We start from the raw sequence: 55,217 nt of genomic DNA, 5'->3' as shown, positions 1-55,217 counted from the left end.
GAAAATAAGATAGAAATCTATAGAACTTATGTTTCTCAAGACAAAACAACCGGCTCCTAAATTAGAAACAAGGATAAAAAAGATTCTTGTTCTCTAATAATTAGGAGCATATTAGGAGCATACTGATAGGGACACTCATAGATATTGTGAGCAGAAGGGTCACCGAAAGAACTAATGCCCCCTAAGAAATAGCAGGATGAGCGAGTCCTTTGATAGTTCAGTTGGTAGAGCGGAGGACTGTAGAGGAATAACAGGATGACCACCAAAATATGTCCAATTAGCAGCCAACAATTCCAGGCTTTCCTTTAAAGTATGACCTCAGATCTCTAGAGAGTCCAGTGTGCGACCACATTGATTCAACTCTCCATCAGGACAGAGCTACAGCTCTTACAACTCTAGCCCCAGCTCTCAGCACAGTGCCTGGAACGGAGTACATGCTTGCTATGTATTGGCTGAATCAGAATGGAGAAAGTGAGTTCATACCTATACACATATCTATACACATAGACACATACAGAAATTGTATGCGTACATACATATAATATAATCAATGTCTTAGTCCAGAACAACTCAGCCCTCTGACTGGGCTGGGCTCCTTCATCAATTGATGTGGGTCAGGATGAAATTACTGACCTTACCGCCTGTGGTCCCACTGCAGACGTTTGCCCTTCCGTCATCACTGTCCACTCCATTCCCTTGCTGCTGTGATTGCCACAAGGATTTGAAAGTCATGGGTTTCACTGACAAGTTTATAATTGGAAAATCTGGAATTCTAAGAGTCTCTGCTTGTAGGGAAGGAAACGCTGCCCAAACCCAGTTCTTGTTTCAGTAACTTCTTTTGAGGCAAAGCCAAGAGTCAGAGTGAGCACCTGCTAAGTGTGTGACAAGGGCTCTGCTTGGTATGCTCCCCTCGACGTTTAGAGCTAACAATAGCAATGACTATGTCTCCGGGACAACTTCTAAGTCTTCCCATCCTGGGCTATCTGGGAGACCACTGTCCTTTGGGCAGTCCTGATGCCTGATGCCCAGGACTGGCCCACTTTGGTTTCCCCTTGGGGTTTCCTGCACAGGCGCCTCCTGGCTGCCAGCTGGGCCCTAGCATAAGGGCCTTCTTCCTTGGCCTGGGTTTCACCTACTTGTATCAGGTGGCAGACCAGCTGGTTTCAGTCCCAAATCAGGTCTTCTGACTCCTCCCAGAAACCAACCAACTTCAGAGCCGGAAATCCTGCCCCTCCCCAAAGAGGGGGAAACCACAAAGGAGGAGAGAGATGAAACAGAAAGAAAAGCAGAGGAGGGAAAGAGGGAAGAGGAGCAAAGGGAAGAGGAGATCAATAAAAAAAGAATTCAAACCTGTTTGGAATCTCAAGGTAAGACTTTTCAAAATGGCATATATAATAGTGTCATCATTGGTATTTGGGTGTAGAACATAGTAGGTCAAATAGAACCACTTTTAGAAAAACGATCCTATTAAAATAAACAGGAGGGATGGGATGAAAAGAAATTTCAATGTCAAATGCTGGTCAAAAAAAGAAGGAAAGGAATGGCCAATGAGCTTTCAGCTGTGTAGGAGGGAAGATGTGATAAGATACAGATGGCAGCAGGCACCAGTTACTGGCACTGAGCACAGTCTCATCATTTGGGGACTGGAGAAAAAATGTTACAAAGTTAGTCCAAAAAGAAATTCTGCAAGTCCAAAGTTCTTTTTGAATCATAAAATGATTGCAGGTCATAAGCGGGTTTCTTGTTGATGCTGCTGTTTTAATTTTAAGCCTTGGCTCTAAACCGATGACAGATAGAAACGCTAGGCTGTGTCTTGGGAATTGCTGTAAGAGCTGATATCTGCAAGTCATAGCTAATCATCGGCTGATTTCATATTATTAACACTGAAATGTAGAGCGCAGGGGATGATGGTTGGTTTTTATCACAAGAAGTCTTCCTTGTTGCCTGGGCCACAGAGGCCTCGTTTGTCCTTCCAAATTCTTGATGTACTAGTACCTTTTCCTTCATCCCAGCCCATCCTGGCAGCTCAAGATATTGACCTTCTACACTGAAAAGAGCCTGTTCAGAGAGAAGTCCAAAACACTTTTTTTTTTTACCCCAGGGCAGCAAATTAGAAAAACCCTGGCAGGAAAAGGAAATGCCATTCCCCACACTCACTGCTTACCCCAACCCTCACTTGCCATCAATAGAGAGAATCATCCAGAGGATTGTGGTTTACTGATCCAATCACTTGAAGAGATTAAAATAGCTAGACTCATGCTTCAGAAAACATCTATAGATGGGGATGCTGTGTTTTCACTAATGTTGGCTTTAAGAATCATGTTCCCTCAGCTTTTCCAATAAAGCTTAACACGATCAGAGGGATACACTTGAAGTGGGTTTTTGGTTTGGTTTGTACTTTTTGTGTGTGTTTTGTTTTGGGATATGTGTGTGTGTATGTGTTTCTGGGATTTGTATGAGTGAATTAGAAGCTCAAAGGAGGGTGGGAGAAGTAAGGGAAAATGGAATGATCTTGCTCCAGCTTGTTTGCCAAGATTTTAAAGGAATTGCTTTCCCCACTATAGTATGGTATGAAAATAAAATCCCTAAATCCTAGCTCTTTCTTAATACTCATTCCAGTACAGCTAAAATCTCCTTGCATTCAATTTCTGAGCTGGAACAAATCTAATTTAATTCCTCTTGTTTGCCAGGTGAGGAAATCAAAGCCAAGACAAGGGGAGGGCCTTACCCACCATCACATCCATATCAATGGCGGGGAGCCTGAATCCCAGCTCTCTGGACCCAGGGTCCTATCAAGAAATCACCCAAATTTACACAAGAGTACCCTTAGTGCCCAAGAGCTCATAAACACTTCATCTGCTGATGGAACGGGATATTTGATTAAAAGATGTTCAAGTAACTTTGCCTGGCAGAAACAGCAGGAAAGATTTTCTTTCTAGTTACCCCGTAGGTGAAGGATCTAAGGCATACTGGTCATGAGAGAATTAGAATACTTTTCAATATCTATCAGTGATCCTTATCTTTCTATAATCTTCATATTATCCTCTCTCTCTCCCTCCTTCCCTCCCTCCCTGTCTCTCTTTCTGTCCCTCCCTCCCTCCTTACCTCCTTCCTTCCTCCTCCTCCTCCTCCTCCTCCTCCTCCTTCCTCCCTCCCTCTCTCTCTCTCCCTCTCTCTCTCTCTCTCTCTCCCTCTCTCTCTCTCTCTCTCTCTCTCTCTCTCTCTCTCTTCAGCCCCAGGACTTGAACTCTGGGCCTGAGCACTATTCCCAAGCATCTTTGTGCTCAAGACTGGTGCTCTACCACTTGAGCCACATCACCACTTCTGGATTTTTCTCAGCAATTTATTAGAGCTAAGAGCTCATCGAAGCCTTGGGGGCTGGGATGTAGCTCAGTGGTAAAGTGCTTGCTTTGCTGGTTCAATCCCCAGTACCAAAAAAGAGACCAAAAAAAAAGAAAAAGCTCATTGAGTTTCCTGCCTGAGACGCCTTCAAACCACGATCCTCCAATCTCAGCCTCCTGGGTAGCTAGGATTATAAGTATGAGCCACTGACACCTGGCGATCTTCATTTTATACAATGTGTGTGTGTGTGTGTGTGTGTGTGTGTGTGTGTGTATAAATATAAATATATATTGCCAGTCCTGGGGCTTGAACTCAGGGCCTAAGCACTGTCCCTGGATTCTTTTTGCTCAAGACTAACACTCAACCACTTGAGCCACAGTGCCACTTTCAGCTTTTTCTGTTCATATAGAATTGAGCCCAGGCTTCATGCACACAAGACAAGCACTCTACCACTAGGCCATATTCCCAGCACCCACAACATTTTTAAGTTTGCTCAAATTTACAGAGGGAATAAGATCTTATTCATTCTGGATTTCTTGTTGGGAGGCTCAGGTTCACCCTCTGGACTAATGGATATTTATAACTAAAGGACAGTTACAGACTTATTCAGCCCCCTCTCTAACTAAGGCTCTAGCCCTTTCAATGAAAGGTTCCTCTGACATGCCATGTGATTTCTTGACTACTTGACTATGTGCAGTTCTATCTGCTTGGGCTGTCTTACCCCAATCTCATCTCTACAAGTCTCACTTAGCCTTCCAAACTTAGCTCGAGAGCCATCTCTGCCCAGGAGCCTTTCCTGCTACCCTGGGCAGATCTGGGTCACATCTTGTTTCTATAGCACTCCATGTATACTCCCACTGTGTTATATTGTCACATTATATGCAGCTTCGACTTTCTTGCCTACTGACTATAAATATTATTGAAGACAGAGCCCACATATCACTCCATTTTCATATCCCAGCACTTTGCACAGGTTCAAATCATTATTAGGCTCAAACATTTTAAGAAAACTGGATGAATAAACAAAGGAAATATTTCCTCTCCTTTTCTTCCCTTAAAATGATTCAGTAAAATCTCATTCTTGGGTAACTTGGGAGGAGGAAACAAAAGATGTCACTATTAGAACCTTCTCTCTGCTTAAAACCAGTGGGCCCCTCCTACAAGTCTATCCAAGGTTATATGTGGCACCTTGAAAGAAGATACTAATTTATGTTTCCTTAAAAAGTACACGGGTTACAGTAGAAGCATTCTCATGCTATAAAGCACAAGGACAATGAGAACAGAACATGATGAGATAAGAACAGGGTGTCTTAAAGAACAGCAGTTGAGAAATGTCAACACCATCTTTGAAGATATAAAATGGATGGACAAGTGATAAGTGATTTAGCAAACCTGAGACCTCTGAACTGCAATCACTTATGATGGGAGGTTTACAAGAAGTCAGGACCCCAGAAGGCTCCAGGTATAAGAGCCTCAGAAAACAATGAGAGAGATAGGAGGAAAAGTAGGAGGACACACTTGCCCTCCATACTTCCTTTCCATCTAAGGGAAGAAAACTAGTATCTGGGGGATAAATTGATAGAGCTACCAGGCTCAGAGACAGCAGGCATAGAGGGTTGGGTTGTGTGCAGCGTTAGAAACCATGGGACAGAAAGCCTTCATACTGAAAGATGAGATTCTCCAGCCCCTTTTTCTGGCTCAGCTCCCAGAACAAGAACAGCTTAGCTTATAACCCCTCTCCACCCACCTTACCCAAGCCCAGAGCAGGCGAAAGAATTAAGAAGTCATCCCTGCAAAAGAACCCAACAAAAGAGAGAGAAAAAAAAAAAAAAACCCTAACAAACCCAGAAAGATAGAGGTCTCCCAATGAGGCTCTCCAACAGCAAACAGGCTGAGTATAAGAATCATTGAGATGGGATGGAAGGCTTTGATATTAAAGACCCAGTAGAGGTAATTCACCAAGTAGGAATCCATTACCAGCCATGGCAATATCATTGTCTTCACAGACATAAGGGGAGTTAGGGTATGCATGCATTAAGACCACAAAGCCAAAAAAAAACCAGCTCTTTCATCTAAAAATACAACTGGAAATTTGAAAATTATAATGAAGCCTTGGAAGATAAAATTATGGAATTCCCCAAAAAAGTAGGACAGGAAAGAAAAACATGAAAAAAAAATAAGACCAAAAAGGAAAAAAAAAAAAAAAAAAAGGTAAGCAGTCAAGAAGCCCTGATATCTTCTAGTAAGAAATCCCAAAAGACAGCACTGAGAAAATGAAAAGGAAGGGAAATAATTCCTCCAAAAACAGAAAGAAGAAAGGCTTTCATCAAAGCAGATTGTTAATGGAAATGGTAGAACCCCAGGATCTTTTGTTTTTAATCTGAAAAGTTCCAGAAAGAAAAACAGTTCATAAACCAAGGATTCGAAATCCAAAAGGCATTTTGACTTCTCAGTATCAACACAGGAAGCTAGACACTGAAAGGCAATACAAAACCATCTTGCAATTTGGGGAGAAAATAATCTTCACTTTAGAAATTCTTACCCAGCCAAAAACAATCAAGGGGAAGGGAAAATAAGGACAAGCAGATATGGGCGACCAGAACTGCCACACTGCTTTGTATGTATCAAGGTCAGATAGATTGATTTCCACATAAAGATGTTTAAATTGTAAAATAATACTCCTGCACCCTAAGTCTCAAAAAAATTCTCTACTATTGACAAGGAAGTACAAGAAAAAGAAAAATAGGAGCAACAGCCTACAGAGCTCCTAGTTGGAAGAGAAGCAAGACAACTCCAAAAGAGATGTCTCCAATTAAATGAAAAATAAGGAAAGAAAACAGACATATCTGTAATCTCAGCTATGGAAGAGGCAGAAATGAGAGAATGGAAGTTTAAGCCAGTCCAGGCAAAAATAATTAGTACTTAAGACTATCTCATAAAACAAGCAAAGAAAGCTGGGCACTAGCGGCTTATGCCTGTAATCCTAGCTATTCAAGAAACTGATATCTGAGAATCATGGTTCAAAGCCAGCCAGGGCAAGAAAGTCCATCGGACTCTTATTTCCAATTAACCACCAGAAAACTGGAAGTGGCACTGTGGCACAAAGTGGTAGAACGCTAGCCTTGAGCAAAAGAGCTTAGGGACAGCACCCAGGCCCAGAGTTCAAGCCCCCATGACCAAAAACAAAAAACAAAAAAAAAAAAAAAACAAGCAAAGCGTGGTAGCCCACACCTGTAATCCCACTTACACATGTAGGAAAATCACAGTCCGAGGCTAGCCCTGGGCAGAATTATAAGACTCTACCTGAAAAACAAAGTAAAGCAAAAAAAAAAAGGGGGGGAGAAGAAGTATGGTAGGGCACTTCCTTAAGCAAGCAGAAGACCTTGAGGTTAAATCCAGTATGCCTCCCATCCCCTCTCCCCAAATAAAAAAGGAATTGACAGATTATGCAGTCAACATAACCAATTTATTTGAATTTCTTGCTCTAGTCAGAGAGTTTGAAGAACATGAACAACTATAAAAGCAAATAAATAAAAATGGAGATGAGTATTAACTCTCAAGAGAAAATGAAGAACAGAAATGCAATCGAGGTAAACTACACCATTCAGCTGCAAATGGATCATAAAAATATTGATATCGAGTAATGACTTCACTAAAATTGTGATACTGCACGAATAACGGAGGATCTCCTTAATTAAAAAAAATCAATAACTTTCTCAAATTGAAAAACCAAGGACTAATAGTGAAAGCATATCCTTTAACAAATATGGAGTTGATTCCTGGGGGGGAAAATAAAGAGTTTAAAAGTAACTGCCATGAGCTGGGGATATGGCCTAGTGGCAAGAGAGCTTGCCTCATATACATGAGGCCCTGGGTTCAATTCCCCAGCACCACATATACAGAAAACGGCCAGAAGTGGCGCTGTGGCTCAAGTGGCAAGTGCTAGCCTTGAGCAAAAGGAAGCCAGGGACAGTGTTCGTGGCAACTGCTATGTACAAGTACTTAAAGATAATAACAAGTACTTAAAGATAATAACAAACAAATTAAATTTTGAACAAAAGTAGGCCATGGGGAAGGAAAGAGCAAAAGTTATTTATTTTTTGCCTTTGGCTATCATGTGGCTTTTACAATCTTCTCCATGTATTTATATTGACAGACAAATGAGGTTTTTAAATGGCTCAGTCATAACACGGTAATCTCCCAAGAGCTTCATTCTACTAGCAGCCAGCAAGCTAATGACTGCAACCATTTACTTAAGCCTCAACAAGGTCTGGCTAAGGTATTTGCCTAGCTACCTAATACAGAAGTTCTCTGGTCTGCCCACAGGTTACTTCAGAATCACTTGAGGAATGTAAACAAATAAAATAAAAATTACATATAAATAAATGATCCCCAGAGCTAGATAGTGGTTAAAATGGAACTGATTTTATTGTGGATTATTGCTACAGGCCAAGAGAGACTGCAGAGTAAAACCAGGCTCAGATTGTAAAACTGCACAAACAAGTAAGAACCTATAGCCAAATTGCAAGATGATGATTGGTGGGTGGAAAATTACTAAGAGGAAACATTAAGAGTAAGAGTAAGGAGAGGGAGGGATTTAAACCAAACTGACCTAACAGGATTCTTGCTGAACACTGCCAAGGTGACCGGGTATTACCTGAGGATGCCGGAGGATGAAGAAACTGACTTGCTATCAAAGGTGAACTGATCATGAGTTTGGGCTGATTTCGCTGGATTTTTACAAGGAAGAGAACAAAGGAAGGGGTCTAGCAGAAGGCCTGGAATGCTGACTGTAGTTGGGCTGAGTAGAGACCCTTCCTCAAGGGGTTTGTGAAAATACAGCTTCCTGGGACCCACCCTTAATGACTCCAAAGGCGTTGATGGAGGCTGAGAATCCAACATGAGTCCCTCCCCAGTAAGTTAGTGAGGTTTGGGAATTACAACTAAAGCTAGTCTGAGTGTGAAAAAAGGGTCCAGTCCAGGAGTCTGGTAATATGGATTTTATGTAACTATTTCTGGATATATATCAGTGTATTATGAGTCTATCCTCCCTCCCTCCCGCATTCTCCTTTATCTTAACCCATCAGTCCCTCTAGACTACTGACAACATATATCCTGGTCTCTGGCCATAAACTGCTGCAGTCTGAGCTTCCTTTTTGTTCCTAGGGCTCCCTCTCCTGGCAGAAGCTATTTAAACTCTCAGCATCCTAAACCCAGAAATTCGTTCCCCTCCCTATTAGGTCATTCTTCAGGGCTGTGGCCAAGCTCTCAAACTTAATCAACCCTCCCATCAGACAGAAAAGGGGAAATTAAAATGTGGGAAAGACTCTCCTGCCTCATAAGGGATGTGGATATTGGGAAGCAGTGTTATAAGGCAGAAAGGGAAAATGAGAGCCCCACACAATGGCCAAGACAGGGGGAGGCAGCACTTAAGGAATTTAACTCCCCTCCTTCTTTTCTTCACCCTCCCCCAAGATTTATGGGTCGATGGGAAAGCCACATTGATCTGCCTTCCAAAAATTGAAAAGAGGGAAACAAGTGATACCAAAATAACTTCGTGAATTTAGGAGCAGAAGCCAAGGGTTCAACAGCCACACTCTCTTTCCTCAGTCCATTGTCAGTCATAGGCTCCTTTTCCAGAGCTCTGTGCCATGTTGTCTGGAATTGGACTCCATAAATCATGACTTTCCAGAAGTTCTGTCCTCATACTCTATATTATGGGATTTTTCCCACAAGCTGAGAACAGGCTCAGCCTAGCAATGTCTGCCACAGACACAGACTTTCTAAATGTTCTCTCTCTCTAACTTCCAACTCAGAAATGCCTTAACTTGCATAGGTTCATTTCCCCAAAGTTCTCTCTCTAGCCTAGGCTTCTCCCCTAAACTTTGAATATCTACTGGATGTCTACCATCTAGGTATTTTGAGGACACATCATTCAGTAGCACTCATAAGATGCTTACTAAGCACCTACTGTGTACCAGTAGGAGCTAGCAGGAGATAATCTGGCAAGAAGATGGGCCAGTCCTCTGTCTTCCCTGAGCCATGGCTAATGGGAAAGATGGAGCTAATGGGAAGGAAACAGGATGAATGGCATAGAAAGAGAAGTGTCCAGCCCTGCAAGCATTTTGCCCAGGCAAGACAAGGCACAGGTATTGCTGTATACCACACAGGTATTGCTAAGAGAGCTTCAAAGATCATGAAGCACTTACAAAACGGAACTAGGAACTTGAGACTTTATCCTAAGAACAATAGGGAACTTCTGAATCCTTTAAAATGAGAACTGTACTGGTCATCCACACTGTGAGGAAATGGGCAAGACTGGAATCCACAGGGAATGCCACTAGCAACATCCATGTCTTGATTTGGATGGTGGCCCTGAAAGGCTTCCATTGTTTTTGTTTGTTTGGTCATGGGGCTTGAACTCCTGGCTTGGGCACTGTCCCTGAGCTCTGTTGCTCAAGGCTACCTCTCTACCACTTTGATCCACAGCACCACTTCCAGTTTTCTAGTGGTTAACTGGAGATAAGACTTTCCTGTCTGGGCTGGTTTTGAACCATGATTCTCTGATCTCAGCCTCCTGAGCAGCTATGATTACAGGAGTGAGCCACATGTCCCCATTGTGTTCTTAAGCTTCATAAATGGTTTATGCTTTCCTGTGTTCTCTTGTTTATACTAAATATTGCATGACCATTTTTTTCTTAAAAATAAATGGTTTGGAGAAGGTGACATAGATGAACAAAGTTACAATGATGAACATAGTCACAGTGTGGATAAGGATGCAGAAATGGTTCTAGAGATACTTTGGGGGCACACTGATGAGAGTTAGTGATTAATGGAACATAAAGACATGGAAAGAGGGCTGGGAGTATGGCCTAGTGGCAAGAGTGCTTGCCTCCTACACATGAAGCTCTCAGTTCGATTCCCCAGCACCACATATATGGGAAACGGCCAGAGGGGGCGCTGTGGCTCAAGTGGCAGAGTGCTAGTCTTGAGCAAGAAGAGGCCAGGGACAGTGCTCAGCCCCTGAGTCTAAGGCCCAGGACTGGCCAAAAAAAAAAAAAAAAGACATGGAAAGGGAGGTGTAGAAAAGTACTCACTGGTGGTGGTTAAAAGCACTCACTGAAATAGAGGTCATTAGGAAATAGCAAATAAAAATAAGAAAATCACTAGAAAACAATTTGACAGTTCTCAAAAAGTTACATATGAATTTATCATGTAACCCAGAGTACCACTTCTGAATATAAACCCAAGAGAATAAAAACATATGTCCACATAGACTTCCATGCCAATGTTCGTAGCCATGCTATTCATTATTCCACAGAAAGTGGACAATTAAAAATAACAGTAGGCTGGGAATATGGCCTAGTGGCAAGAGCACTTGCCTCCTACACATGAAGCTCTCGGTTCGATTCTCCAGCACCACATATATGGAGAACGGCCGGAGGGGGTGCTGTGGCTCGGGTGGCGGAGTGCTAGCCTTGAGCGGGAAGAAGCCAGGGAAGGTGCTCAGGCCCTGAGTCCAAGGCCCAGGACTGGCCAAAAAATAAATAAATAAATAACAGTAAACCAGTGAATGCAAAAACAGAAAGGGGTAGAGTCATACAAGGGTACATGGTTTGGCAGTAATGAAAGAATAAAGTATCATGCCATGCTACTGTGTGGAAGAACTTCAAACACATGCTAAGTGGAAAACTCAAAGACAAAAATATCATAATGAGCTGGGCACCTGTAATAATGAACTCATACCTGTAATCCTAGCTACTCAGGAGGCTGAAATCTAAGGATCTCAGTTCAAGGCCAGCCCAGGCAGTAAAGTCTGTGAGACCCTTATCACCAATAAATGACTCAGAAAAAGCCAGAAGTAGCACTGTGGTTCAAGTGGTAGAGCACTAACTTTGAGCAAAAGAAGTTCAGGGACAGCACCACACCCAGGCCCAGAATTCCAGGACTGGCAAGAGACACACACACATACACACACACACACACACACACACTCATTCTAATGGTGGACTCATCATTATGAAATGTACAGAAAAGGCAATCTTATAGTGGCAAGAGGATTATTAATCATTTGGGACCAGGAATGGGATTAGAGAATGAGTATAAATGGGTATAAGGTATCTTATAAATTTTAATAAATTTGTAAATTTATTAAAAATTACTGAACATTTGAAATGAGGTAATTTTCTGGCATAGAAAGTATACTTTATTGAAGATAAAAATAATCAAATTAGTTTGGCATGTTGAATTTGAAATATTCAAAAGGAGAGGTTGAGTAAACAGTTGGCTGTACTACCTAAAGCTAGGATAAAATGCTGCCCCAGAAAGAGAGATGGTGAGGATTTAGTGTAGAAACAGTACTGAAGGCATGAGGATGAGAGAGATTACCTAGAGGAAATAGAGAGGAAAAGAGGGAGGATAAAGATTAATCAGCCCAAACCAAAAAAGGAAGCATAATCTACAAAGAACACCAAAGAGCAGTCCAAGAAGTGGGAAGAAGCCCCAGTGAAAATGAACTGCCCAAGGTCAAGGGAAGGGAGTATAAAAGTGGCAAAGGCTACTTAGGGGCCAGGGAGTTAGAAACAGAAGCAAAGAGAGAAAAGGCATGGTAGAAAAATCTAGGTGGGCATAGCTCTAGGGCAAGCTGGATACAAGGCTACGGATTACAGACGGTGCTGATGAAGGGAGTAGACTGGACTAATAAACCTGAAGAGTGCAGACTATGCATGAGGGCGAGGAGGGAGGGCCTGCAAAGAATCAGTGGACAAGTGCATTCTGGGACGAGGATGGAGAAGCCACAGACTTCTGAGACTTCACAACTAGAAATAAATGAGCAGAGTGAGAAAATCTAGTAATGGCTACTGAAGACCCTCAAATCCATGGCCTTATGGACTTTTCCCTGTAACCCCACTACTCATGAGCCACTTGGTGCTCTTTGCAGTTTCCCAAACCTGTCATTCTCTTTCACACTGTCTTCTGCTTTCTCAGGAAGCTTCCTCTGCAGGGGATGTTCACAAGCAAAGTTTCCAAACCACCCCCCCCACCCCTCACCGCCGGAGCCCAGCTCTTCTCTTGATCACTTACTCTTCCGCATTTGCCTGGAGCATTCTTGCTCATATTTCAATACAGATCAAGATTAGCCTCTTTTTTCTTCATCCCACACATGGGATGGGCTGTTTCCTCTTTTACATTCCCACCTCTCTGGAGACTTCCAACCATGCGGAGGTGACACGTCACATATATTTGTTTCCATCCTGTCTGCTTCTACAACCTGGAAAGAATTCCCCTTGCTTTTTCATTTATAGTATCTGACCCCCCTGGCAAGTGCCTAACTAAATAAGTATCAGTAAATGAATCTTCCACTCAACCACCATGTGCTATGTAACCTTTTCCTCTTTTCCAGCTGAGGGCCTTTTGGGGGGCTGTTTGTAGCCAGGCTGTTGGACCTCACTATAGCAAAGGTAGGCAAGATGGCTTATTAGTGGCCATGATCCATGGTACTTTGTCCACACCTAAGGCTGAACTTCTCAGAGTTTCCAAAGCCCTATGTCATTTCCAAGGTTGCCAAGTAAAACACAACCAGTGAAATGTGGCTTTCAAATCCACAATGACTAATGTTTCAGTCGAATGTCTATTTCAATGGTTAAGAGAGGGAAGAGAGATCCTTTAAAAGTATTCATTGTTTAGCTGAGATTCAAATTGAACTGGATATCCAATAGTGCTGTTTGTTAAATCTGGCAACTCTGTTTCCCACCAGAGGGGGACAGAAAGGCTAAGTGTCCCCTCACATCCTTCCTCATTGGCCTGGAACATTCACCCTAATGTGAAAGAATCTACCTTCACCACAGTGCTGGACGGGTGCATCTACTGCTGGTGCCACTGACACCTGAGGCCACTCAGCTGGCCGTCAACGCTGCTTTGATGTGCTTCCTGAAAGTGGAGCCGAGCAACGACGGAAAAGCTCTGGCTGGGCCTTTGCTGTGTGTGCAGCGTGTGCAGGAAGGCAAGCTCTCACTTGTACGCTCTCTCACTCACAGGGGGGCTCGTCCTCAAGCAACTGCGTGCTGTTTGTGTTTCACTAAACTTTCCAAGGGGTCTTCTTTTTTTTCAGTAAACCTTTTTTTTCAACGTGGCCTCTCTCTCCTCCATACCAAGACATGGGTTCTCTTTGGAAGCTAAGCCAAAGGAAAAGCCTGAAAAACTGCATCCCCAATCTCACCTAGGTCCCACTATGGTAGTGGGACAAGGAATCAGACCAAGATCATGAGGCTTATGGCTCTCCCATGCAAAGAGATCCCGGGAATCTAATCACCAGCGGTCCTGCCACAGGCTACCCACGCCAAGTAGGATAGCACAGGAAACACAGGACAGTTCATCCCACCTCCACCCTCCCTTCCAGACCTGAGATCCACCAGGTGAAAGCAAGCCAGTCTGTGCATTCGGATATCAGATTATACAGAAGGACTGACAAGCTTCTCCCCTCAGGATATATGAGGAGCGGGAGAAAGGGAGGAAGGGGAGGAGGAGACGAACTATTACTGGAAAGAGGATATAAAATGATCATTTTTTTCTCTGTCTTGGCAAACAGATTTTGGGAAGCTATGGTACAGATTTGTGACTTCCTGAAATCAGATCTAAAGAACACTGGGCAAGGACAGGGTGGTAAGAAAGAGAAATTTGGTTTTGTTTACATTCTGATATAACACGAAACACCTTTCCAGTTTCAACATATTGGAGCCATTCCCCAAGCGGGGCAAGGTACAGTGTCTAAACCTGCACCTTTTACTCTGAGGTCAGTGACTATGCTCCCAGCAGGATTCATTTCCAAAAGAAAAAGACCGCTTTCCGAAACAAAGCCACTACACAGTCATGAAAAGAGCTCCAGCTGCTGCCTCTGAAATGACAGGCATTTCTTTTCATGGTCTACATTTTGTGCCAAATGCATGGAAATGATTCGTTCTCTCTCTTTCACGTGCACATGCGTGCACGCGCACACACACACACACAGCCCCCCCCCCCTTGCATTTTTTGCTGTCTCCTTTCTGGCCCATCCCTCACGGACCCTTGGCTCCTTTGTGGCCTATGTGCTTCTCACCTGGCCATTTGGTTTGGGCCCATTTATTCTGGTGAGAATGATTAAATGAGAGTTCCTGACAGAGCTCTGACCTGCACCTGCTGCTGGAGGTGTTCACTCTCTGGGTATTTGCAAGCTATTAGGATGTGTTCAAGACAGCCTGCTCTAGAATGTCGGTGACCACTGCATGACAAAAGAGAAGTAACAGGGAGCGGAGCCCACAACTAGCACCCTTGCTAGAAAAAGTTTGTTGGAACGAGGAGTCAGGTGGTTCATACATGTAATCTTGGCTAATAAGAGTCTGAGATCTGGGCTGGGGATATGGCCTAGTGGCAAGAGTGCTTGCCTCGTATACGTGAAGCCCTAGGTTCAATTCCCCAGCACCACATATATAGAAAAGGCCAGAAGTGGCGCTGTGGCTCACGTGGTAGAGTGCTAGCCTTGAGCAAAAAGAAGCCAAGGACAGTGCTCAGGCCCTGAGTTCCAGCCCCAGGACTGGCAAGAAAAAAAAAAGAGGCTGAGATCTGAGAGTCATAGTTTGAAGCCAGCCTGGGGAAGAAAAATCTCCAAGACTTATAGCCAGTTAACCAGGAAAAAGTCAGAAGTGGAAGTGTAACTCAGGTGGTAGAAAACCAGCCTTGAACGAGGAAATTCAGCAAGTTTAGGGCTCTGAGTTGAAGCCCCAGTAGAGACATGGAAACACACAGGCACACACACACACACACACACACACACACACACACACACACACACACACACATTTGCTGAATAGGGGAAATGTGACTCAAAACAAATGCTAGTGAAAGCATCACATTCCCTATTTTTTTTTTACTTTTTTGTTGTTGTTTTGTTTTAATTTGGTGAAAAGTTTGGGAAGAGCGGTGGGGTGAGGGGGGAGATGGCTTTGATCCATTCTGACAAGAATGCTGAATCCTAGTGATTTCCCTAGATTAAATCAGGCACCAGGAGGGTGGCGAATTTCTTACTGCTACAGAATCTCAAAAACTAAATTAAAACAGCTCAAGTTTATTGAATGCCTATTCTAGAACAAGACTGGGGGCAATGCCCACAGGCAGAGATGAGAAGGAATAACCTATCTTCTCCAGGAGCTTACAAGCTAATGAGAGAACCAGCCGTGCAAATACAGGCATGCAGTAAATTCTGAGTTTATTGCATAATATAGTCAAAGTATGGTCCCTAAGACCCTTTTGGGACTTTGAAAGGTCAAACTATTTCCATAATCATACTAAGACATTATTTAACTTTTCCAGAGGCTTCAGGATGTGTGATAATGTCATTGCTTTGACTGCTAATGGAAGGTATGCTTATGTATTATTGAATTTTAAAAATACTCAGCCTCAATTTCTAATGGATTAATATCAACACATAAAACATGCATGCAAAAGTTCTTCAAGGCGAAGCATGGTGGTTCTTTACTTCTTTTCTTGGTAGACAATAAACTTCCCTATTCTGCCCATCTTTTATTATTTCAGTATCATGATATTTTAAAGCAAAACTCCATCTGACTTCCTATAATTTCACTATTAATAGTGTAGGATTAAGAAAATAAACTTTATACTTTCTTCCTGTAAGGATGAAAATGAAATTTGGTTTGTAATGTGAGTTGGTAGCATAAAGTCTTTTATAAAATTATACAAATGTATCTGGTAGTTCAGACAGTATGTAATCTAATTTTCACTTGGCTTTGATCTTTTTCCTGTGTGTGTCCCCCTTGAGCCTTCAGTTCTAGCTAGCTCTCACTGTTCTCAAATCGTCATTGTTTTCTGGAAGAGAACCTCACAGCTGGGAGCCTTTGTTGACAAATAGTTTCAGCTCCTCTGGGTCTTAAATTATTTTCTGTTACTCTGAATTAAAAATTCACTGAATGTTTCCAGATATTGTACATAGGATCATAATTCAATTCCTCTTAGCTCTGTGTAAATTCCAGTTCTCCCTCCATCCCCAACTTCATCATTCCTCTAAAGAACTTATTCTTCTTGTCACATTTTTAATGTTTCTTCCATGCTCTATTATGAGTAACTTGCAGAAGTGAAGATTTGCTTGGTGACAGGGTAATTGTCACGATTAGGCTAGCGGGTTTTAAGTTGAACAATTTAACAATGGCACATCTTAAATTCCTTCTTTGGAGATTATACCTTAAAGAAACCTTTTTTTATTTATATTATTTTATATGACCAGATGCACATAGGCATTGAGTCTTTGTGCTCCTCTCCTAAGAGTATACCCTACAGAAATCTTAATATAGACATACTGTGGTAGTTATCTCTATATTGTCTCTGATAATAAGTTACTAGGAGATTCTTTATCTTGGCCCTTTTATCATTACTAAATCCATTCTTACCTGGGTCATGGGAATCCATCCCACACTATATTCTTTCCTTCTGCACTGGATCCCTTTATCCCAGCATCTTTTCCATGGTTCTTGTCTCTCCATAGCATTTACATGACCCAGTTTAATAGCTCGTGCTTTTTTTTTTTTTTTTTTGGCACTCATTACTTCTTCTTTATTCCCTGTTAAAGTAATAAGTGTACGTTCCGTTGCACTTGCCTGAGAGTCTTGAAATGGTCTTGGGTTTCCCGCCATCTGGGTTCTGGCTAGATTGTAATTTCCCTTTGATGTTGTAATACATTGCATTGAACTTGAGTGTGAGGCTTATAGGGCTTGTTTTCTTTTACTTATTTTTATCTCCCAAGATGTGCACTTCTTTTTTCCCTTGAGTTTATTTTGCTGTTTTGTGCTGTTATTTTTAATTGCTTCCGACTGGGGGGTGGGGCTGAGAGTGAGATTTGGCTCGAATTTGGCTCTCTTTGCTATTACTCACATTTCTCCAGAAACCCCACATTCTCTTCTCTCTCTCTCTCTCTCTCTCTCTCTCTCTCTCTCTCTCTCTCTCTCTCTCTCTCTCTCTCCCCTCTCTCTCTCTCAACCCCCCCCCCTTTCTCCCTTTGAAAAACCACTTTTGAAAGGCCATTGATCCCTGGCGTAAACGGTGTCAAGACAGAGATGTCGGGGAATAGATGCTCAGGAATCCACTCCTGTACAGTCATGAGCTTGGCCATCTGGAAGTCTCCTCTTGCTCAATGAAATGGAGTAAACATTGTCCATTATGAAATCCACCACGCAGGCTGCCAGGGACGAATGGGATCCCACCCAAAGCCAATCGCTGCTCTGACAGGGAAATTGGCTAGCACTGCCTTGAGACTACTCCAGCCTCCCCCGTCCCTGATGTCACAATTCAGAGGCTGCTGCCTGCCTAGGAGGTTGTGGAAAGCTCAGTAGGTTCTCTCTGTGTGTCCTACAGGACTCCTTGGGCCAGTTCCCTGTCTGATGGCTTTTGTGAACAAATATGTGCTCTCCATCCTGGTGCTCTTCTTGGCCTTCTACTACTACTCTGAAAAGGAAGAATTCAGACCAGGTAAGTACCGATATGTTTAATTTTGGAGGAATAGGTTTAGAAAACACAAGGTTGCAAGAGTGTTCCTAAGGATCAAGATATGTTCATGATCCTTAGTTGTCAAAGGGGAGGAGGCGAGGTGAGGAGAATCTGCACCTTTGTCCTCCATGCTATCCACAAAATATGGGCAGGAGAGGTATGAAGAGCGGTAATCATGCTGCCAAAATCTTGCCAAATAAGCTATGCTTTACTTGGCATCCTTAATGGAAATCAATTTCAAATTGACAAAAATGAAGATAATACTCAAATTCACAATCAACCAAAGAACTGGGTTTAATGGAGAGTCTGGGAGGTAAGAAAAAAAAATGGACCATGGATTAGATGACTAAGTAGAAGTGAGAGAAAACCCCTGGACTCCTACAAACACGTGTCTTTTGATTGCTTTTTAAAATTTCCTTTTCAATTGCGTAAAATTAGATGAGTTCAGAATTGTCTGAAATGCAAGCATTTTAGCTGAACCATGGCCTTTCTGACCTTTTTGTTATGATCACTGCACATGGATATTTTGAGAAACGACAGTGGGAAGGCTTGGGTTTTTGACTAACCAGGCCAAAAACCCACTTTAGAACATGTTTATGAATGACTTGAATTACTTTTCAGTGATTTAAAGTTTAAGACAAAGTGGTCTAGGTTCCTAACCTTTAGAGATGGAAAGTAAAATGAGGCTGCCCATGTCCTGAGAGGAGAAGAAATGTTGCTGCCCCTTCAAGGATGGTTCTCACTTCCTTTTCTGGTTTTCCAGAGATGCTCCAAGGAAAGAAAGTGATTGTGACAGGGGCCAGCAAAGGGATTGGAAGAGAAATGGCTTATCATCTAGCAAGAATGGGGGCCCATGTGGTGGTGACAGCAAGGTCAGAAGAAACTCTACAAAAGGTGAGGCTTCTCTGCCCACTAATGTTCTTATATATACTTACACAGACACAGAACCAGTCTCCCTCTGTCTTTCTATCTGTGTCTCTCTCACTTCCTGTCAATTATATACTTTCATATCCAGGTTTACATATTCATAGGAATATAGAAATATTGATCCCTACACCTCTCTACTGTGTGTATGCCCACACATGCTGTATAGTCATTCTGCTTCACACCTATTCACCAACATTTATCCATGGAGACTTATGTTCAGATACTGAAATTCCAGTACCTACTCATGAATACATGTCTTCACACTCGCATAGACTCTCAAGCAAATATTCTCTCCTAGATTCACAAGTCCACGGATGTTCTAACACTCACAATCCCAGAACTTCGGGCATAATAACAAGTACCCACACCTACAATGCATTCAGGAACATTTATTCACAAACCCCGTAAATTGTGGACTTAAAACCACAGCATAGATATTATTTTATCTGTTTAAACTCCATTATGTTTCCAAACAAAATACTCCAGACAGAAGGCAATGATTATGAAAATACAATTGGAAATCCACACAGACTGACAACTGGGTGCCAGTGACTCATACCTGTAATCCTAGCTACTCAGGAGCATGAGACCTGAGGGTTGCAATTCAAAGCCAGTCCAGGCAGGAAAGTCTGTGAGACACTTATCTCCAATTAACCAAGTGGTAAAGCACTAGCCTGGTACCAGCACACACACACACACACACACACACACACACACACACACACACACACACACACACAGCATTTCTTATCCAAACAGAGCTGTGAGCAAACTCTCATTTCAGCCCCAATGACTCCAAAGGGCACATAGAAGTCTACAAAGCAGGGGACTGGGAATATGGCCCAGTGGTTAAAGTGCTCGCCTCCTATACATGAAGCCCTGGGTTCAATTCCTCAACACCACATGTATAGAAAAAACCGGAAGTGGCGCTGTGGCTCAAGTGGTAGAGTGCTAGCCTTGAGCAAAAAGAAGCCAGGGACAGTGCTCAGGCCCCGAGTTCAAGCCCCAGGACTGGCAAAAAAACAAAAAACAAAAAACAAAAAGAAAAAAATGGAGACGTCTACAAAGCAGGACTGATGCCCTCCGTGTTGTGTGTCTGCAGGTGGTATCCCACTGCCTGGAACTTGGCGCAGCCTCAGCACACTACATTGCTGGCACCATGGAAGACATGACGTTTGCAGAACAATTTGTTGCCAAAGCAGGAAAGCTCATGGGTAAGACTGTTCCTCTGCTTCCCTTCTCTGGACTTTGCCTTTAAAAGTCACCACAAAGAATTTGGTAGGGGGAAGGGAAAGGTACCAACCCCAGATGATTTCCCTCAACATAGCCATCTCTTGCAGGGGGACTAGACATGCTCATCCTCAACCACATCACCAGCTCGACAATGACTCTTTTTCATGACGATATCTCCCATGTGCGGAAAAGCATGGAGGTCAACTTTTTCAGTTATGTGACCCTCACCGTAGCCGCCTTGCCCATGCTGAAGCAGAGCAATGGAAGCATTGCTGTCGTCTCTTCAATGGCTGGTGAGTGGGACAGGGATCTGTGTGGAAGACAGGAGTAAAAAAAAAAAAAATGTGTGGTGAACATAAATATCTATCCATTGGCATCCAGAGAATGGGAACGCAAATCAGTAACCTTAAATAAGCTAAATCCATGAAAGGAGACATTCGATTGTTGTCCTTAATACTGATAACACTGTATAAACTTGAAGCTGAAATGCTCACAGTGATACTAAGCAAAAGATGAGTAGCCAATACATACAGAGAGGCAGATATACCAATAAAAGAAAGACCTGGGTATGTAAACTCAGCGGGGCGTGCATATGGACAGAAAGAGATACTGCTAAGAATGAGTGAGTCATGAAGAAAAAGGAGTCAAAAAAGTAAGTGGGCTACAACATCCCTAAAAGTGACAGTGAGAAAGCAGTCTTTCAGGGTGTCCCTAGGGAAACCTGATAATCTGTGATCAACAGACAATGAAAGGAACACAGAAGAGGCTGCTGGGGTTACTGAGTCTCCTGGCCTTCCAAATGGAGATCTGGTCACAAGAGGTAAACAAGGCTTTGCTTCCTTCATCACCGAAGAGCCATATGTTGATGATGTTAATGGAGACAAAAGTAGATATGAAAATTGAAATGATTTACCAACATTTAATAACTGGCCTAACTAGGACAAAATGAAATGAACAAAATCAATAGTGAAAGAAAAAACAAAGATGGGGATTGGGAATGTGGTTTGAAGGTAGACGACTTGCCTAGCATGCATGATGAAGTCCTGGGTCAGTCCCAAACAATTAAAAAATAAAAAGAATTCATTGGGGGTATTCTCCATTGATGGTCCAATTTAAACAACCAATTAGGTAGGGTAGGAAGGTAGGAAACATGTACAGAGAAATATTCATGAAGAGATCTGTGTAAGGTGATTATTCCTGATAAAGTGGATAATCACCAATTTAAAGTGGAATGTCACCAGTGGGGGGAAAAAAAAGTCAGAGAGTTTCTAGCTTGGGAGATTCTTTGGCCTATTTCATCATGCATCCAGGAGGAAAGTTCTACATAACTCTGTTGATGAATCAGAACGATGTGGTTGAACGATCCAAACAGCACATCAGAATCTGCTATCTAAATGTAGTCCCTAGCAATGTAAAAAAAAAAAAAAAAAATGACCTAGAAGACTTTAAAGAATGAAGTTCTTTGCAAATAGCACTTCTTACTGAAAGTACTAACACCATCCATGCGGTAAAGAGTTCCCAGCACAGTGACTTCATAAAGGGGTAGTGTGTTTTTTGCTACCCGCCAAACAGAGTGATTGATATGCATCCCTGTGCTTCCCAGCCAACACAGATGCCTCACCCCCCGCCCCCGGCTCCCCAGCCACAGATTCTCTGCACTGAAAGGAAGGGAGAGCTTCCAGATGCATACTGAGTGGGAGGGTGCTGGGCACATCCCCAACCCATCCAGGGCATTGGCCCAAACCCTCACAGTCGTGGCGTAAGTGGCTTTAATGATTTCGGTTGATTAAATATTACATGTACTCTAGGCAAAGGATGTTTCCCTTTCTGTTGGAGAATTTAACTTTTATAACATATTCAATCTACATGTAGTTGGAAAGAATAAGAATTCTTGTTGAAGCCCAAATGCCTAATAAAAATTTGATAATGGCTGGGACTGTGGCTTAGTGATAGAGTGCTTGCCTAGCATGCATGAAGCCCTGGCTTTGATTCCTCAGTACCACATAAACACTAAAAGCCAGAAGTGGCACTGTGGCTCAAGTGGTAGAGTGCTAGCCTTGAAAGAGAGAGAGAGTGAGACAGAGAGACAGAGACACACAGAGAGAGAAAAGAAAATTAATAACTTTAGTTTCCCATATGTCATCTACAGCTATGACATGACACTTGGTCATTTCCATGAGCTCTGGGACATGGAAATTTAGGTAGATTACTATCCCTGGTACCTGTTGTCAGTATAACTTAGAGTTCAGCCCTTTTTCTTTGAAGCATGTCTGTGAACTTGCAAAATATAGGCACATTGCATTCTCTTCCTAACTAAAGAATAATTCTGTGTTCCATGGTGTATTCTTTTAAACAGTCAGTGAACATGTTCATTAATCCTGCCTTCTTAAAACCTGAACTCTACTAACACACAGGATATTAAATATTAACTAATGTCAGCAAAAGAGTATTGGGATGGCATTTAATCATTTCTTCTAGGGAATGAATCAAGTTTTTAAGGAAGTTACAGTGGCCATTATTATTCTCAATGCATTTTCAGGTGTTGCATTAATTAAATGAAAATTATATATTCTTTAAAGGTTCCGCTATTTCTTTGGTATCAACAGAGGCAAAATAGAGGCTTCTGGCCACCTTCTTATAGTGCATGTCCATCTATAATTCAGCACATTTTTTTTAGCACCTACTGATCAAACTTCTTTTTTTTTTTTTTTTTTTTTTGGCCAGTCCTGGGCCTTGGACTCAGGGCCTGAGCACTGTCCCTGGCTTCTTCCCGCTCAAGGCTAGCACTCTGCCACTTGAGCCACAGCGGCCGCTTCTGGCCGTTTTCTGTATATGTGGTGCTGGGGAATCGAACCTAGGGCCTCGTGTATCCGAGGCAGGCACTCTTGCCACTAGGCTATATCCCCAGCCCTGATCAAACTTCTTGAAAATGTAGTATCCGGTTAGATTGATTAGTCCCCACTCTCTCCATCATGGACTATTAGAACACACTTTAGCTACTATTACAAAAATTCAAGTTTCCAATGCCTCAAGCAAATCTAAATTTCTTTGGCTCCCATGAAACAGCTCAGGGTAGACAGCTCAGGACTGTATTATAGTTCTGTCCCGTAAGGCTATCTAAGAACTCTTCTGTCTCAGAACCACCCTATGGGTTTTCTTCACCTATATGTCCAAGCTGGCGTAATCTTAAATCTATAGTAGCTAGAAAAAAATGGAGAAAGAAAGGTACAACCTGAAATCTGTATTACTCTCTTCTGCTACAGCTGGCTCTACATGTACTGATTATTCAAAGTAGACCTACATCCAAGTAGAAAGAAGGTGTTACACTTCCATAAAAGATATCAGCATTGCTAAACCATTAACCATTTCTTGCACATCACACAGGCCAAGTATCTCAAAAGGCTAGGAGGAAATGCCCTTCAAACTTCCCACATACGCACTATACACACACACACACACACACACACACACACACACACACACACACATTCCCCAGATCCACACTTTCACATTAAAGGTCCATCACAAAAACAAAACATCTTCTGCTACACAGTAGGTACTACATACAGGAGCTATAGAATATAAAGAATGAAAAGAAAATGATAAATAAACTGAGACAGAGATATTAATATTTGACTTCCAAAAAATTACTGGATTGGGCAGAGAACATTTGAAAAGATCTGGAAAAAAATGTTTTAATCTTTAATTAGTGAAAATAAGTCTTGTTAGGTTGAATTGTAGGTAAAGCTGATTCTATTTTTTTTTTTGGTTCCTTGTGTTTGTGAACCCCAAGCCATGGTATGCAATATGGGCTAGACACATGATGGCTGGAACTGAGCATTTAGTGGTCCCCTTTGTGTCCCCTCAGAGAAGTCACGGGCAAGCCTGCCATCCCTCCACCCCTTTCTCCTTTCAAGCCTACCATCCCTCCGCCCCTTTCTCCTTGCAAAATCAACTCATCTCCTTGCCTTAGTCTATTTCAGACTCACCTCAGCCACTTCCTCCATACCTCAGCTATGTTTTGATAGGCTGTTTTTAGAAAACCTACTTCCTCTCTGTTTCATTCTCTTGCTTGAACAGTTACCCTACTACTAATAACAGTAGCAGCAGCAGCAGTAGTAATAAAATGCTAGACAAAGGTGAGTGCAGAGCTAGGGGAATTTTTTTGTATCAAGAAAAATCAAAGATGTATTTCCATGCAAAACTAGACAAAAATAAAGGACTGGTTTCTTTTTATGTCTTTGTCTTTGTTCTGTTCTGTTTTGACTGCCAGTACTGATATTAGAATACAGGGCCTTAGGTTTGCTAGGAAGGTGCTCTACCCCTTGAGCAACCCTCCAGCCTAAGACTTGGTTTCTTTAGTCTTCAAAATGAAAATACAGTAAAAAGAAAGTCAGCTGTTGTCAATAATACTCAGACCTCTTTGAAGCCCCTGCAAGTGTTTTATTTACCTATTAGTTTTTCTCCAAATAAATCTTTTAAAAAATAGATCAACTTTCAAAATATATGTATATACATATATAAATATGTATCTACTATTTTGTCCTATTCAGATGCATTCCTTTCCCTATTTTTCCACATTTTATTACCATCAATTCGTTGTACAAGGTTTCATTTTAATATGTCTGTATATGCATGCAGTGTTCCCTGATCAGACTCACCCCTTTATTACTCTTTTATCCCTCCTCTCCTCTTCCCAAACCAATCTCAATGCCTCCCTTTTCTGATTTACTCATTTGCAGCATTGTTCCATATTTTCTTAACAATGTAATTACACGGTATTTTGAGTTGACTCACCAGAGAAAATATCTCATGAAAATAATGCTTTCATAGGAAACCTCACACCAAGGAATGAAGTGAATTATTGAACTTTAATCTATGTATCATCTGAGGGCTGCCTGTGTGGTCTAAACCAATTTGGAGAATTCAGTACTGTGGGGTTAGAGGAGGAAGGGAGAAAAACAGGTTTCTCATCTCTACATATCAACTAACAGGATTTGGAATATCCATAATGCTGTTTTGTATAAAGACAAGAATTTACAGATGTTAATCTCATAGCTAACTTCAGCTCTGGCACCCACTCCTTCCTGAAAGGTGAGCCGACTTGTCAATGTATGGTTGTATGGTCGTGCCCTGAGGATGTGGTGGGTGGTGGCAAATGTCCAAAATCTAGGCTGTGAAAGGACCTTGGAACTACAGTGGAAAGCAGCAATTTATCCTTCGTTGAAACTGTTCTTATTGTTCTAAGAAAAAGTGTCGTTTTTGCCCTTAAATCTAAATTACCCCAGAAATAATTTTCAAAGGCACTATTTCCAAGATGAGTGGAAGAGGTTACGTATGTGGCGATGGTCATGGTATTGTACTGCTGGAAGGTGGATGGGAAAACATGCAATATGAGCCATATGTGTACAGAGGTACACATTTATAGGACCTGGAAGAATGTAAACAAGAAGTAAGCATCAACATCAAGAGCATACAAATCCCAGGAGTTCTTGCTGTCCAAAATGAAGAGATTATATGTGGGCAAAAACTGAAGCATTTAGACAGAACCTGCTGGATTCTTTTAAGAATTCCATCTTGTATCTGTCCCCCCCCCCAAAAAAAGGGTGTGAGTGAGAGGTGAAAACAGAGAAAGAAACCCTTTAATAAACATAGTTATAATTTAGTTCAGGTTGAGAGAACTAGATAGCTACCCATGACCATGGTCCCAAGATTGTCCCTGAAGAGATTAAGTAGAGCTTTAATTGTAAAGGTACTTTAATTGTTAAACCATAGCTTTCATTCAAGTGTACTTCTGGGATAAAATACCAAGCTTGTATCATCATTTGTGCCTTTATGTTTACTCAGTAAGGTGTCTGACAACCCTTATGATAAGTACATCTTATTTGGAAATAAGTAAATAAAAATAGGTCTTAAGGGAAGAAGTACATAAATGTGCCCCAAGTATATGAATACAGATGCTGTACATTTCCAATTTAGTTTTCCTAACAAAAAGTATAACACATAACAAGATTATATTTAAAAGATAGCATGAAACAAAGACTAAATAATTTTCTCATAGGAGTATAACTAGCCAGACATAGTAAAACATGCCTATAATTCAAGCACTCATAAAGCTGAGCCACAAATATTACTAGTTCAAGGTCACCTTGAGCTATATAGAAAGTTCAAGGACAACCTGAGCTACCATAGGGAAATACTCCCTAAACAAAATAAAACAGAAGATTTTAAATTAAATATAAAATGCAAGAAAAAGCAAGCTTCCTATCAACTTTTAAAGATGTCCCTATGACAAAAAAGGTATACATAGATACATTACTACATTTACCTTCCTCATCTCCGTTCATCCTTCCCATTCCCCCAAGTACCCATCTACACCTCAGAGAAGATATGGTTCCACTTCCTAATGTATCTGTTTTTTTGTTAAAAAGTGTATTTTTCACCATGGTATTTCACACATGCATATACCAAGCTTTGTCAGAATATATCATATAGATGCATTTACTTATATATGAGTGCATACATGTGTATATACATATATGTGTGTAAAATGTGTTGTATATTATAAATATATCATCTACGCTTACATGTGCACTGAAAGGGCCCAGCCATCCATGTACCGAGCGCCTGCCCATGATCGCTTCCGGAGGAGAACAGTGACCTTCCTTGCTTTCTCATGGCTTTTATTAGGCTGTTATCTTTATAGACATTTGTAATTAATAGTAGAAAGGCACACAGAACTTGACCAGGGAACAACAAAAACAATTGTACTGTGCATGCAGCTTAACAATGAAGCCATAAATTAAACTTTCTCATAGGCCATGGGGGAGCTACAAGCTTTTATGGCTCATGGATCATCGCATGTGATAATTGTTGAGACCAGGAACACTCCTGATGTGTCAGTCATTCCTTGAAAAAAACATATCCCACTGTCCAAATATCCTCACCTAAGAAGGTATGTCCACAACTCCCCATACACACACACACACACATACACACACACACACACACACACACACACATTTTGTTTTAATACTTTTTTGTAGGTCATGGCAGAGCTACATGTTTTTCGTGTTTCATGGGTCATCGCGTGTGATAATTGTTAGGACCAGGAACACAGCTGATGTGTCAGCTGAGTCTTGGAAAAACATGTCCCAGAGTTCACTCATCTATGAGTATTTTATGTCTAAAAAATCCACATGAGAGGAATTGTATAGCCTTTATATTTCTGAGAATAGCTTACTTCACTTACTTCATCCATTTTCCTGCAAGTGATCATCCTTTTTTATGCTAAATAATATTCCATTGTTTATATATACAACATTTTCTTGATCCATTCATCAGTTTTTGGACATCTGGGTGGTTTCATAGCTTGGCTGTTATGAACAGTGCTGCAAAGAACATGAATTTGCAGGTGCCCCTATTATAGCCTGACATATTTTGTTGGATAAATCCCCAACCGTGGTATTAATGGATCACAAGGTAGATCAATTTTTAGTTTTCTGAGGAACCTCAATACTGATTTTCATGGCAGTTGCACTAGTTTGCAGTCTGCCCAACACTGAATTAAGGTCCTCTTTTCCCCACTTCCTCTCTGTGTTCTTGATACTGCCATTCTGACTGGAGTGAGATGGAATCTCAGTGTCATTTTTATTTGCCTTTCCTTTACAACAAGAGGTGTTGAGCATTTCTTTATGTATTTAGGTATTGTTTATATTTTTGAGATGTTTCTTTTCCATTCATTTTTCCATTTATTAATTTGGTTATTGATTCTTTGGGTTTTTTTTAAAGCTCCTTATGTATTCTGGTTATTAGACACCCATTATATGTATAGCTGGCAAAGATTTTCTCTCATTCTATAAGCTGTCTTTTTGGCTTCATGACCACATCTTTCTCTGTACAGAAGGTTCTCACCTTGATATGATCTCATTTGTCAACTCTCTTATTTGCTGAGTCCATAGAATTCTGATATTCAGGGCCTTCCTGCCTATGCCAGTAAGTGTTTTCACTATTCTTTCTTGTAGTTTTTCCAAGTTTCAGATCTTAATGTCTTTGATGCATTATGAATTATTATTGGAACAAGGTGAGAGGAGTCCAGTATTCTGTGGTTATCCAGTTTTCCCAGCACCATTTATTGAAGAGGCTTCTCCAACATATTTCTTTTGGCTTTTTTGTCTAAAAATCAGATAGCTGTAGGTATATGGGTTCAGTTCACGGCCTTCTGCTCTGTTCCATTCGTCTTCAGGTCTATTTTCCTGCTGACATTATGCTAGTATTGTTTGTTTGTTTTTCCTGATCCTGTGGCTTGAACTCAGGGCCTGGGTGCTGTCCCCAAGCTTATTGCTCAGGGCTAGTGCTCTACCACCTGAGCCACAGCTCACCTTCCAGCTTTTTCTGAGTAGTTTATTGGAGATAAGAGTCTCAGAGACAGGGCTGGGAATATGGCCTAGTGATAGAGTGCTTGCCTCATATACATGAAGCCCTGGGTTTGATTCCTCAGCACCACATATATAGAAAAAGCCACAAGTGGCGCTGTGGCTCAAGTGGTAGAGTACTAGCCTTGAGCAAAAAGAAGCCAGGAAGAGTGCTCAGACTGAGTTCAAGCCCCAGGACTGGCAAAAAAAAAAAAAAAGGCGGGGGGGAAGGAGTCTCAGAGACGGGCACCAGTACTCACACCTGTAATCCTACCTAATCGGAAGCCTGAGATCTGAGGATCACAGTTCAAAACCAGCCCTGGCAGAAAAGTCCCCATGAGACTCTTTATCTCCAACTAATCATTCAAAAACTGGAGGTGTCCTGTGGCTCAAGTGGTAGAGAGCTACCCTTGAGCACAAAGAGGCTCAGTGCCAGCACTGAATCCCTGAGTTCAAGCCCCACAACCACCACCACCAACAACAACAAAAGTCTCACAGACTTTCTTGCCCTAGATGGCTTCAAACCTTGATCCTCAGATCTCAGCCTACTGAGTAGCTAGGATGACAGGTGTGAGCTACCAACACCTGGCTTACTATGTTCCTTATGTATTCTGGTTATTAGACATTAGATGCTGTATTTATTACTATGGTACTGTAGTGTAATTTGAAGTCTGGAATTGTGACATCTTCAGCATTGCTTTTTTGTTCAAGATTGATTTGCTCTGTTCAGAGATTCTATATGAATTTTAGGGTGGATTTATCTGTCTCTGCAAAGAATGACATTAGGATTTTGATAGGCATTGCATTGAATTTTTAGATCACTTTTGGCTATATAACCCTTTTGATGATATTAATTTTGCCAATCTATAAGCATTTATATAGGTGCTGATAACTGTAAACTCTTCTCTTAGAACTGCTTTTCCTGGTCCTAAAGGTCAAGGTAGGTCCATTTTTTCATTTTCATTGGATTCTAAGAACTTTTGTATCCCTCTCTTAGTTCTTCAATGATCTATTTGTCATTCATCAATGATCTGGATCATCCCGTCTCTATGAATTTGAATATTTTCTGCAGTTTCTTTCAGTTAACACAGGGGGTTATTTCAAATTTCTTGTATTAGCTGAGACTGCTATATATCCTAGAATATGACCTATTTTTGAGAACATTCCATGAGCTACTCAGAATGTATATTGTGTAGCTGAAGGATGAATAAATATTGTGTAGCTGTCTGTCAGGTCTACGGTATCATTCAAACCTAAATTTGCTTTCTTAATTTTTTTGCCTGAATGACTTATTGATTGGTGAAAGTGGAGTAATGAAGACTCCAACTATAATTTGTGTTGGGGTCTATGTGTCATTTAAGTGCAATAGTGTTTGTTTACTAGAGTTGGGCATACCAACATTTGGTGCACAAATGTTAAGAACTGATATGTCTTCTCGATGGAGAGATCCAGTGACTTTTTCTTTTACTCTTCTAACTATTTTAAATTTGAAATCTACTTTTATAGATATGAGGATAGCTATTCCTGACTTGCTTTCAGGGTCCATTTAGTTGGAGGATCTGTTTCTAATCTTTTACCCTAAGCCCAGTGTTCATTTTTTATCAGATAGCTGTATTGGTTGTAGCATTGCCTTTTTATCTGATTCTTCACTGTCTTTTGATTAGAAAATTGAGTGCATTGATACTGTCAAAATGGAAAGGTGTGTAGGAGTTCCTCCCCCCCGCCACTTTTTTCCAGTTTCAATGTTGTACTTTCTTCCAATTTCTCCTGTGCTTGTCTAGTCATCTGGTATGATTTGTTTTCTCCACTTTAAAAAAAGTGTGTGTGTGTGTGTGTGAGTGTGTGTGTGTATGTGTGTGTGTGTGTGTGTACTGGGCCTTGAAATCAGGGCCTGGGCACTGTCCTCTAGCTTGTTGACCTAGGGCTGGCACTCTTCCATTCAGCCACAGCTCCATTTCTGGCTTTTGGGTGGTTAATAAGAGAACAGAGTATCATGTGCTTTTTATCTTCCCAGGCTGCCTTTGAACCACAATTCTCAGATCTCAGACTCCTGAGTATCTAGGATTACAGGCATGCGACACCGCCTCCCAGCTGCTTACTTTTTTATGTTTATAGTCATCTTCTGAGGTTATATTGATCTTCTGTGTTCCGGATGTATTTAAGTTTCTTCCACAGTGCTGGTTTAGTAATAATAAATGGTTTTATACTTCATTTGTCATGGAATATTTTTGTTTGTCCTTTTGTTATGAATGATAGCTCCTCAGGGTAGTGTATTATGGGTTGGCAGTTGTTACCTTTCAGTGTTTGAAATATATCCTTCTAAGCCCTCTATGCTTTTAAGTTTTCTGTTGAGAAATCTCCTAGGGTTCCCTTATAAGTGACATACTTTTTCTCTCTTGCAGTTTTCTGTGTGTTTTTTTTCTTATTTCCTGTGCTTGTTTTAAACATAATGTCATGAAAATATTGTTTTGTAATCTGTTCTGCTAGGTGTTGCATAAGCGTCTTACAGGTAGATGGGCTTCTTTTTCAAGATTTGGGAAGTTTTCCATATTTACTCTGTTGAAGATGTTTCCTATGCATTTAGCTATCACCCCTTCTCCTAACAGAGTCCTGAAGATCTTCAAATTCTTTGCATGTTCTGTTTTTTTCCACTATCTCTACTCTGTCTTCAAGTCCTGAAAGTCTGTCTTCCAGATAATCTACTCTGCTGGAGAGGCTTTCCATTTAACTTTTTAACTCCAGAACCTCTGTTTCTTTTTTTTTAGTGTTTTTATTTTATATATATATATTTTTATTATCAAACTGAATTACAGAGAGGTTACAGTTTCATACATTAGGCATTGGATACATTTCTTGTACTGTTTATTACCTCATCCCTCTGTTTCATTTTTTAAAGGATATTTATTCTCAAGATCCTTTCTCCTGTTTTACACTGACTTTTTGCTGTATTTATATGTATCTTCTTCAATCCTTTTTTGTTTTTTGGTCAGTCATAGAGCTTGAACTCAGGGCCTGGGTGCTAGTGCTCTACCACTTTGAGCCACAGCTCCACTTCTGGTTTTCAAGTGGTTAATTGGAGCTAAGAGTCTTATGGAGTTTTCTGACTGGGCTGGCTTCAAAACACAATCCTCAGATATCAGCCTCCTAAGTAGCTGGGATTACAGGTGTTAGCCACCAGAGTCCCACTCTTCTTTGATTCTTTTAGCTGTTTAACTCTATTCTCTTTCAGCTCATTTAGCTCATTGGCATTCATTTGGCTTTTTATTTGCGTTTTAACTGAGTTCCTTTATTCATTTGATTGTACTCTCTTTGAATTAAGGCAATTGCTTATAAATGTCTTCCTTCATTTTACTGGACCTTATCATCTTTCTTGGAGCTCAGTAAATGAGGTTTCTTCCTCTTCACTGTCATTCTGATCCCTTGCTGTGTAAATGTTAGTTTCTAGAGGTTTTGTATTTCCTTGCTTCCTCATATTTCTTCTATTTCTCTACTGAGATTTATTCATTTGAAGACCATTTTGGTTTGGGTTTTTAGTTTCCTGAGTCATCCCATTGAGTTGTCCTCTATATTCTCAGAGAAGTGAATGTTGGCCGGGTTGATGAGCCATTTTCCACTGCTGGCATTGGGAATGTAGCTCAACTCATAAAATCACTAATTCAAAACACAATCAGATTTTATACACCGTTAAATAGTAACATTATCTACATGATTAATCCTGTTATTTATGCATGGGGCTGCAGTTTTAGTTACTACCATGGACTAGAAAAATAAAAGTACTATTTGTAAGGTTTTGAACTAAGTTATTAAGAGTAAGGAGGGTGAGGGAAGAGCTAGAGAGTAAGGAAGATTGGAAAAAGGAAAATAGAATGTGGTAGCTGGAGGCATTTACTAATGTGCAGGCATATAACTCAGTTATTGGAAAGGGTGCTAATAACAGGGATGGTAAAGGGATAAAAAAGAGTAATGGAGTGAGGAATAGGCAGGTAGAATAAGCCACTATTTAATAAAAAGAGGAAAAAAGAAAGAAAAAGTCATTTTTTCTTCCTTGTTGAGAGTAAGATTGTCAGCCAAGCTCTCTGGATCAGCTCTTCCCAGCTCAGTTCATACTCTAGGACTTTGAACAAGGTAATCCAGCAAGTTAGAGGGAGAGCTCTCTGACTCTCCCCCTCTTTGCCCTGCTCAGATTGTGCTGTGTGCATCCCTGGCAGTACCCCAGGTACAAAACAAATAAGGGGAATTCCCTAGCACTGTTTGTCACTGGCATCTTTTGTTGAAGTGGGAAAGGGTAAGTGCTCTCTGGCTGCTCCAGTCAGCTACCTTTGGGGAACTTCCCTGCTTCATTTAACAGTGACACAAGGGACATCCACGTCCTGGATTGTGTGGGCGTCTCCCCATTGAATAAAGTACACTGAATTACAGAGAAGTTCCAATTAGGCACCATTTTGCTTCTAGCTCGTCACAGGCTTTTGCTTAGGACAGTGAAGTGTCCAGTGATCAGCGACAGCCTGGGTGGGTGGGTAGCATACTCAGACCCACTGGGTCATTGTGGGAAGGAGTCCTAGGAAGAAGTAGATTACAGAAAAGTTCAGCATCACTTTTCCCCAACTCTGATCGGGTAAGGGAAATTTGCCTCTGGTTCTCCAAAGCACCCACCCACTGTAGAATTAGGCATACGTTTCTGATCTCTACCTACTTAGCTGGATTCCTCTCATTGAGTACACACATCCAGGTCTCCCCTTTGTGTTGGGATGGCATAGGGCTCCCTGGTGCCCCATCAGCCTCTTACTACAAAAAGGGACACAAATGCCATTCTATTCATGATTCTGGCATTTCCCCATGCTGGCTTTGTTGTTGTTTGTATAGTTGCACTGTTGCACTGGTTTTCACGCATATGGGTCTCTCCAGGAGGGATATGGAGAAGGGAGAAAACAAAAACAAATACCACCAGACACCGCACAGGTGGCTCACGCCCGCTATTCTACCTACTTAAGAAGCTGAGATCTGAGGATTGCACTTTGAAGCCAGTCTGGGCAGGAAAGTCTATGAAATGCTTATTTCCAAAAAGGAAGATGGAAGTGTAGCTGTGGCTCACATGGTAGAATGCTAGCCTTGAGTAAAAAAGTTCACACACACACACACACACACACACACACGCTACCATAAGAGCAAAAATCCTTCAGTCCTACTGTCACTGCAATAAAGAACTTTGCCTCTCAGGCTCCATCTGACTAGATTTCTTTCTTCTTTCTTGTAGAAGTTTAAGATTCCATCATCTGGATTTCCACTAGTCTCTTACTTTCTGTACTTTTTTTTTTTTTCCATATCGTCACTTAGGCTTTTCTTTCCCTTAAGCCATGTATTGGTCAGCAGGGATACAGGAAAACTAGCTGTCAACAATCTTTTTTTTCCCCCAAGAAGTTAGGGAACACTGTTAAAGTCTATCTAAACATATTGCCTAATTACTCTGGACAAAATGACAAAAGGTGGCCCGCATGATTGGCTCAAACCTATAATACTAGCTACTCATGAGGCAAAGATCAGGGGATCAAGGTCAGAGTAAAAAGATGATTTCAACACTCCATCTCAACCAATAGCTGGGCAACAGAGGAAGCCAAATGACTGGGCTTGTTCACAGTGGCCTGCACCTGTCATCTCCAGCACCAGGAAACAAATAGGAGGAGTACACACTGGGATAGCCTGAGTGTAAAGCTAGACCTTGCCCCGAAAATAACCAGTGCAGAAGGGGGCTGGAGATATCACTCAAGTGGTACAGTGACAGCCTATTGAGCTTGAGACCCTGCGTTTAATCCCCACCACTGCAAAAATGAACAGACCGTCTAGACTGAAGAATCATGTTTCTTTCCCATTTTGTGTGAGTTCCCATCTTACAACTACTTTGCAAAGTTAATGGATTTCAGAACTGACAAGTTGGATGAGCAAGAAGCTATAATCTGAATTTCTTTGTTGACTTGTGAAATGAACATGAGTTGTTCTTGTTGACCATTTTATCCTCTGTACCTACAACAGCACCTAACATGATAAGCCTGGTAACTCAGGAATGAATCTGGAGTTTATTGGCTACTTATACCTTTATCAGGACTAAGGATATAGTTCAGCAGTAGAGTGCTTGCCTGTACTTGTAAAGTGCTGGATTTAGTCACCAATACCACAAGAAAATATCTTTTGTTCTGGAGTGCTTGCCTGTACTTGTAAAGTGCTGGATTTAGTCACCAATACCACAAGAAAATATCTTTTGTCCTGTGAAGTGTTTTTCCACGGCCATGCCCAACTGAAATGTTGGAGAAACTTTACTAACAAAATGTAATGAGTTAATTTCTATACAGGTTCTTGTTGGAAACTCTGAAAAAGAGCATACCTAAGTATTCAAAAATAATTGAAACATAAGCAAATAAATATAAAATTAATCAAGTAAAAGTAAATTTGACATGGTTTGAATATGCAGCTTTAAATGTTTCTTCTTAAACCGAGGAAGATTTCTTTTTTTTTTTAAATCAAAATAAGTATTGCTTGCAAGGTGAAGAGGTTCACTTGGTAAACTTCAAGAACAGGAAGAGCTGGAGAAAGAAAGCATAACTTTACTTCTGACAAATCTCCACAAGCAGACTTATACAAGTGCTTCCCAAATACAGTCCTTCATTCACTTACTCACTTGAAAATATGTATTAAGCATCCATTCTGAGTCAGGTACTGTGCCAGATGGCAGGGCTCTGCCATGGCAAGGTACCTGTCATCGAACCCACATCTCAGCATGAGCCATCATTTATCACTGTTCATTTTAACTGGTTTATCACTATTGATTTTAAAAGTATAGTATTTTTCATTTTTAAGCAATTTTATAATATATACTCATAACCTTAAACACATTCACATTATTCCATCCAGTAAATGTAATGCTACAGATCTATCAAGCAATAATCATCAGTTCTGTCATAAATGTATGCATAAAAACATTTGTCATAGGATGTTTTTGAATGTATTAGTGACCCTATAAGCAGGAATACCATGCTAAAGATACAGCTAAAGTTGGCCATCCTAGCCAACTAAAGGACAGACTCAATTAATATATGGCTTAATTGATCTTAATATATGAATTTTTTGCAGTTAAATTATTTTCATTAATGAGCTTATTTTTCTTATGTGCACAAAGGGAAAGATAAAGAATATATCACTTAGTAAATTAAATATATATATGAATTTTAAATTATTTTTATCAAGCATTTGTGCAGTACAGGAACTCACACATAATAAGCATTTAAAAAATAAGTCCTAGGGGCTGGGGATATGGCCTAGTGGCAAGAGAGCTTGCCTTGTATACATGAGGCCCTGGGTTCGATTCCCCAGCACCACATATACAGAAAACGGCCAGAAGTGGCGCTGTGGCTCAAGTGGCAGAGTGCTAGCCTTGAGCAAAAGGAAGCTAGGGACAGTGCTCAGGCCCTGAGTTCAAGGCCCAGGACTGGCAAAAAAAAAAAAAAAAAGTCCTTTATTTCTAGCATTAGAAAATTTATCTTTCCCTATATTCTCTAAACAAATGCTGAACAACATTTGAGGAATGTTATTTGGAAGGAGTGCCAACTCACCAGTCCACTTGGGGAACAGGACCCTCTCAGTCTACTCTAGAGACACAGGGTAGACAGCAGGCTTCTCGGGAACTGTAACAAAGAAGCATCCAGGAAATGAGGCCTCCCCAGGGCCTCCCAGGGATGACACTGCTGTACCTTCTGCTCCCACCAATTCTTCTCCCCTTGCTTCTCTCTCTACTATCCTCTGCATCATTCGGTGCATAATTCAACCTGGATTCCACAGTCCCCTTCTTAGCATGAGAGCTCTCAACATATTTTAGGCTTCTGCCTCACTGACAACTGTTACTGTCTCTCAATCTCTCAACTCCACATCCTCCCCAAAGAAGAAATATCTAATTGGTCCAGCCGAATTAATATAAATCAATCCCTCCAAGCACTAGGGAGGTTCATCATCTGGTCAGGTCTAATCAGCTGAGGTCATGGGAAAGACAATGTTAGAATAGAAATAAGGTAGATAATGCTAAACCACTTGCATATCTTGCCCTAAAAATTGCTTTTGTTAGCCACAGTTAATATCTTCAAATCATCCAAATTAGGAACAACAACAACAAGAAAATCCAAGTTAATCATGGTAACATTCCTTGGTAAATACAGAATCCGAGCAAAGGGGGGTTCATGGTTAAAATTTGTTCCAATTATTATAAAATGTACATTTATCCAGTCTCCTGACAAAGAAGGAATGACATATATTACAATCAGGTTGGCAATGGTTGTGGCATAGGCTGTCATAACTTGTGTATACAACATAGGCATTGCTCTTTACATTGTTATCACTTCAGTTGAGTTGTATGCCTATTGGTAAAACATAACTACTTGATATAACATTTTAGAAATTACACCTAAATGTGACTGCTTACATGAAGAGAGATGCATAACCAACTGGCATAGTGTGTGTGTATGTGTGTGTGTGCGTGTGTGTGTGTATATGTGTGAACCCAGGGTCTTGAACTTGCTAGGCAAATATAAATTTAATGTTGCTGAATCAAATTTAAATAGGAATGATCCAAATCTCATATGCCTAAGCCAAGAGCTCTGTGGTAACAGAGAAAGAAAAATGCCCAGCCGCAGATGAAATTCTGTTATACTGTGTTAGTAAGAATATGAAAACACATTTCCAATCACAGCATCAACAAAACAACTAAAGCCAAAATAAAATCCCAAGTCCCCTGAAATATATATAAAAATTCAATATAGCAATTATATTAGCTCATATAATTAACCTATTTTATGCTAATGTTTCCTTGATACTATCTGATAAAATGTCAATAAATTCTTATCAGAAGACCAAGAAAATGCTGCCATCAAAAGTTGTAAAATAGGGGCTGGGAATATGGCCTAGTGGTAAGAGTGCTTGCCTCGCATACATGAAGCCCTGGGTTTGATTCCCCAGCACCACATATATAGAAAATGGCCAGAAGTGGCGCTGTGGCTCTAGTGGCAGAGTGCTAGCCTTGAGCAAAAGGAAGCCAGGGACAGTGCTCAGGCCCTGAGTCCAAGGCCCAGGACTGACACACATAAAAAAAGGCTAAAAGTTGTAAAATAGGCCGCAGGAGGCTGAGATATGAAGGATCACAATTCATGCGAAGCACACAGGGAAATATCTATGAGACTCCACTTCTGAAATAACCAACAAAAACCTGTACTAGTGTAATGGTTCAAGTGATAAAGCACCAACTAAGTGAGCACAAGTCCCTGAGTTCAAATCCCAACACCAGCAAACAAGAAAAAGAGCTGTATCATTTACTTGGAAAACACTCTTTTAAGAAATACTATGCAGGGCTGGGGATATAGCCTAGTGGCAAGAGTGCCTGCCTCGGATACACGAGGCCCTAGGTTCGATTCCCCAGCACCACATATACAGAAAACGGCCAGAAGTGGCGCTGTGGCTCAAGTGGCAGAGTGCTAGCCTTGAGCAAAAAAGAAGCCAGGGACAGTGCTCAGGCCCTGAGTCCAAGGCCCAGGACTGGCCAAAAAAAAAAAAAAGAAAGAAAAGAAATACTATGCACTAAAGGATGATACTGCATGGTGAGAAATTGTTCTAGTTTTAAAGGTGTTTCTCAGTGCAGCAGAATGATGTGTGATTTTTAAACAATGTCTATGTAAGTCTAAAGGAACTCTAAACAAGTTATAAAATACAAATTCCAAGGGATAAGAATCATCCCATCGCTCTACTGGCAGGCTTTTTGTTTCTTGGTACACAGCGTAATGATGTGTCTTACAACTGCTTGGCTCCCAAAGTGGATGAAGTACAGCCTTCCATCGACAGTGAGTAGGCTGTGCCTTCCTGGAAGGCAGACACTCTGTTCATTCATCTTGGACTCCCCCAAGCTAACAAATTTGGCAAAGAGTCAACACATTCTTCTTGAATGAATAGGTAGCAAAATGGCTTGCTAGTGCTTGGATTTCTAATTTCATGACTTGTGTTAGACTGTGATGATGACACATGACCACATTTCTTGATGTTTCTTGATGTTTCGGTGATGGGACTTCTTAATGGAGACACTTCAGCCTTTCGGGGTGGGACAGTTCTTCATCATATAGAACTGTACAGTGTATTGTAGACCATTCAGTGTCCTTAGTACTGAATAAGTCAATCTAGAAGCCATTCCAGGGGAATGAAGGAGGGAGCTATATCTTCACGGAGGAAAGACATGGCAGCACAGTTTGGCAGATGTGAGCAGGATGGGCCAGGACTGTCAGTGAGGAGCCATTGAAGCCCGACTTGGATACTGAAGATGGGGTGAGGTGAAGAGGGCATCCTCACAAGCTCAGCAGTTGAGGTTGCAGTGCCCAACTGAGCCAAGAAGGCTATCTACATGGCACCTGGCACCGTGTATCAGAAGGGAGAGAAGGTAACAAGGCAAGGGGGCAGTCCAACACAGGTGAAGAAGGCATGCGTGGCAAGGGATGCAAAAGCACAGGTCCATGAGAAAAGCATCCGCACAGAGGAAGCAGAGGCAAAGGAAGAATTGTCACATGCAAGGGGCATCAATCACATTAGTACCACATAGCCTAGATAATGGGAATTAGGGTTTTACCATAGGTGTTACAAATAGGAAAGGGGAGAACATTAGAATGGATCCTGCACTAGACTGGAAGGTTAATTTTTAAATATGTATGGATAGATATAGAAATATAGATATGTTTATCTATATATACATGAAAATATTCCCATCTTCTTGTCCACTGGGAAGACCTAAAAACACTATTAGGTCCCAGACTTTATTTTCTACCTATTTTCTCCACTAAAAGGATACAAGATGAACCCCAAAATCTTGTTTTCTCAGTAAGCAAAGAAATGCCCAAAGACCAGAAGTGGCGCTGTGGCTCAAGTGGCCGAGTGCTATCCTTGAGCAAAAAGAAGCCAGGGACAGTGCTCAGGCCCTGAGTCCAAGCCCCAGGACTGGCCAAAAAAAAAAAAAATGCCCAAAGAGTAATAAGTATAGGGATGACTAGGATCAAGATTCAGTGTATATATAAGTGAACATGATAAAATGAAACCCCCTTGTATACAACTAATTGATGCCAATTGAAAAAAATCCCCCCAAAAGAATAATAAATATACATTACTAGGACACAGATGCTAACTTCAGAGGGATCCCACTAGTCAAATCTAGGATGGCTAAAATATTAAAATAATAATAATATAGATTATAACTTATTATATACATACATCAGGAAAACAATTTCATGATAATATAAATATATGAATACCTAATTGGGGAGAGAAGTCTTTTCCACGTAGTGAAAAGCCAAATAATAAATAATATAGAAGAACAGTGAAATTGAAATAACCAATTAGCAATAGTTATGGTAATAATTCAGCCAGGATGCATCAATTGATACTTAATATGATACAGGGTATTTTATTTTGTTTTTGTTTTGTTTTTGTTGCCAGTCCTGGGTCTTGGACTCAGGGCCTGAGCACTGTCCCTGGCTTCTTTTTGCTCAAGGCTAGCACTCTACCACTTGAGCCATAGCGCCACTTCTGGCTTTTTTCTATATATGTGGTGCTGAGGACTCGAACCCAGGACCTCATGTATACAAGGTGAGCACTTTACCACTAGGCCATATTCCCAGCAATACAGGGTATTTTAAAAGTCTCAAAGTACCACCTTACTCAACAACAGCAAAAACAAATTTAAAAATGGGCAAAGAAGCCAAATAGACATTTTCCCAGAAGAAGATAATACATGTACAATTAATACATAGCAGCTGCTGGTCATCCCTACTTATTAGGGTAAAGTAAATCAGAACTACATTCAGATAGCAGCACATACTTATTACAATGGCAGGCAGACAGCAAGTATGGAGGGAAGAAGGGGGGAGGGAGGAAATACAGACAATGTTCAGGGCCAGGTGTAGTGTACAAACTTAGAATCTCAGCTATGTGAGGAGCAGAGGTAGCAGGACCAAGGTGTGAGGCTGGCCCAGGAAAAAAGAGCAAGACCCAATCTGAAAAAAAGTGCTAGAGGCATAGCTCAGGTGGTAAAGCTCTTAAGTTCAAAACCTTATTACCACCACCAAGAAGAAGAAGGAGAGAAAAATATAGAAAACTTGAAACAGTTGATGGGAATGTAATAACTTTACAGCTGCCATGGGGAACAGTATTCCTCAAAATATTAAAAACAGCATTGCCATGTAACCCTGCAATTCTATTTCTGAGTATATACTCAATAGAATTTAAAAGAGTCTCAAAAGACATTTGTACTCTCATGTTCATAACAGCATTCTTCACAAGAGCTAAAATACACAATGTAAATATTATGTGCAGCAGGAAAACAAAAATATAAAAGCAATCAAAGTGTCATCCATCTATTAGTGGATAAGAAAATTGTAGTATATAAGTACTCTACACAAAGGAGTATTATTCAGTCTTTCAAAGCAGGGAAATTCTGACACATGTTATGACATGGATGGGCCTTGGAATGATTCAAAGTGAAGAACAAGGACTGACTCTACTTCCATGAGGTACTTAGAGTAGCCAAAGTCACAGAAAGTAAAGAGTAGATTTGTGGGTCCCAGGAACCAGGAACTAGGGGAAGGAAAGAATGAGGACTTATTCGTTAGTGGATATACAGTTTTGCAACATGCAGAGAATTCTGGAGATGAATGGTGGAAATGATTACACAGTAATATGAACATAGTTAATAGCTTTGAACTATATGCTTAATAATGCAGCTAAGTTTCAAATGCCACCAGAAATACTACTAATGATGAGAGGAAAAGGAAATTTTACAGTGGAGAAACCTGAGAGTACCGTCTAATCAAATGATCATGGTTAACCGATATACCCAACAATGGAATCAGTTGAAATCCTCCATCATCAAATAGGAGGAGACATGATGAACATAGAATTTCTTCTGTGATTCTGCTAAAATGACATAGCTCAAATCAGATCATAAAGAAACATCAGAAAATCCAAACACAAGGAAATTCATCAGAAGTACGCTGGAAAATACTTAAAACCAGTTCTTTAGAAAAGAAAGACTTTCAGAGCCTAATTGGGAGCATTTCCACAGTAGACAAGCTCCTGGGTTAGCCTTAGCTACATGGCAAGAATTTGCTTGCAAAATTCATGAAGACTGGACAATCGACTTTCTCCATCCAATGCAAGCCAGTCCCATCACACCGGCTTATATAAAAGTGTCTGGAGTCTTTAAAAAAAAATTTATCGTAAAGGTGATATAGAGAGGGGGTCATAGTTATTTAAGTCAGGTAATGATGACATTTCCCTTTTTTTCTTTTTTTTCTATTTATTTTACATTTCCATTTGAACAGTGTCATCCCTCCCTCGTTTTCTCCCTATTTTCCCTCTCCTTATTCCCCTTCCCCCCAAGTTATATAGTTCATTTCTAACGTAGTGTCTGGTTAGTATCATGGCTGAATTTGTCCCACCATTATGTCAAGGTCAAGAAAGTCAAAGGCAGACTGGAAATGGAAGACTGGCAAATGGAAGGAAATTGAAGAATTGTGATGAAAGGTGACATACTACTCTTAATAAAAGTTATTGAAACAAGTGGCAGAACTTGAAAGGAGGCCTATGGATTAGCCAAAAATGCATCAACATAGAAGGGTTGAGAGGTGGCCTCCCAAAGATACATCCATGTCCTAATTCATTAAACCTATGGGTGTGGCCATATTTAGAATGCTAGTCAGGTGCAGATGGATCATGCCTGTAATACTAGCTACTCAGGAGGCTGAGATCTGAGATCACGGTTCAATGCCAGCATGAGCAGGAAAATCCATGTGACTCTTATCTCCAATAAACTACTCAGAAAAAATCCAGAAGTGGTGCTGTAGCCCAAATGGTAAAGTGCTAGCCTTGAGCACAGAAGAGGCTCAGGGATAGCATCTAGGCACTGAGTTCAAGCCCCAGAACCAACAAAAGGAAGGAAGGAAGGAAGGAAGGAAGGAAGGAAGGAAGGAAGGAAGGAAGGAAGGAAGGAAGGAAGGAAGGAAGGAAGGAAGGGAGGGAGGGAGGGAGGGAGGGAGGGAGGGAGGGAGGGAGGGAGGGAGGGAGGGAGGGAGGGAGGGAGGGAGGGAGGGAGGGAGGAAGGGAGGGAGGGAGGGAGGAAGGGAGAGAAAGGGAGGGAGGGAGGGAGGGAGGAAGGGAGAGAAAGGGAGGAAGGGAGGGAGGGAGGAAGGGAGAGAGAGAGGGAGGAAGGGAGGGAGGGAGGAAGGGAGAGAGAGAGGGAGGAAGGGAGGGAGGGAGGGAGGGAGAGGAGAGAGGGGAGGGAGGGGGCAGGGAGGGAGGGAGTGGGAGGGAGGAAGGAAGGAAGGAAGGAAGGAAGGAAGGAAGGAAGGAAGGAAGGAAGGAAGGAAGGAAGGAAGGAAAGAGAAAAAAGAAAATGCTGAAATGATGTTTCATACTCATAATCACAGCATTCAGGAGACTGAGGCCAAGAGTCTCGAGTTTGAGGACATCCTAGGCTACATAGTGAGACTCTCTCAAAGAATAGGAAAGAAAGAGAGAGTAGGGAAAAGGAGAAAGAAGGAGAAACAGGGAGAAGAGGAGGAAGAGAGCAGGAAAGAAGGGGGTAGAAGGGGAGTAGAAGAGGGGAGAGGAGCAGGAGAAGAGGGGAGAAGAGGAGAGGGGAGGGGAGGGGAAGACTTTGAAGATGTAATTAAGCCAAGGATCCTGTGATGAGATCATCCTAAATTATTAGTGTGAGCTCTAAGTTGAATCTCCCATGTCCTTAAGAGAGAGAGGATAAGAAAAGAAATAGGGAGAGACGATAAGACCAGGTAAAGAAAGGCAGAGCTTAGAGTGACGGAGCCACCAAGAATGCAGACATCCAGGAAAGATTCTCCCCTGGGGCCACTCACTGGCCAGAAGGAGACCCAGCCAACACGGATGGCAGACATCTCAAGTCCAGATCTGCAAAAATGACTTCTGTTGTGAGCTGTGTAGTTTTCCATGGACTGTAACGGCAACCCGGGGAAACGACTGAGTGATTCCCTTCGTTTTGATGATGGTGGTTATTACCTAGGACGCTGTCCCCAACACATGCAAGGTGATAAGACAGGAGGCCCCCCCACTGACCTCAGTTATAGAACTAGTGATGTGGAAGTGTGAGGGTGGCTTGGGAAGGATCGGGATTGGGGGGGAGGCTTTTTCAGGGGCTCTCCAGAGCTCTCCTGCAGGAGACACCTCTAGCTCCACCACTTCCTAGGTGTGAGAAGAGCCTTTCTAGGCTGCTTTCTACTCAGCTTCCTTCCCTGCTCCAGGAATTTGATCTTCAAAGGCTTCTTGACTCAGCTCACCTGTCAAGGTTGACCTCTTTCCACACCATCACCATTTGCTGTAGATTGAACTATTAGGACATAATCTGTCCCACAGTGTGTCTAACTTTGTTCTCAAGTGAAGACAGTTTCCAGCTCCGCTGAGATCTCACCTTTAGACTTTCATGGATGAGCTAAATACCAGCTCTGGAACTCCAGAAGACACTTGTAAAGTCTTCCAGATAATGTTCTCTTCTTTTGTGAATTAAGGTGAGGGAAATGCAATTATCTCTCTTACCCCAAGTCCTAAAAACACATAAGAGACTGACAATTTCCAAGCACTGGCTTTAGGCTGGCCATGGACGATTTGAGCATGCTGGTAGAACTGGTTGGGTGTACTCTGTGACTGTGGAGCTTCCTCAAATCTGTTCATTTATTCTTGCTTTAGGAGATGTGCTGATACTCACAGATTAGAGGAGAAACCCCATTTCACATACTGTTACACAAGTCTCATACCTGCACAAGAATCACCTTGCCAAAATCACCCTTGTGAAATTTGGTGAACAGGTTTCATCAAGGCTTATCTCTGGAGCATTTTGTATTATTTCAACACCCATTCCATCCTCCTGCGTCATCAACCAATCTCCCTTACCACCTGCTAAAACACTTGCCCGATTTCACCTTCCAGCACTAACTTGTCTTCCAGTCTTTCTGGGTTCTCTTCATCTCCCCAACCTCCATTGTTGGTTTCCTTGGTATTCTTCAATCCTAACATTTTTCTGTTCTCTCCACACACTCTCCCTGGACCATCCCATCTGCCCCCATTGCTTCCATTATCAATGGACTTGACTCAATGCTAACTGTGACATCTCAGTTCCTCAAGGCCTAGAGAAGACAGATTTATCTTTAGAACCTGACTTAACCTGAAAGAACCATAGAGTTGCGATTACAAGGGAAGATTTTTAGGAAGATCTCGAGAAAGGGGCGGGGACAGGCGCTCGGATGACTTTCCAGCCTTGGAAGAACGATGTGCATCCAGTAATGGGATATGCAGCTCGGTTGCCTGGGGTCCCTGTCTGAAGGAAGGCAAGAATGAGCCTTTCCAATCCTAGACACTTGGTTCTGAGCATTCAATTAAGGCAGTTGAAAATTCACCTTTGAAATGGACATAATTTCAAAATCTCAGCAAGGGTGCTGAGCAGAGAGGGTTGGGAAGAAATAAACACAAGCACCAAGGCCTCCGTTTGACCTCTTCTGTTCAGCTAACAAGGCCCAGTGCACAGCTTGTCTGCCAGCTCTCTGGCTCTTGCTATTTCTACAGTGGCTACGTCCCAGCATTTCTGGGACAGAGCTAATTACAAACATTCTGTCCCATTAATTACCATGTCGACACTCACACATGTCAGGCCCCTTGTCTCATATTCTGCTTCATAAAAGAAAATGTCACCATAAGTTCTGCTGCTCTGTGGTTTAAAGCTTCCAGAAGAGAATCTAGCTGCCATATGTCTACTCTGCTGTGAGGGCCCTTCTTGGTACATAAACCAAAACTCGATCATGGACAAAAGCATTCAGACATATCTTCCCCTCACTTTTATGATTATTTCATGCATACTGGAGCAGTATATTTAATCACATCCATTTGACTTCAGGAAGTTCATACTCTGACACAAGTTTTTTAATGGTACACAAGCAGATCTTGTAGGGAACCCTGGGGAGAAGGGGGAAGAGACAAGGTCCTTCCATCCTACTTACTGCCTGTCCACACGTGCTCCTTGAGAAGCTGTTCCTCTCTGAACCTGCACATCATATAGTACAGACTGTAATCTTTTTCTGGCCACTCTGGATAATATAAGGCCCTCTGGCTACTTCCAGTCTCAAGAATGGTCTATGTTAAAATGTTAAAATGTCTTGTCTTGAATACTTTAACAAAAGCTTCCTATCTCAAGATGGAACCTGTTGCTGGTGGGAAATCCAAGGTAGGAAAGAGCAACACATGTTTCTCTTTTCTTACCTCTTCTTTTCTCACCAGACTCCCTCTAGCCTGGACCTAGACAAGCGAAAAATACAGAGCAGTGAAGAGGTAGAACAAGTCTTCCTTGGCTAGTCCCCAGCTAGGAGAGCATTGGCCTCCTCTGGCCTGGGCAGCCATTCAGAGCTTCTGCTTTCTGATCACCGGGCTGATGATCAAATCTGTTCCTATCTGTTTTTTGCCTGGGCTACTTTCTCATACACTTTCTGGAGTATTACTAGTTTTTCCTGTGATTTGGCAGGAGTTGTTTATATTATTTCCTGCAGGTCCAGGGAATATAATGCAAATACAGGAGAAAAGTATCATGGACTTGCAAGGATTGGAAGAGGTTCCAGGGTGATGAGAAGGGTGTAGGCTGCACTTCAGTCCACCCACAAAGGAAATTCCTCTTGAGTAAACACAATTGGCCCTTGCCAGACCCTTGGGGACAAGCTCTCTACAAGTCCCTCCAAAATTTCTCTTACAAGGACTGAACTGAAGGGACACCCCCCCCACACACACACACCCTTCTGGAAGATCAATGTAACACAGCTCATTTCCTCTAACTCCCAACTCCTCAACTTTGGTCCCTTGTAAACCATTGCTAACATTTGTGTTATCACATCCCAGGTAAACACAGAGATACTTTAGAACCTCCCTAAAGAATGTGTAAGCGTTTTGACAGTTCCTAGTCTTCTCAATCTTTGAATCTCAACTAAAGCTGAAAAAGCAAAACTTAATATCTTGGGATTTTTTTTTAAATTTTTTTTTGGGGGGGTTTATTGTTGTTTTTTTTTGGTATGTCTGCCAATAGTAGGACTTGAACTCAGGGTCTCAAGTTCTTGCTTAGCTTCTAAGCTCAATCCTGGCACTCTAGCACTTGAGCCACACCTACACTTCCCTTTTTTTGTTTGTTTGTTTGCTTGTTTTGTTGTGTCATTTCCCACCCCCCACCCCCACCCGCCCCTAATTGGAGATAGAATCTTCAGCATTCATCTACCCTGGCTGGCTTCAAACCACAATCCTCAGATCTCAGTCTACTGAATAGTTAGAATTATAGATGTGAGCCACCAGTGCCTGGCTAAATTTAATAACTTGCTTTAAATTGCTCATTCCATGTTGCTCAGACCTTTTTACTCTCATAACACTTTCAAAAGTGTACAAATTGGGAATTTCAAAGCAGTTTTGTCCTTTTCATCTAAATATTCTTAAACTTATAAAATAAATTCCTAAATACATAAGATAAAAACTACTAAATACATCTTGTGGAGAAAAGAATGCAGAGAGTTCCTCATGCAAACTAATTAGCATTGTGTGGTAAAATGTTTAAGAACAACACCTGTGAATAGGAAACTGCCTTTAATTCATTGTGCCAAAGTTGTTGAGAGTGGAAGATTTTTCTGTTCTGCTTCTTTTGATGGGTTCCAGCCTTCTTTCAGTGAGCCTAAACTGGCTCATAACATTTATTTGCAATTCTAAAATCCAAAAATCTATGAGGAAAACAAACAAAGTCCTGAAAACTAAGGATTTCCTTTTCATAATGAATTCTACATAATTAAATTAAGCTGTTCTCAAGCAGAAATAATATTTGCTTACAAGATGCCTCTCAGTCCCTTCTGAGGGTGTGTTTTAATATACAGTATACGCCCCAAACCACTTTATAAAATCCAAACATTTTTCTTATTTTCATAACATGTCTGATCATAAAAGTGTTATGTAAGTGCTTATAAAGGGGAAGATATGATGGATTTTGCTATAACTTTTCTTCCAAAATAATAAAAATAAAGTTAAATTAAAAAAGACTCATGGTCTCTGTAGATTTAAAACCATCTAGTATTGAAAGTGTGAACCACTAAAGTCAAAGTTGATTCCTGGTTTTCCCACTGATAAACCTTGCAATTCTGAGCAATGATTTAAGTCTGGAACCTTAAAGTGACACATATATGATTTTTTAGAGAAATATAAGAACAACAACAATAATAGCTCCAACTTCTGTGCTAAAAGTTTGCCTCTTATTCCTGCTTATTTTTTGGAGGTCACTTGTCTGCTTACTTGACCCTTTCCATGCTTGTTAATGGACACCTCAGCCCCAACCTTATATGACCTGTGATTCAAAATCGTAATGGCAGAGCTGGGAACTCTGCTTAGTGGTAGAGTGCTTGCCTAGCATGCATGAAGCCCTGGGTTTGATTCCAAAGCCAGAAGTGTTGTCATGGCTCAAGTAGTAGAGTGCTAGCCTTGAGCAGAAAAGCTCAGGGACAGTGCCCAGGCCCTAAGTTCAAGCCCCAGGATTGGCAAAAAAAAAAAAAAAAAAAATCCAGTGGTTGCAATTAGAATCCTTGTGTTATTCACTTCATAGTACATGTTCAAGCCAGTGTGCACATTACCTGTCATTGAGCCAGCCTTCTAAGGCTAGAAAAACAGTCTCTTCCAAGTATGTGAAATATGATGCTAAGTATTTCTAAGATACTGCAGGTTTTTAATGGGTTTTAATTGTTTGGGTTTGAGTTTGTTTTAGGTTTCATTTTGCATGATTTTTGGCAGTACTAAGGATTGAAGTCAGGGCCTGGCAGGTGCTCTACTATTTAAGCCACAAGTCCAGTTTTGTTTTAGGTCTCACTACATAGCTGAGATCAACCATGTACTTTTGATCCTCCTTGCCTCAGTCTCCCAAGGCCTGAGGTAGTAGGCATGGGACACCATGTGAAAAATCAGTTTTTAAACTGCATATATATATAATTTTAAAAATATATTTATATATAAGATATGTTAATTATGTTATATAATATATATCATGTACTGTGTTATATAATATAAATTATACATTAATATGTTATGTTATATTAATATGTGCTATATATGATATATTGTTTGTATACAATTTTAAAATATGTATATGCAAACCTACTTATATCTGCCTTCATAGTGCATGCCTTTGATTTCATGCTTTCAAAGAATCTCTCTACATCATAAATTCATCTATATCTTACTTTATTATTCCACATACACTCTCTACTGCAATTTAAATTCATTTATTAGAATGGCATCCTTCTTCTCTCCAAGCAATTAGCTATTTGTCCCAGCATGACTTTTTGAATAGCTCATATTTTTCTCACCAATTTGAATATTAATTCTGTTAACAATAGGAGCATTCTCTGAATGTTTTATATGTGCCAGAGGTTGTGCTAGTGCATTATAGGGGTTGTTTCAGCCTGGTAATACTACTACCCACTAATCATAGCTGAGAAATGAAATCTTCATGATTCACACCCAGGCGACCCAGGTATAAATACTTTTAAGCACCATGTCATTCCTAGAAATAATTTGGATCTATTTTTGGCTTAAAGCAATAAGGAAAATTATTGACAGAACTGGAGTTAAGATGTAGCATGGGCCTCCCAGCTGATTTGGCTCATGCTCAATGTCACCATCATTCTCTTGGCTCTGCTCTCCTCCATGTGTGGCTTTATGCTCAGGCGAACAGAGAGCTAGCTGCAGCAATTCCAGCCCCATATCTATGCACAACATTTCTGTCAAAAGAAAAAGAAGCTGGGCATCAGAAATGGGTTGTGGCTCAAGTGGTAGAGTGTCAACCTTGAAAAATAAGTTAAGGGATAGTACCCAAGCCCTGAGCTCAGTTTAACACACACACACACACACACACACACACACACACACACACACACACACACACACTGCTACACTCAGAAACACTCCCAGAAAAAAAATTTTTTTTTGAGTCAATCCAACAACATTCACCTTAAGTCTTATTGGTCCAAAATGGGTTACATGGCCATTTCTATATCACTAATGAATAAAAAGCATGCAAGTAACTGAAAGGGAATACCAAAATCGAGAGACACAGGGTAAACGGACAAACGACTACAAAAGCAATACTTGCAAAACTGATCAGTGTAAATCAAATGAACAACTCATGGGGGGAAAGGGAAAGAGGGAGGGGGAGGGGGGAATGAGGGAGGAGGTAAGAAACAGTACAAGAAATGTATCCAATGCCTAATGTATGAAACTGTAACCTCTCTGTACATCAGTTTGACAATTTAAAAAAATGAAAATGCAAAAAAAAGCATGCAAGTATATTATACAATCTTATAGATTAGAGATGGTATCATATTTACTTTCACACAGGGGGTACATAGAAATGAGGAGAACTATCCATACGGTTTAAATTCAGCTTCCAGATGCAAAAGGTCAAAATAACCAAGTAACAGTGGGTTATACGAGTTATGATGTAAATCAAGGCTCCCACCTAATGTCCAAGATTGCTTGGAGCCATGGTCATTTAACCTACCTTGCAAGAGAAAAAGGACCAAGACTGGAGGGTTTGACTTGCCCCTTAAGAACATGTCCCATACATTTCTATCGGACAGAACTTAATCACTTTGCCATATCTGGCTGAGGAAAACTGTGAGATGTGAACTTTATTCCAGATAACCACGGATACAGACACAAATCAAAGAGGAAATAAAGGAGGAAAATCTATGTTGAGAGAATACTAGAAATATTTGCAACAGGTAGCAGCATGAGTTCAATTGGGGATCTGTTAGAGTAAGACAGGAGAACTAAGTACTGGCTACATGACCACTAGTGTGTGCTATAGCTTTACTTGGGCCATTTGCCATCTCTGGACCGGCCAGTATATCTGCTGGTATACGATGCTCAGGTTGGACATCCTGTAGGTCACACACTTATTCCTGGAACGTGACTATGAGTGATCCCAACCCAAATCCCATGATTTAAGATGAAGTTGGAATAATTCCCTAAAATTATGGGTTTGTATTTTTTCAATTTATAAAAGTTTTGGTTAAAATTAAAAAATTCAGAGTAGCAAGCTTCTGTCTATCTGTCTAAGCTGCTCTGTCTGGTTTATTATTTGTCCTGTGTGGTAGTATTACTATAGTAATTGTCTGACATTTAAAATTTTTGCATTTTATAAAGCATTCTCTGCCTGCATATATTTTTCTATTCTGTTAGAATGGCCATACATTTAAAAGGATGTAATAAATGTTTGTATATATTGTCTTCTTGCTCTAGTTCAATTATTTTTCTGGTAGTAAGAAGTTACATTCTGTTATAATTAAACCCCACCTATAGTAGGTAAAAACAGAAATACCTTTTTTTGTCGAGTAATAAATTCAGGGCTGGTTTGGTGGTCTTGGGATTTCTTTAAGAATCTAAGCCCATTTCACATTTTGTTTTATTATCCTCAATATTAAGCTTTCATTCCAGCTCTTCTATGATTCTAAGCATTGCATAGAAGTTCATTTAGGAAAAAGGGGAAAGGACATAATATAAAAGCTTCATGACACTCAGATCTGTCTTTTTTTTTTTTTGAAATCAGTAAATCATTGTCTTTCCTGGAATGTATACCTGTTAGACTGCCCATTGGCCAGAACGATATCACATGACCAACTAAAGCAAGGAAATCTTGGAGAGATGATCATTTTTTTCTTCTTTGAAAGCGAGTCTCACTATGCAAACCCAAGCTGGCTTGAACTTGCCAGGTAGGCAAGCTAACCTCACACTCAGGATCCCCTGTCTCTGCCTCCCAAGTATTGGGGCCACAGGTGTATAATTTTTATGAGATAATTGCTCTCCTGAAAAGAACAAACCTGATTACATTGTTAAAGACAGGGAGGTAGATACCGTATAGATCATTCTACAATTTTTTGATATGATATAAAACAAAGAATGTTTGTCAATTAGCTAATCAACTTTCTCAAATTTACTGAAAAAACATCCTTTCATCATGATTTATCACATAATTATATTGTTTTTTAAAACACGGAGGTTCTGATTCCAGTAATGGCAGGTACTCTCAGATAACAAGTACAGACTTTTGTAAGGTAAAAGACAATAATGGAAAGCACTGGCAAGTAGCCAAAAGTAGTTAGAAACTAGAGAAGTTGATGAGCCAAGTTACAGTTCAGATAACTGAATAGGTATCTACTGATAGGTACCAGAAGTACCTATGGCAAGGGACAGTTATACTTACGTAAATTGCTCATTTTAAAAGAAAAATCAGGGCTGGGAATATGGCCTAGTAGTAGAGTGCTTGCTTCACATACATGAAGCCCTGGGCTTGATTCCTCAGCCCCACATATATAGAAAAATCCAGAAGTGGCGCTGTAGCTCAAGAGGTAGAGTGCTAGCCTTGAGCAAAAAGAAGCCAGGGACAGTGCTCAGGCCCTGAGTCCAAGCCCCAGGACTGGCAAAAAAAGAAAAAGAAAAGGCTACTATCAGTGCCATGCCACTGAGTTGGCAAGAAGCTCTTGTCAAACCCTGGACTCCCCAGCTCGAACATGGATGAATTAAAAACCCGTATTTTCTAGTCCTGGTCACTTTCCGCTTTTTCCTCTCTTACTAAAAACCTATCCATTCCCTCTAGTAAAGTCTTCCTTGCAGTCTACCCCCATTGATACAGTGATACCGGTGACACATGATTCCATTGCTACACTAAGACTTTCCCCTTAGAAATTCAACACAATGGGACAGTTTAAAGTACAGTGAAAGACTAAGACACAAAAGGGAAAGATAAGTCCTCAAGGCTCATAAAACCTACTACAAATAAAGACCAGCTCCATGAGGGGCTAAAATGGATCACCTTGTTAATCCTGTTCTTTCTTTGTTTTTGCTGTACTGAGAATTAAATGCAGAATCTCATGAACATGCCAGGCAAGTACTACAACCTGTCACTGAGCCGTGTCCTCAGCCTTAATGAATTTCTTTAATCTCTCATTAGGGAAGATCTCTCATCCCCTGATTGCTCCCTACTCTGCAAGCAAGTTTGCTCTGGATGGATTCTTCTCTTCCATTAGGAATGAACACTCACTTATGAAGGTCAATGTGTCAATCACTCTCTGTATCCTTGGCCTCATAGACACAGGTAAGGCCAATATACTAGAATAAATGGCTGGAAATCAGACTGTATGTCTTACTTAGCTTTGTAGGTAAAATGGGATACTGCTCTCCTTGACTCATGAATACTAAGAAGCAGTGGGAGAATGTACTAGCACTCTCATTTAATGAAGCACTTGTCATTGGTGAAGCCTATAAATACCACATACATCAGCTGAAGGCCTTATGTTCTTGTTAACACTCATGGCCAGTCCTTTTCTGTATCAACAGCAGTAAGGCATTGATCCATTCACCCTCTCATATGATGCACAGAGAAAAATACAACTTGCTAAAACAAAAATGAGTAAATTGGTCTGATGTAAAATGAACAGCCTGGGTATGCATGGTGGATCACTTCCCAAAAATCTCCATCCAGGAAGACATGTCTTTGTTAGTAGCATGTTTCTCTTTGGTCAACAGGGACTAAGCATCTCCAGTTCCCCATGCATTGCCTACAAGGCTTATGAGTGTCAAGCATTAACAAACAGTCCCTAACCACCAATCTGTGAGTAGGTCCACAGGTCTTCCATCATATGGCCTTAGATATCTACTGGTCTCAGAAAACGCCACTCTTTCTTTGTTATCTACAGACACAGCCATGAAAGCAGTTTCTGGGATAGTAAATTTCAAAGCAGCTCCAAAGGAAGAGTGTGCCCTGGAGATCATCAAAGGGACAGCTCTACGTCAAGATGAAGTGTACTACCACAACTCCCCCTGGACCATGTTCCTTCTTGGCAATCCAGGGAGGAGGATCTTGGAGTTTTGGACAATGAAACAATATAATATGGAGAAGTTTATAAAAAACTAGGAACTCCCTTCAGGCTTGGCAAAGTAAGGGATCTTGAAACCAGTTGTGCCCCATATTTCTCTGAGTTTTCTTCATGAAAGCCTCCTCCAGGGGGATAGCTAAAATATCCCCAGAGACATGCAAGTCAAATTGGAAGGAGTTCCTCTAACAACCTGCACAGTGGAAATGTAACTATAATAAACATATGAACCACTCTGCAACCTGAGGTTGCAAAATTGTGAGTGACCCTAGATATAATGACAAGGTAGTTATGCCAGATTTACCCCTTGTATGTCATATGAGGCTGATTAATGCAGTATTCGTTGTAATAAAGATCATTTCAACTTCATAAATTCAAAACTGGTATGTATCATTTGAGTTCATGTGGTAGGTATCGAGCTTAGAAAATCATAAGCTATACAAATAAAGTTTTTCAATGCTCATTTCATAATTTGTGATCTGTACTTTTCATTTCCAACTTGAAGAAATCACATCAGCCTTCATTTGGTGGGTATCATAATCTTCATCATTTCTATGTATTTTATATACTCTTCGTTACTGTACACTTCTCCATAGGGAATGGGAATGTCTGAACATGAGCCATTAAGGCAATTCAGGGAAGTGGCAGTCCTTAGAAATCTGAGTCCACCAAACTCTTAATTGTATGTGGGGAGGCTCAACTGCTCATTCAAAGTTTGGAGTGAACACATTGGAATTTAAATCCCACTAATAATTCAGTCTTCATTCATTCAACAAATACATATACCACACTTGCTAGTCATTATGTGACTACAATCAACTAAGAAGCAAAACACCTGCTATGACTAATAACCTAGCAAAACCCTCCACTGGGCTAGATCCAACAGGTAAGAAATGGCACCCTCAAGTTGGATCACTTTTGTAGAGTTTAATTTAAAAAAGGAAACTACTTACAAAAGCATGAGCAAAGCTCGTGGAAATCACCAAGTAGTGCAGTATCTCAAGACTGGTTAGTTGCAGCTCATTCTACCCAGAAGCCTATAGAGACAAGAAGATGGAATTGTTAGGAGAATCCAGAATAGAGAGGCCTGTTTGGAGAGTGCCACATGGCAGGAACAAACTTGGTTAAGAAATACCAAGGAGAGAAGTGGAAACAGAAATTCCCCAGCCTGAATCCTTTCTCTCCTTCTGATCTTAGCCAGTGTTTCCCATTTGCTTAGGAGAAGGATGGCAAAAGATCAAACTATGGAGTCTATGTTTCTTTGAATCTGGATTACTTCACTTAGTATGATTTTTTTTCCAAATCCTTCCATTTCCTTATGTATGGGGCAATGTCATTCTTTCTAATAGAGGCATAGAATTCCATTGTGCATATGTGCCACACTTTCCTGATCCATTCATCTACTGAGGGGCTCTGGGTTGGTTCCATATTTTTGTGATGACAAACTGTGCTGCGATGAATATAGTTGTGCTAGTGGCTTTGGTGTGGTCTTCCTTGTAATCTTTTGGGTAGATGCCCAAAAGTGGGGCTGTCGGGTCATAGGGGAGCTGTATGTTTAGCCATCCTAGCATAAGATCACAATAGCTTAATAGCTATGCCTATATGAACACAAGATGATGCTAAGCAAAATGAACTCCAAGATATGGAAACAAGTGATATATCATTGTTGTTGTAGCTTTCAATATGCCATGTGAAATCATGCCCTTTTTCTTTTGTATTTCTTTCCCGTGGTTCTACCCCTGATATCACTGTA

The 55,217-nt window shown here is 41.0% G+C and overlaps 1 protein-coding gene across 1 annotated transcript; it reads left to right on the top strand.

Annotated features, from left to right (window-relative positions):
* The first annotated feature begins 1,235 nt into the window (after positions 1-1,235).
* Positions 1,236-54,750, top strand: Hsd11b1 (hydroxysteroid 11-beta dehydrogenase 1). The gene is made up of 7 exons (XM_048357758.1): positions 1,236-1,367; positions 17,740-17,853; positions 18,635-18,765; positions 19,901-20,012; positions 20,139-20,324; positions 52,543-52,686; positions 53,288-54,750. The coding sequence occupies exons 2-7, from the start codon at positions 17,766-17,768 to the stop codon at positions 53,503-53,505; spliced, it is 879 nt and encodes a 292-aa protein (XP_048213715.1). The 5' UTR covers positions 1,236-1,367; positions 17,740-17,765; the 3' UTR covers positions 53,506-54,750.
* The last annotated feature ends 467 nt before the right edge of the window (positions 54,751-55,217 follow it).

Source organism: Perognathus longimembris, chromosome 11 (assembly GCF_023159225.1).
Source record: "Perognathus longimembris pacificus isolate PPM17 chromosome 11, ASM2315922v1, whole genome shotgun sequence".
NCBI classification, from domain to species: Eukaryota; Metazoa; Chordata; class Mammalia; order Rodentia; family Heteromyidae; genus Perognathus; species Perognathus longimembris.
This window is presented reverse-complemented; position numbering and strand designations above follow the sequence as displayed.

Excerpts from the sequence above, each read along its gene's own strand:
- Hsd11b1 (XM_048357758.1), top strand. The coding sequence starts at position 17,766 with ATGGCTTTTGTGAACAAATATGTGCTCTCCATCCTGGTGCTCTTCTTG. Across the intron at positions 20,325-52,542 it reads TGTCGTCTCTTCAATGGCTG|GGAAGATCTCTCATCCCCTG; the intron begins GTGAGTGGGACA and ends ATCTCTCATTAG. Across the intron at positions 52,687-53,287 it reads CCTTGGCCTCATAGACACAG|ACACAGCCATGAAAGCAGTT; the intron begins GTAAGGCCAATA and ends TGTTATCTACAG.